We start from the raw sequence: 72,089 nt of genomic DNA, 5'->3' as shown, positions 1-72,089 counted from the left end.
GGGAGTTCCTTCCCAAGCTAAAGATCTGCCGCGGTGGCTTCTGGTGGAGCAAGTCCTTGTGGTCGTGACATAAGCTGGTTTCACGAACAAAGTTGTCCAGAAAGGAGCTTCTGTGTAGAGAAATAGGATTGGTGCTAAAGCCAGGCCAACATTGGGGTAGGTGGTGTGAGGTGTTCATTTCTAGCATGCCTACAGTGTTGTGGAACACGTGCCTGCATGGCCGTAGCCAGGATTTTTGTTAAGGGGGGAAAGCTTATTTTTTTGGAGCAGAGAACTTCAGTTAAGCATTTTTATGGATTTAGGGGGCCGCTGCCCTCCCTTGGCTATGTCCAGGTGTGGGACATATATATGTACCCCTGAGATAAGTCATCAACATGACCAGATGAGGGTGCAAGAGAATGATTTGCCCAAAGACAGTAGTCATAGCTTTCTAAACCTAGATGTAGTGTGACTCAAGTATGTCCGGAAGAAAAACCCCTCCCCCCCTTAGTTCTTAACACTACAGTAATTCCAGATATTGGCTTGGGAAGAAAATGTACTGGTTACTTTGCAGGCTGTGCAATAGAGCCCCCTGCCCTTGAAAATAGGTTGTAAGATGTAGCCATTATGAGCCCAGTTAAAATTAGAGTTCATGGCTGAATCAGGATTTGAACCCAGGTTTTCCTACACCATGCATTTAATGGGCATTTAAAATACATGACTGCCCCCAAAGAATTATGAGTTTACCCCCTCACAGAGCTGCAGTTCCCAGCACCCTTAACAAACTAAAGTTCTCAGGATTAACAGGTGGAAGCTGTGTGCTTTAAATGTGGACATGCACATGGGCCTGTGTGCTGAGTCTTTCAGGGATCTAGCAATGGGCCCGAAGCTAAATCTCACTGTTGCCTTAGGTTCTATGACTAAGAGTCCACCATAGAACCTGTCCAGTGTTCCCCTATGGCTGCACAATGCAAGGAAAGATTGGTAATCTAGGGATGCTTGCCCACCATTTCTGACTTCTCTGAGGCACCTCTAATGAGCTTTCACACAATCCCAGGGTTCCCTGGAAGACTGTTTTAAAGCCACTGCTCTAGACAATAGTCTGAGGACAGTAAGTGGATTTTCACCCATGCACATGCAATGCCCAGCAGGCTTCTCCAACCTGGTACCCTCCAGATGTTTTGAACTCACATGAGCCACATCATACAGCTGGGACGGATGGAAGTTGCAGCCCAAAATATATGGGATGCAGCTGGTTGACAAAGCATGATCTGCAATATCTACTTATCAACAATAAGTAGAACCAAGCATAGCAATGGAATGGTGGGTCCTGCCAACTTTTTCGTATTCTGTGAGGAAAGTAAGCTGTTATCCTTTACTGTGTTTAACGCTTTGCTTTCTATGAAACTTATTTGGGAGTGAGAGCGATTAGGGCTATGGCCAGAAACAAGTTATACTCAACTCATCCTACTGACTCCAGTACTGTACTTCTGAAGAAATTGACTGTAGTTTTAGAAATCAATTCCTAAGCAGAGTAACTTGAGAACACAACTTGTTGATTATCAATATGCAAGTATTCCTTACAGCTAACTCCTTTACAATTAACCCATGCAATCTAAAGTCAATATGTTTCAATCGCATTGCCAGTGCAATGTCACAAACCATAATGAGGAGGAAGTATTTGCTGTTTCAATGCTTTAGATTTGCCTCTTAGGAGAAATATAGAGGCCATGTACCAAGGGGTATCTTATCACACTCTGCACATAGCACAGCAGTGCACCACATGGGAAGAGAATCATTTATAACGTCCTGCTAGGCAGGAAGGACAGCTGGATCACCAAGTTGGTACATGGACACTGTCATACATTTTACCTGTATTTTATCAGTATGGGAATCCTAGTTCCGAAATGGGTCTCAAAGCTCCCCCGCTGTAGTTGGTTTTCCTCCTACATACACCACTGATTTATTCTTAAGGGCCAAACAATCAGCAACATGGTACTGCTCCTAGTTTGAAAGTAGGAAGAATGGGTTTCCCCTCTTCTCAATCGGGGAAGATTGTACATCTGCCAGAAAACGGGGCGAGCTATGCACTTCCATAGCAGCCTCCTCCCACAAATAATGTTTCCCGCAGTTCACATATGCTTTAGTCATCTGAAGCCCTTTCAGACCATCTGTTCATGTGTAGACGGAACAGGTGGATTGGCCCCATCTTCGCAACTTCTGTGAGGTTGGTTGACGGTCTGAGGGAAGCTTCTGCAGCGTATTCCCACACCTGCATAGGCTTTTCATCTGAATGTGGGAACTGAGCACATTCAGATTCAAGGCAAATAGAGCTGCGTGCATGTAAAGAAGGCCCCTTTCACCCATTGCTCAGAGGGTACGGTCATTATGTGCAATCTCGCATCAGCCTCAGGTTATGCATGAGGAGAAACACTGAAAAAGAGTGCAAGTACAGCTCAGCGATCAAGTGATGGATGTGGACATGAAAACTAGCCCTTTGTGAATTGCTAGCAGTAGCCTGGTGTATATTCTTCTCTTTTTTAACTCTTTCTTCTATCCTATATTACAGGCTTCTTCTAAAAACTTGCCTCTGTTTAAAACTCCCATCTGTTCCTCAGTGGGATATGGATATACTGATGCTTAAGGAAAGAAGGCTAAGAAGCCCTCTTGTGGTCACTATATTTGCTTTCACAGGTGCTCTGGATCTTGGCCATTGCATTCCTGATACAATGGCCAAAAAGGGCTGCAGCTTAGTAGCAGAGCATCTGCTTTCCATGCAAAAGACCCCTGGCTCAATCTCCAAGTAGGGATGGAAATGTGCCCTGCCTGAAACCCTGGAGAGCTGCTGCCAGTCAATGCAAACCATACTGAGCTGGAGGGACCCATGATCTTCCAGATCCCTTTTGCCAGTGGAGTTATTTGTGGCCAGTTGCCACTTCATGCTGCACCTGCCACACGACAAAAATGACATGTGCTGCTCAACCCTATGATAAACAAAATGAGTGTGTGTGTGTCGAGGAGCCTGTTCCACGAGCCCTGTTAAGATTAAATACATAGGTTGGCTAAGATTTATTTCCCACTGGAGGTTGTAGCTTTGATTGATTGTGATTTATTTCCCACTGGAGGGCGTAGCATTGACATATAAAGGGAGCTTCGTATTACTCTCACAGCTAAAGTCCAAGGGGACTTGGACTGTTTCACCCACAAGGGTGACTCTTTTTTTGTCCTTTGCCACTGACAGCATCCCAAATTTTGAGCGCTTTTCATTGGATCTGCCACATTCCCTTAAGACAGGCTCTGATGAGTGAGTGAGTGAGTGAGTGTGTGTGTGTGAGAGAGAGAGTATATATATATATATATATATATATATATATATATATATATATATCTGTATGTATGTATGTATGTATATAAGCGTCTGTCCTCCACCCACAAGCCAGAAAGAATCCTTACTCTGGCTGCTCTGCTTAGCTGAAAATATCTCTTGAGAAGCAACAAGCATGTTCCCCCTCAGTTCTCTAGCAGATTTTGGAGTCAGAAAAACATAACGGGCAGCATGAAGATAGCATAACAACTGCCCACCCATTTTTCATTATTTCACCAATGTGTGATGCATGCTCGTGAGCTGTCATCCCTGGCAGTGCTAACATTTCCATCTGCTTACATATTGTTTCTATTCTTGTGCTGCAATCCTCGAGCCGCTTGCTCTGGAGTAGTCCCGTTGACGTCATGTGGGGGCATTCCAGAGCCTGTTTATTCCAGGGCAGCCTGTCAATGGGATGGCTTTGAAGCAGATGCCATATGGATAGCTGGCACCTCTTGGGAGGAAAAGGAAGGGGGGGCTAATCACTGGGCTCATGTGATGCTGTTAAAGCGAGTCAGAACTGAGCTTGGTCAGCGCTGGGATGAGACTCTGAGCTTTCTGATGCAAGAACATCCATATCTAGGCCATTTTAGCTATTAGATGGCAACAAACTTGGTATTGTCACTGGTCACAAACCCAGCAAGAAGCTGGATGCAATCTCAGCTCTTTTATGCATCCCTGTTTTCAAATACTTGTTTCTCTGCATGGATACTTTACTTTTTCAGGTGTATACTTAAAAATCTTAAGTATTCCCTAGAGGAATGGAACATGCAAACAGACTCTTTGTTTAGAAAGCAAATACATGCAGGACCACCTCTACCATTAGGCAGAGTGTGACAGTTCCCTCAGGCCACAAATGTTGCAGGGGGTGGCATGGAGATGCTGGAGGATTCAGGCTGTGAGTGTCATGTGACCTGGCCTGGTGGCTACAGATGCCATCACCAGAGTCCAAGTTCACCATCTTCAGAAAAGAGCAACTAGAATGTTCAAGGGGATGGCGAAACTCTAGAAGAAAGCGTTAAAACTTTGGGGCCTTAAAGTAAGAGGCAACATGACGGTCATGTATAAAATGAGCCAGTGTGGCATAATGGTTAGAATGTTGGACTATGACCCGGGAGAGCAGGGTTTGAATCCCCACTCAGTCATGAAGCTCACTGGGTGACCTTGAGCCAGTCACCATCTCTTAGCCTAACCTATCTCATGGGATTGTTGAGGGGATGAAATGGAGAGGACAAGAACTATCTACACCACCTTGAGCTCATTGGAAGAAATAGGTGGCTAATAAATAAATAAATTAATTAATTAATAAATCATGCACAGTATGGAGAAAGTGGTTAGAGAACAGCCTTTTCTCCCTCTCTCATAACACTAGAACTTGTGGCTATGAAGCTGAGTGTTGGAAATACAGCAGCACACAGGAGGTCAAAGATCATAGAATTCTAGAGTTGGAACGGTCCATAAGGGCCATCTAGTCCAATCCCCTACAATGTAGGGATGTATTTTGCCCAACATGGGGCTCGAACTCATGACTGTGAGATTAAGAGTTTCATGCTGAACTATCTGATCTATCCCAGATAAGTCCTTCCCATGATAGGCAGCGATGGCCATTAACTGGGTTGGCTTTAAAAGGGCGTTAGGCAATTTAAGGGTCCTGGTGGCCATGTTCTACCTCCACAGTTGGGGAGCATTATGCTTCTGAGGGATGATCCTGCCTGTGGCCTTCTTATAGGCGTCTGACTGACTGCTGTTAGAACAGGATGCTGGACTAGATTGGATGCTTTGGCCTGATTCAGCAGGTCTGTCTTATGTTCTTATGCTCTCAAAGGAAAATTCAACTCCCAGTTGGGTTAGCTTCTGCAGATGAAGTGTGATGGGACGCCATCTTGCCTTCCGCCTCAGGCAGCAAAATGACTTAGGGCAGCCTTGAATCACATATACAGTACGTGCAGGTGATGGAGGTTTTCCACACCTCACAAACACACAGAGTTGGCAACCATGAGGCCCACTTCCATTCTGTGCAGCAGGGACCATTTAAGCCTAGTTACATCCCTGTGAAGAAGCAAAGGATAGTGAAGTGCCAAAAGAAATTCTTTACAGGATTTTGGCAGAGCGATATGACATGTGAAAGAAGCTGTGCCAAATCTTTGAAATAAATTGAGGGTTTGCCAACGATAGGGCTGAGTAAAGATCTCAACGTTTGGGCCTTCAGACGCTGCCGGAAAACGTGCCAGTTGTAGTAATTTCATAGGATTCAGAAGAGTACACAGATTAAAAATACCGTTTCTGTTCCTCTCACAGTGGTGCAATATTGTGCCAGTAGCCTCTTGGCTCTCCCCCTAATATACTCTTCAGATGGCCAGGGGGAGTGTAACTGTTTTACACAGTACGTTTGAACACCCTCATGTTGATTTCCCACTTTGCAGCCCCTTATATAGGGGCAATAGTTCCAAGAAGGATGCAGTCAGAGGTAGTTCAATGCAGAGCATAACTTGAATGTGCTGGCATGTTAAGATGGGCTCATGCTGAACTCATCCTTGTTCTTCTTCCAAGCCACCTAGTCCTCCTGCTGTAGAATCTTGGAGGTCAATAAACCTCACACCTCCTTGTTTTAAGTGACCGTTCTGGATTCTTCCTGCTTCTCTTCTTTATTTAATAAATAAATGCCTTTTAGAACTTGTCTTATAAGGTGGCCACCCCGGGAACTAGTCTGTATACCATCTTACAGACTATCAGCCTATCTAGCCTTTAATTTCTGATCAGGAGGACGGGACATATTGATCCTGCCACACAGGATGTTTTATGCTGACCCCCTTTTGAAGAAATGCTTGTCCTCCCAACATTAGTTTTTGGGCCAATTTTGCATGACCATTGTTTAGGTGGCAAGATGCAAGTTGCATTGATGTGGCTTGGTCATGTGATCACTTCACCATCCATTCCCTGTGTGGTCCACTGCAAAGTTTTGAAGTATGTCATAGGCAGCTGCAGTAGCACATGCGCTGGTGACATGAAATATTGGAATCAGGAATACCAGGGGAAATGATATATGGATTATTAATCCCTGGGATGCATTTATCCTGCATTTTTGTTTATGTATTCTTAACATGGCATGCCCTGTTTTCATTTTTAACAACTTTGGCAGCTTGGTGGGTTTTTGGTTTGTTTGTTTTTTAAAGAAAAAAGTGTATCCAAGTAAAGTTAGGACAACTTTGTTTCAATGCAAAATAAAAAAAAAATTCCTTTCAGCAGCACCTTAGAGACCAACTAAGTTTGTCATAGGTGTGAGCTTTCGTGTGCATGCACACTTCTTCAGATACATTGAAGCAGAAGTCCCTAGACGCTTGTATATAGTCAGGTGGGGGGGGGAGGTATTACTCAGAAGGGTGGAGGGAGTGGGTGATTGACAGACTGATGGCTGTTGATGACCAACTGCAAATGGTCTACAGGAAAAAGCAAGGTTTCAATTTGAAAACTAAGCATTTGTTTAAATTACTGAAATCAGTGGGGCTTAAAAGTGCTAAACTTTGTCTGGGTCATGCCCTATGAAAATGAAAGCAGGGAGAGATACATCTCCAAATTATCACAAAACTGCATAAAAGATACAAATAAGGAAGTTTCTAAAAGAAAAGGCAGCATCCCATTTAATACAGAGCATGTGTAAACTTTCCAGCACTGGAAGCATGTCTTATTCAATGTCCCAAAGCAAACATGCTTCCTTTTCTTTCCTTCTGAAGCAGGCAGAATCAGTTAGAAAGTTGATTCTCTTTCTGCAGTACATCGAGGGCACCATTTCTCCAGCTGGGTACTTAACCTATATCCTATGTGGCATCCAATTTACTCTGACATTCAGGCAGAATGATTAGGTAACCTAATCATTAAGCCTCAACTTTTTCACTAGCTTGCCATCTTAAATGTTTCTCTGACCATATCACATGTGGGGGGGATTAATGTCCTCCATCCCCCCCCCCCCCCCCCCGTGGCTCAGAACAGGACAAGACAATAATAAACCACCAGTATGTGTGTCAACTGGTCTAGAATTCATGGGAGACTTTTAAAGACGTAAACATCATTATAAACAGTATTTGTTCATTTCTCAATCATAAATGCCAAAGTTGATCATATTCTCATACAAATACTGGGAAGGGGAGAAATGCATGCAATGGTAATTAGAAGTATTCTGGCTTTTTAAATCAGAAGCTATTTACACCTTGAACTTCATGAATAATACATGATATACAGGCATGATAAGAGATAATTAGATGGACCAGCTAAGAAGAATGCGAAAGGGGGCCGGGAACCCAAGGATTGCATAAGGTGTGTGGGCATTTTGACATCTAAGAAGCGCTATAGATCTGGCGTTAACTACCTCAGCCTCATGAAGATAATTAAGGAGAAATGTGGGTGTCAAAGCACACACACACAAACCTAGCAAACTTCCCATAGATTGGCTAGCTTATTGCAGCAGTTCAAAACACAATTGGCAGACGCCCACATTGGTCATGAATGCCCTTTGATGGCGGCTGTTATTGACTTTATAAAGATGCCAGAGTTAAAATGCTGTCTTAAGCTCATTGTTTGACAAGTTCCTGTCTAGGATTCTGTCATGGCAATAAATGTCAGCCTATCTACTGAAGTTCTTATATTTTGTTGTGTCCGCGAAGAGTCAAATAGCAAATTACTCATATATTCAGTTCAATCCAAAGATGTTCTGTCTTGTAAGAAGCCTCTCAGCTGCCTTAAGAAATGTTCTATGACAACACGTTCTCCATCTTCTTTTCATTCTATTTCTCATTCCCCCTCCCCCTTCTATTTGTATATACTGTTCTGGAATTCAGCGTTGGTTTGACCCTTAGGTTTTCAAGTCTTTTTTAGAATTGGATTTCTAGTCCACATTGCCACTAAGGCCGAGGATGAATAATAATCCTTGTCTTGTACATGGCTATAGCATCAATGAGCTACTACAGCTCAAATGAGCTACTGCAGCCAAATCATTGCACATAAATAATGGCCATATCACACAGTGTCAATTCAAGTGCAATTCTTCTCACACATTCACCAGTCAGTTGTTAAGGCTTGGCTCGCACATGCATTTGCACCACTTGGCATCTCTGCACTTGATCACTGTTCATTTGGTGACTGGCAGATGAAGGTGTAAATTGCCTTCACTGAAAAGCATGGCATTTGAGATGACATGAAAGAGATTAAAGTTCCATCTGTGGCGTTTTATACTATGATGGTCCACTGACCCATGCAGGTCATTATTTGATATTATTATAACAAGTGGCAAACATGCAATATGTACCTACCTAAACACATAGAAATCAGGTGATGTACAAGCATGTGTGAACTTACCCCTAGCCCATAGATGTGGCTGGAGATCAGTGCTAGACTATCAATGCATACATTTTTGCTTCCACTGCTGAGCCACCAAGATACAACCCTTGTCATGTATACTCCTCTCTCTTCGGCCTTTGTTCACAAAACATCTATTGATTTCAAAGTTCTCAGCTTGCATAATTGTTTTCTTCAATTTTCTGATGCACCTGAAGTTCCTGTGCTATCCACCCCCCACCCCCCACAACAAGCCTTGCAGCTCATCAGCTGCTTTGATTTAATTCCTTGATCTGTTTGTTTCCCTAATCTCCTGCCCTGGATATTTTCCAGGATCCTCATTGCTCCTCATTGCTTTTCCTGGCTTATAGAGTGTATCCCTCACAGAAGATTCGTTTCGCATCTTACTGTAGTCTCTGCTCCCAGCCTACTTGTGCTTGATACCAAACAAAGCACTGTGTGTGTTGAATTTTGCTACCGTCTTCACCACTGGGAGGTTTCTAGGAACTTTCTCAGCCTATTGTAATTAAAGATGGTGGTCAGATTTGAGGTGAAAGGTTATACTCTGCTAAGCAGACTAAGAGACCTCACAGCTACTGAATAAGACAAGTACTTTGGGTCTTGTTTGGGGACAAAATCAGCCTCGGTCACCCTGATGGAGAGACAGAGGAAGTGCAACCCTACTGAGTCTGCTCTGTGGCATTTGATACCATTGATCACAGTGTCTTCCTCATGAGTTGGAAGTTTGTGTCACTGTTCAGTTGTGGTGTCACTCCTACTTCCAGGGATGGTTCCAGATGGCAGTATTAGATGACAGTGCCTCCACACCTGGCAAGCGATCTTCAGGGTGCCACAGGGCACGGTTTTGTCCCCAGTGCTACTTAGCATTTATGCAAATCCTCTGAAGGTGGGTGATATGGGGCAAGGTGACATCCATATGTGGATGACACCCAGTTCTATCTCTCTGTAACATAAGAATCGGCAGAGGACATGCACATCTTAAACTGATGCCTGGATGCAGTTAGATGAGGACTAATAAACCAAATAATGGGTGGGGCGCAGAAACCCTATAGATGGATAGTCCCTAGGTTTAGGAAATGGTCTATACCAGCTTTGGGGGGGGGGGTTCCACTCTCTCTGATGAAGAAGTTTGAGGGTGCTCCTAGAGCCATCACTGTCACTATGGGCCTTGATGAGGCCCATAGTGCCCATGTAGCATGGTGCACATGTTACCAAATTTGGTTGTTTTGCCATCTACAACAGTTCCTGGACATAGTGGTCCATGCAGTAGATCTAGATTACGGTAATGTGCCACAAGTGAGACTATCCTTGTGCCCAATTCAGAAACTGCAGCTAGCTGAAAATACAGCTTCTAGGATTCTCAGTAGTGTATACAGCTTTGCATGTTACACCAGTGTTGAAATATCTGCACTGGCTTCTTATTAGCTTTCAAGCCAAGTTCAAGGGGGTTTGGGTTGACATTTAAAGCCTTAAACAACTTAGGTACCTAGCAGACTGCCTCACCCAGTACAGACCAAGCTGTTTCTTTATGTATTTATTTATTTGTTGCATCTCTATTCTACCTTCTAATCAACACATGGTAGCATATCTGGTTCTCTTCCTCCCCATTCTTTCCTCAAAACAACCCTGTGAGGTAGCTTAAGCTGAGAAACTGTCACTGGCCTAGTTAGTTTCAGCCAGTGAGTTTCATGGCTAAACAGGGATTTGAACTCTAGTCTCCCAAGTCCTAGCCCAATGCTCTAACTACTAAACCATGCTTAAGATCTTCTGAGGAAACTCTGTAGATTGTATTTTGGTGACAAGCTTTCTTGGTGGTGGCAGCCACTCTCTGGAATGCCCTCGCATGGGTGGTTCAAGAGGTGTCCACATGAGAGACATATGTTTACCCATATCCATCCTGGACTCTGATTCCTAAATCTTATAACTTTATTGCCTTTTACACACCACTTGGCTTTATCAGTGATATACAGTTTTATTCAACTTTTTATTTTAACATCTTAAAAAAATAATTGATGGTTGTATTTTTAAATGAATTTAAGCAAGGCAGTAAATATCACCCTATCAAATACAGTAGCAATAGAAGCAAAACTGAGGTGTAGCTACATAGAAGAACCACCAGCAGTGATCATATACGGAATTCATACAAGCGTTAGCTACTTGTGAATTTTCTCATGAGCCATAAAACAGCTTATCAATTAATGATCCTTACCACTTGAGTGGTACCCAGGTGGCGCTGTGGGTTAAACGACTGAGCCTAGGGCTTGCTGATCAGAAGGTCAGAGGTTCGAATCCCTGTGACGGGGTGAGCTCCCGTTGCTCGGTTCCAGCTCCTGCCAACCTAGCAGTTCGAAAGCACGTCAAAATGCAAGTAGATAAATAGGAACCGCTACAGCGGGAAGGTAAACGGCGTTTCCATGTGCTGCTCTGGTTCGCCAGAAGTGGCTTTGTCATGCTGGCCACATGACCTGGAAGCTATACGCCGGCTCCCTCGGCCAATAATGCGAGATGAGTGCGCAACCCCAGAGTTGGTCACGACTGGACCTAATGGTCAGGGGTCCCTTTACCTTTACCTTTACCACTTGAGTACAGGATCCTACCAACTGGTAGGATGCTATCCCTTGCTGAAATACACAGGAGGTTCACAACACCTAGTAGCAGCTACTATTCATTTTGGTGGATTCCTTATTGCAAGAAAGACTTGTGGGGGGGACTGAGGGGTAATGCTGCTTATCAAAAATAAAGTATGGAACTCTGACAGGGAAGCTAAGGGAGAAACAACTAATACATCATAGTTCTTTTCCTTTGAGCTGGTGTCTGAATTAGGGCAACTGCTGACAAAGAGAAATAAAAGAGTCCAGTGTGAGTGACAATGAGCACGGTAGGGTCACAGCTTCAAGCTGACACGGTGGCCCACAAGAAAGTCTCTGCAAGCGTCCATTTCCCTGGACACTGCTGCTGTGCGGCCCTTAACAATCACTTCTTGGGCCTTTGTCTTCCTCTGTAAGCAGCACCCTCAGAAAATGGCAGGGAATGCCACAGTCATTCTCAATGTCATTCTGCCTCAGCCTACATCACTCTTAAGGCCTCATCTGCACTATACATTTAAAGCAGTAACATACCATGTTAAAAGAATCATCGCTTCCCCCAAAGAACCCTGGGAAGTTTAGTTTGTTAAGGATACTGAGAATCGTTATGAGACCCCTATTCCCCTCACAGAGTTACAATTCCCAGAGTGGTTTAACAACCAATCCTTTCTCCCAGGGAACTGTGGGAATTGTAGCTTATTGATTTCCACTAACTAAGTGCATCAAAGCAACTAGAGTAACTATAGGTCATATTAATTCAAGTCACCTTCCCCTGGCAATAAAGGATCCTGAAATCTATTAGTGAATCCTGTTACAGGATACAACAAACATGGATCTTTATGGGAATGAATCTAAAAGAAATTAATTTTTGAAACCAGTTTTCCATTATTTCCCCAAAGCAGAACTCCATAAACTTGCAAACTGCCTGGCAAAGTTCTTTGTTCCTCAAACATTAAAATCTCAAATGAAGAATTGAAACAAGCTGAAAGAGGTCAGCTTTCTTAATGCTGGCCTGTATTCCAAACACATTTACAAGATGTTTTATGTGAGCAGCCTATATCCCAGAGTACGTCATCAGAAAGAGCTTCAGTATTTCAAAAATAAGATCTTTAATTGAATACACCTGGTTCTTTTCCTCACCTATATAAAGCAAACTCCTTTCAGGTTAAAGCCATTCACTTTAAACTAATTACAAGAGCACACATCCCATTTAAATAACAGCAGTCATGCAATATGTGTGATATTCCTCACCATTCAAGAAAATGTAAGACTCATGCATGGTCATCGCAGCATAGTTTAGTTCTGCAGAAGAACTTTTACCATATCAGTTATCATTGCAATGGACTATTTATCACAATAGACACAATCTGGAACTCCATGGGGCCATCAACAGTTGGAAGTAGCCCCACTTAAGAACATAGGTAGAGCCCTGTACAATCTAAGGCCTTTCTAGTCCATTATCCTGTTCTTACAGTGGCCAGCCAGACACCTGTGAAAAGTCCACAAGCAGGACCTGAGTGCAAGCTACCTCTGATTCTGAAGTAAACAGAAAAGTCAGTTTGTGCAACAGAAGCCTTGCACACCTTTCAGATGCAGCGGAGTGGAAAGATTATCCAAGATATAAACAAACTAGAAAGTGCCAACTCACCATTTTGGGTAGTTCATGACAGGGGTGCCAACTTAAATAAAATATTAGGTGGGGGCAAGTAAGCCATGCCCTGCATAACTGATCACATGATGCAGTGCACGGACACAATTTGAATGGCAATGCCCATTAACTTGGGGGGTGGCCCCCTCAAATATTTTATGGGGGGGCTCCTATGAGCAAGATGGCCTCATTCAGTTAGAGCGTCCCTCACCATCACCATTGCCCATTTTCAACCACCCAGAGGGAGAGTGGGAGAGCAAGGGGAAGGTGCCGCTTTGTTCCGTCACTCTTGGGAGCACTTGCATGGTCAAAAAGCAAGAGATGTGCAGGCTCCAAGGCAGAGCAATAGGAGTCAGAGGTTCCAGGGATCAACAGTGAAGCTCCTGCTAAGGAGACAGGCCTCATCAGGTGCCCAGTGATGCTGGCCTTTTGCAGGAGCCCTGAATTTCAGAGAACTGCATGCATGAAATCCTACCAACCCAAGCAAAGGTGGCATAAAAGAGTTTTGGCTTGAGTGAGGCAGGAAATCTGAACTGCACTTGCCTCCTGCACCATGAATATACAACAATACACTCATTAATCAACACTATGTTGACTTTTAATGGTTCTTCATAATAAGACATGTGAAGTGAGCCCTGCTCTGCTCTCAAGTGGATCTGGTAAGAGATGGGGATATGGTTGATAGCAGCATGATAATGACTCAGGCGATCCCATTTTACCAACAAGTTATGACCTTTAGAATGTAATAAGTCTTGCCAAAGGGTTGCCTGGTGGAGAGGGGAAAGGAGCTACTAATTCAGGAACAGCGGGGGGTGGGGGTGGGGGAACAGAAACTCCACAAATTAAAGAAGACAGTATTTTTAGCAATCTAATCTCTGGTGATTTATGAGCCTTCAAGGCTTTTAAATATCAAATCGCCTGCATTTTCATGAGTCAGTGCTTTATGGTGCTTTTCAATAAAGACCAGCAGCTCTCCAGCAACCCATTGGCCGAGTTCAAGCAATGATGCAGCTAACTGGAGGCCGGTCCATTGAAGCAAATGGGGCTCTGCTCTGCTAACCTCAGTCTGTTCTCAGCCAACTCCCATTTGCCTACTTTCTAAACGGACAACCAGTCCAGGGGTGGTACTGCCTGCAGTTTTCCTCCTTCATGGCAGTGTTGCCTCTGCAGGGAGGAGTTGTGGAGAAACGTAGAATTAGTTGGCTGCAGCTGCCTTTGGCTCTGGGTGCACTGACCATTGGGCTCCCTGCCTTAATGCCCCACCAGTCTCAATGGGCACCAGACACCACTAATGGAGTGTGTGGTGTTTACCTGCACCATTCAAGCAGCTGCAGGGATGCTTGAATGCCAGTAAAAGTTGCATCTGTTGCCATTTTTGCTTAGCTTGCTATTTAACGTCAACCCTCAGCAACAGCAACGCTAAACACCACCCTAAACACCACCGAAGCAAGCGCTTCTACAATGCAAATTAGGCACTCCTATAAAAAGAAAAGCTTTGGCTCCAGCTCTCGAGGGCAAACAGAGGCTGTGCAAACAAAGCTGGAAAATAATGCAAAACCCGTGGGTTCTCAATTTGAATTGACATATGCAAAACAATGGAAACATTTGCCAAATTTAACTCAATTAGCAGATTTTTGCTGTTGCTAAACAAGGGTGTGAGTCTGAAGATGGGGTTTCCGTAAATAATAGCATCTTCATAATGCCAAACTTGAGTCTGTGCCTGAAAAGGGAACACCAGTTTTGATTCTGATAGTCAGATTTCACAGAATATTGGATATACATTTAACTCTTTCACACTCATACTAGGATTACATCACTAGTTGCATAGGGCAAATGCCACACTGTACTGTACTACTGTCGTACTTAATTGGCTGGAGGAAGCCAGCCTTCATTAACTATTTCAGTTATTTTCCTTAATGAAAACACACTTGGCAAGTCAATTTTTAACAGAGTAAGCATCAGCAATGTCAGAGCAGAATAAAAACATGTTTTATTGCACAGCAAAGTAATGCATGTTGCATATATGGGTTGGATAAGTTATCACTACTGAATAGGACCGCAAGGAGCGGGGGCGGGGGTGGGAGCTTGGAGAATGCTTCCACCTTAAGTAGCAATTCTTCCAAAGATTAGATTTCTGAAAATCTTTGGAAAAGAATAATGAAAATGAAACAGCTTCTGTCTAGCGATTAGACTGTTCTGTGGGTGACAGAGCGGGGCGCGGGTGGCGCTGTGGTCTAAACCACAGAGCCTAGGGCTTGCCAATCAGAAGGTCGGCAGTTCGAATCCCCGCGATGGGGTGAGCTCCTGTTGCTCAGTCCCTGCTTCTGCTAACCTAGCAGTTCGAAAGCACATCAAAGTGCAAGTAGATAAATAGGTACCGCTCCTGCGGGAAGGTAAACAGCGTTTCCGTGTGCTGCTTCACCAGAAGCAGCTTAGTCATGCTGGCCACATGACCCGGAAGCTGTACGCCGGCTCCCTTGGCCAATAAAGTGAGATGAGTGCTGCAACCCCAGAGTTGTTCGCAACTGGACGTACCGGTCAGGGGTCCCTTTACCTTTTCTTTTATGGGTGTCAGATGCCCTCAATGGAAATGATAGGTTAGATAGATAGATCTGTTACTCACTCACTCACACTGGAAAGATGACATACCATCTCCTATGCTACAAGCCCAGCTTGAGGGTACCATACTACAAGGGTTCTGAATCTGCTTGTATCACCTATTCTAGAATGTGATGCTAAAGAATTATTGCTCAGCTCTGTGGCATTGATACTATGTGATCCCTCAGGGTTCTATCTTGCTTCCCATGCTGGAAAAACACCTCTGTGAAATCACTAGATGAGGATGTCCAGAAATTCGATGTGAGGTATTAACTCAGTGATTGATTGCTCAGGCTGAAAGTACGCAGCAGACCATGGAGCTATATAGGGGACAATGGAATAAAACTGACTTTCTAGGTGTACCTGATTTCCTGAACTAAGAGGATCCCAGGTTTTCTTGTGGCAATGTCTACAGCACATCTGACATTTCAAATTAAATCATAGTTGACTTCAAAATTAATGGTTGCTCCTGTTGAGAAAAGCTAGAGAACATTTGACTGGCCATTTTCTGCTTCCTTTAATTGGAATTGAGTCCATCTGGGCCTGCCGTGTTTTGGAATGTTCATAATCTTCTAGACTGATATAAAGCATTCAGATTCTTTCCATATAAGAATATCAAAGATAAATTTGTTTTTAACCACACTCTTTCATGCATTCATTTGGTTTTACTACCCACCAGTTGTATAGCTAAGAGATTGTAGGTCATGGAAACAAGAAAAAATTAAAGAAAAAATATAGTAATAATTTTGTTTTATTATACCTCTGAGGGGTTCTACTGTTGTTATGGTCCACTATCAACGTATGAATGAGAAATATGTGTTTGTCTTGCTTTACAAACCAGAACAAAAACCATTGTGGGGAACTCTTAAAGAGTCCTGGGACTTTATAATTTACCCATTACTAGATACCAGTATTAAATGGTCAAAGAAGATGACTGGCCACAATGATGGAAAGAGACAATAGATTTGGCCACAGGGGTCAAATGCATCTGCCAGTTTACAGATCAATGGACCACACAGGAATTCTCACCTTTAGTATGGATTCAAGGGGGCAGGGACCAATGGAGCTGGCATTTGGCCATCTTCTAATGGGTATCAGCAGGCTCTGGGTTTTCAGTTAATGGTAGATTCAACATCACACATATTCAATGAAATGAATGACAGCACACAAATGAGTCATTTTAATAAGGAACCCCTTAGACCTTATGCATATGTAATTCAATATAAGTTTTGTCTCTGACCACAAGCCATACACAGTGGCTGAAGAGAACCCTGTGGTTTGGACTGCTACCCAGTAGGGTATTTAATTTTTAGCATTGTGCTGACAATTATACTCTGAAAGGCAAAATAGTTCCATAATTCTCCCGGGCTTCCTCAAGAGTCTCTTATTCATACAACCTACTTTCAGATTTTACCAGTCCTCAGCAGGGGGGAACCACTGAGTCCTGAGACAGGACCTGACAGAAATCCATCTCTCTACCCATCTCTCCTTCAGCTGCAGACTTTACAATCCAAAACTGAATGAGGATGAGAAGGAAGAGAGCAGAGGGAAGAAGAGATCCCTGTGTTATATACTTAATGTTTTGTTCTTTATGTGGAATGAGGTTCTGGACTACAATTCCCATCATCCCTGACTATGGGCCATGCTGGCTTGTGCTAATGGGAGCTGGAGTCCAACAACACTGGGAGGGTCACAGGTTCCCCACCAATAGTTACAAGTCTCAGGTCAAAAGCATCATGGGGAAAAAATGAGTTATTGAGGAATTTGAAGGAAGATGAAGATGTGGCACAGTTCTGGGAAGGAGTTCCGGGCCTAATGGGTAACAAGGGAGAAATATCATGAATAATTCATCAATAAACTCAATAAATTCTTGGAAGGAAAGGAGAAGTCATTTCCAGCATGTTTCGACCCACAGTGCAAGGAAGAGTTTCTTGATTCCCCACATTTAGTCAGTACTGAATCTATGAACCGCTTCTTATGAAACATCCTGAAGCAATTTAGCAATAAACCACATATTTTAAATATGTCTAGTCCAATGCAGATAAACTGGGTTGGAAATCACTTGAAAGGCTCATTGGAAATGGAATAATAGAGATCCGATGGCAGGATTCACCATATCTCTCTGCGCCTAAGCCTATCTTGTTGGGGCTCTCGTTAACAAAGGGGATTTTTTTTGCTGCACTTTCTCTCTGTCTGCATGTTGATGTCCCCTCCTGTTATTTCCTCTCATTTTCAGCTATCACCAAGACATGTGGTCAAGATCTCTGGTATTGTTAGCCTAGAGAATCATGAAGTGAGAGGCAGAAATGCACTCAGGTTCTGGACACCAGATACCCAGATACTTTGCTCTCTGCTCAGACACTAACTTTTTAATGCCTACCAGAGCACATGAGAGTAATCCAGTAACACCAGTGAAATTAATTCCCAGTTCTTATGAGTTGTGAGTGTATAGGCACAAGGTGTAACTCTGTCACTGCTGAAGGATCTCGAACATCAGGAAAGATGACATTTGACCCAACAAACTAAACCTTGCATCCATCTTATTCTCAGTGCTTTCCGGGTTTGACCGTGTTTATGCATTGCTGCTATATTTAATGATAGGCCTTTGTCTCTGTATTATCCATTTCTCCTATGTGGTTCAAGGCATCATTACCCCACATTTTTGCTCTGCTGGAACCTTTGGAAGTTTTCCCTCCTTGATAGCCAGAACTGAATGTATGCTGTGATTCTGCAGGAACACAGGGAAAATGCAAATCTGGTATTTGAGGGGCAAACTTCAGCTTCCTAATAATCCCAGCTTTCATTTCAGAAAAGCAAGTCTATAGCCCTGTGTGTGCAAAGATATTCTTGAAAGAATGTGGGCAATGCCAGCAAAAATCTCAGAAGCCTGAGGGGAGGCTGAATAAGGTTTCTAGTTGTTGGGGCAAGGCTCCAATGCTATAGATGGCTTTATTTCCCTCCCCAATACGAGTGGAGTCCCAACACAATCCATATGCATGTCTACTTACAAGTCCATCCCACTGAATTCACTTACAGTCATATCTCGGTTTAAGTACGCCTCGGTTTGAGTATTTTCAGTTTAAGTACTCCGCGGACCTGTCTGGAACGGATTAATCCACTTTCCATTACTTTCAATGGGAAAGTTCACTTCAGGTTAAGTATGGACTTCCAGAACCAATTACACTCATACCTCGGGTTAAGTACGCTTCAGGTTGAGTACTCCACGGACCCATCTGGAACAGATTAATCCACTTTCCATTACTTTCAATGGGAAAGTTCACTTCAGGTTATGTACGCTTCAGTTTAAGTACTCTGTGGACCGTCTGGAACTGATTAATCCACTTTCCATTACTGGGAAAGTTTGCTTCAGGTTAACATAGCTGCCAAGTTATCCCTTTTTTAAAGGGATTTTCCCTTATGCTGAATAGGCTTCCTCGCGAGAAAAGGGAAAACTTGGAAGCTATGGGTTAAGTACACTTCAGGTTAAGTACAGACTTCCGGAACCAATTGTGTTTGTAAACCAAGGTATCACTGTATTCCCATGTAGGATTACAGCATCAGCATGCCAAAATAAACAACAGAAACTGTGATAAACTATATAGGTCTGATAAACATGCAAAATTATACGGGAATGTAGCTTTTGTTGATGCAGAATCTGGATTGCCTGAGGCAATCGGGGTTTGGGCATGGCATAAAGACTGGCTGCCTATAAGGGAGATAGACAAGTGCACTTCTGACCACAAATAAAGCACTACAGGCAGCGACAATTTTGCATGGGGGGGGCGGTTCTGCTCCCAGCCCACCCGTGCTCTGGCAAAGCACATATAAGCATGTTCTATTACGCCCTGCCACCGTTCTGCCTTCTTCCAGGTCCAAAAGGACCCACACATTAGCGATCGCATGCCAGTTGCACATGCCTAAAATGTCCTCCGTCTGTACTGTGAAATCCAGTGTAAAGATACTGCTGTTGGGTTCTTGGATAGCTTGCAAAAATAACATGAGGCACCCCCTCCCCCATTTTAAGCGGTGGGAATACCTATTATACTATATTCCATGCATTACTTAAGAAGTAACCTCAGGCTTCACCAAATTACTCTTATCTTTGGAGGAGCCAAGATGCCAAAGGGCACAGTTAAGCTGTGAAATTCTCTCACACAAGAAGTAGAGATGGCCACCAAGCAGAATAACTTTAGAAGAGGGTTATATAAATTTATGGAGAATAAGGGCTACTGTATGAGCAACAATTACTTGGTTCAGCCTCCACTGCTGGGGACAGTATGTCTGTAAATACCAGTTGCTATGAACAAGAAGTGGGGAGAGAGTTGCTGTGTTCAGGGCCTGCTTGTGGGCTCCCCAATGGCATCTGGTTGGTCTCTGTGAGAACAGGATGATGGACTAGACAGGACTTCAGTCTGATCCAGCAGGGCTCTTCTTAAGCTCTTCTGTTGTCAATGATGGCGCCACTTATAAAACGTTTGGCTTTATTTGATGGATACACACTTTTGGAGGTGAACTTTTAGGATTGGATTTGCGCAGAAATTGGAATAGAGCATTGATAACATTAACTTCTTGGAAATAAGAATGATGTGCATGGTTACTGAAATCCAGGAGAAAAGGGGTTTCAGAGGAGCCGCTGAAGAAGAGACAGTTTATTTGCAAAATAAAAAAATAAAAATGTATATTTCCTACTTTCTTCTTCTTCTTCTTCTTCTTCTTCTTCTTCTTCTTCTTCTTCTTCTTCTTCTTCTTCTTCTTCTTCTTCAGAAATAATGGCCCTGTTAACACTTTTATTGCATGAGCTGGATACTAGGAACAGTGTTGTGTGTCTGTAAGGCATGCAGATATTGCAATAGGAGTGGCTGTAGAAATATAACTTACTTCATATTAAATGGGGAAAGATTGAAAGGAAGTGGAATGTGTTCATTTGGATCAGTGGAAATCATTGTTTTCATGAAAGACCACTATTTCTGCTTCTCCCTCCCCCTTTGTGATGGTTGGGATTTTGTAGTGGATGCCAACACTTTTATAACATAACTAGCTGGCCCGGCCACTTGTTGCTGTGGTTCTTTCCTGTGATTCCCCCCACTCTGTCCGGACACATGACTTATCCTGCTCCCTCCTCCCTCCACCCCCTGGTTCATTCCTGTGACTGCCCCCACCCTGTCCCGACCCATGAGCTATCGAGTCCCCTTTCCCCCGCACCCCCACAAAGGTGTGGTTTTTTGATAATTTTTTTATGCCCAGATCCCTCCCTGATGGGCAAGGTACGTTCTGCCCAAATTTGTTTCAATTCAGTTCAGCGGTTATGGAGAAAGGCTGTCGTGTGCGTGCTCAATGCCTACATTTTTTTTATATACAGATAATTTGCTGGGCAATGTAGGCCAATGAGTGCAGCAGCAAATGATGGATTTCATAGAATCATAGAATTGTAGAGTTGGAAGGGACCCAGAGGGCCATCTAGTGTGTTCTGCTGAGATTTCTATATTGGCTAAAAAGTACAGTTTGCATTATGGGAAACCCTACAGCTATTACCACTTCATTCTCATCATGAACAAGCTCAGTTACTCAAGCCACTGGCAGTTTTTGCCACCCTGGACCTAGTAAATAAGGCTGTCTAACAGGTAGCTTGCTTTCTCCCACAGGACAAATAGCACCATTGCCCAAGTCTCCCCTTCAGAAGGTTGCTCTTAATACTGTATTTGGGCTGGAGATCATGTCCACAGATGTGCAAAACATCTGGAGGGCACCAGGCTGGTGAAGGCTCTTTTAATACAACAATATTTGCACCAACAGGGCCATGAAAGACAAAATAGATGAATATGCTTTACTGAACAAACTGGAGGACAACTTTTCAGTTCCTAAGTCTCTGAGGCATAGGCTCTGCATCATAAATACAATCTATTTGGTGCCCTCCCATAGCTAGCATGTTGTCATACGAGTTAAACTAAATTGTGTGCCACGTCTACAAGCTCCATTTTGTGTTGAATAGCTCCATTTCTGATTATTGCTGCTATTATATTTAAATTGTAGCATGAGCTAGCTGATTTCAAGCAACTTCCTATTGCTTGTATTTGGGAGTACGGGAGGAGGACAGGAATAGTTGGACATACGTAACTAGGAAACACGCATAAACACAATTAAATATAAAATGCTGCTAGTAGTATTAGAAGTGACCTCAGCCAATTAAAAAGTATTAATAGAAAAAAAATACTCTGGTGTCAAAACTCTGAGTTCATTGACATCACTCTCATTTGTATAATCAGGATTAATTTAGATTTCCTGACAAGGAGAAACAAGAATCCAGGACATTTTCTTGACCTTTTCTTCTCAGAAAATTGGTTTGGGATGAAATCACATTAACCAAACAGATGGTTAAATAGATAGCAAGGAGAAGTTTGTTTATGTTTTTTAAAAAGAGAGAGAGAATCCCTAGGAACCTGTTATATGCAGATTGAAATGTGACTCTTTTGAAGGGTGGGGGGAGTGTTTAATTTTAGCTAATGAAGTTTTGCCTTTCTCTTAAAATGTTAGAAATTGGTCACCTATTGGTACTGTATTGATTGTGTGATATAAGAAAGAGGCCACTTCCCAGTGGAAGAGAACCTGCCCTGCATGCAGATTGCCCCACAATGATTGCTCCTCTAGCCCCACTTTCCCCCTCAGCGGAATAGCTTAAAGTGGCTTACAAACATAAAATCTAACATTAAAAAACAAAAACACAGTGATCCAACCAGTGAAATGCAGCTGGTCACACTAAAACCACCAGCAGCAAAATCACCATCACAAGAACACACAGAGCAGTGTTCCAAATGGAATGCTTCCAATTGCTAGTAGAAAAATGGATGGGGGGAAGTGGGAAGGGATGACCTAAATTCTTAGGGCAAGAAGTTGACGTTTAAGGTGTCACCACCAAGGATGATCTCTTGCTCATAGTCACTAATCTTGCCTCAGGTATGTGCAACAGGGATGCAACAACTGATCTTAAAGGCTGGGCAGATTCGCATTAGAGGAGACGGTCATTCAGGTATCTAAGGCTTCATAGGTAATAGCCAGCACTTTGATTTGCACTCAACAGCAGCTCCACTTAGTACAGGTTATAGAGTTTGTAGGAAATGTAGGCTAGACCCATACAAGGGGGAAAGGTGAGGGGCGGGGGAGATAATAATGTTTCGAGAGGGGTGTGGAGGAAAGCTTTAGAATGTATGAAAAGGAGGAGAGGGCTTGGGGAAGAATGTCCTCCTTCAGCACCTGTGGTTACACTTCAAATTTCCAGTCCAGTACACTGCATGCAAGGGAGATACTGTAAAGCTCTTTCCAGGCTCGTTTCTAACTCAGTGGGGAAAGAGAGGGGGCAGCTACGGCAGTTGCCAAGTCTGGCTGAGGAATTTTCCATACCCCATACATTCATCCATCCAGCTAATAGCAAGCAGGTTGCCGACACTGATAACATGGTGAGGCACAGTCAGTAGAAGGATGCTGGAAAGGCCATTAGGGTTGCAAGCTGGAGCTGTGGAGAGGTGGAGGGGGTGGAAGTGAGAGACACTATGCTGTGACATAAGAAGCCATGGCTGTCTGCGAGATTCCTCAGCTTTAACCATGATTTATAACCATGTTAACCAGGGTTAGTGTTATGTACCACTGAGGTCAGTGTGCATTACCATAGTTCATTCAGTTCCCTGCATCTCATTTTAAACAGTAAAAGAAACAACTCCCAAAAGTTGCAGTTGGATATTTTTTAGGACACTCCAACATGTCACAAAATAGTTATATGTTTTGGAGTTCTCCCCAAAATCAGGGAAGATGTTAGATATGGTGGGGAAGGAGTTTAAACATTAGGCAATTTTAGACTTATTTCCAAGGTGTTGGGATTCCGGCCTGCACAAGTCTCTGCTAGGTGCTGCAGATATCAGCTTACACCCCCAAAGTTCTAGGAAAATTAAGCTATTTATTTATTTATTTATTTATTTATTTATTTATTTATTTATACCCCACCCATCTGGCCGGGTTCCCCCAGCCACTCTGGGCGGCTTCCAACAAAACATTAAAATACAGAAATCCATCAAACATTAAAAGCTTCCCTAAACAGGGCTGCCTTGAGATGCCTTCTAAAGGTCTGGTAATTGTTGTTCTCTTTGACCTCTGGTGGGAGGGCATTCCACAGGGTGGGTGCCACTACCGAGAAGGCCCTCTGCCTGGTTCCCTGTAACTTGGCTTCTCGTAGTGAGGGAACCACCAGAAGACCCTCGGCGCTGGACCTCAGTGTCCGGGCAGAATGATGGGGGTGGAGACGCTCCTTCAGGTATGCTATGGCTTCTCCCCATTTTGGGGGAACATCAAGCCCAGATCTGCCTCTTATACACAGTTTCCTAGTTCAGCAGAGAGAGAGAGAAAAGTTCAGGTAACAGAGTTGGGTTAGAATCTTGTCTAAGACCTTGGACAGCTGCATCCAGTCAGACTAGACCTCTGGTCTTCAACTACGACCATGCAAAATACATGGTAAAAAATTAAGAAATGGGTCCCCAAATGCATGTTTGGGTTGAAAGTCTGGCCCGGGCCTGAGAAGTTTGACTTGGTCTTACTTGGCCATTAAGCCCCTCCAGACATCCTTCTCATTGTGCTTTCATGCAGATTTGTGCTCATAATCGTATTGGGGCAGTTATATCTGATCTTCTTTCAGTGTTGTTTGTGCCTGCAAAAGTTTGGGGATAGACATTCTGCTTCATATGCAACTGGAGCATGCACACACATGCATAGTGGGCAACTGTGAGCCTGTGTGGTCCTGGAGACCTCACATTTTAGTTAGTGATGACTGCATACCTCCATTGGCACTGTTGGCGAATGACTGGGGAGGGATGGGGAGTAGTGCAAAACAAGGAAGTTTGATTTGAGCCAGGCTCTAGCCCTGCACCGCATAAACTTATAAAATATAAACAATAGCACTCTGCACATGCTTGAAGGTACCATTTTCTCACTGATGTGTGTGCACTACAAACCTGCACACAGGTGGAGTCTACCATGCACACTTCAACAGCCTAGGACTTTCATGTTCTTCAACACTAGATACCACAGAGAGTTTCAAGAGGTGAAGCATTTCTACCTGTCACATACCTGCTTAAAGGCAAATGAAGCCCTGCTTCTTTAAAACAGCAAGCTTACATGACCTGTGGCACCTGATCTTTCTCGAAATCAAACACTTCCCTGGTGCAATTACGGTAGAGGCAGGATATTCAGGAGATGTATTCTTGATCACACTGTAAGTGTGATCCCTCTAAAAAGAGCCGGCTTGTAGAATTACCTCTTTTGTTCTTATTAAATCGAAGTTATATTGGCCATTTCCTTCCTCCATATTTCATTCATTCATTATCACCATATTGATGAATTTTTGCTCACTGGAAGGGGGAGAGGTGCTCATGGGATTGTCTGCCTCGTGTACCAAAATAATTTAAGAAGAGCCTTGCTGGATCAGACCAAGGGCACAGCTAGACTAAAACCCTGCTCTCAAGCAGATGCCTATGGGAAGCCAGTAAGGATCTGCTTGTGATTCTCAGCTGCTGGTATTCAGAAGTATGTTGCCTCCAGTAACAGAGACAGAACATGGCCATTATGGCTAGTGGACATTGGTAGCTTTATCCTCCATGAATTTGTCCAATTGCCTTTCAAAGCCACCAAAATTAGTAACTATCACTACATCATGTGGGAGCAAATTTACTATGTGGCTGTGTGAAGAAGCACTTTATTTTGTAATATGTCCTGAATCTTCTAACACTCAGCTTTGTTGGCTGGTCCAAAGCTCTAGTATTATGAGAGAGGGTTCATCTCTACCATGCCCCCACCACCTTGCTTGTCCTCCCCCCTAAATTAAGATACCCCAAAGGTTACCCCCAACCATTTTGGCTGCTCTTTTCTGAAATGTTCCCAATATCCTGTGTCTCCTCCCTCCTCTTGAAGCTCTGCAATATCCTTGGCTGGCCTACGCAACTTGACTTGAAGGCAGCTTGGCACCATTTGACGTTGTACAAAATACCGTGAGCCACCCTTGCACTGTTGACTTTGCTTGGCCTATCTGCTAGTTTACTAGTCCCAGCTGAGGCTGCATACTGGGTGCTGTAGTTAACCCTTTCACAGTACAGTGGTACTTCGGTTTTTGAACGTCTCAGATGTCAAATGTTTCGGTTTACGAACACCTCAAAAGTCAAACAGCTTCCGCTGATGTGTTTTTTCCCCAATTTTCTCTACTGAATTTGCAGACTACCCTTTGCACCTCGGTTTTCAAACATTTAAGAAGTCGAACAGTCTTCCGGAACAAATTATGTTTGAAAACTGAGGTACCACTGTACTACAATTCCCAACACACCTTAACAAACTACAGTACCCAGAATTCTTTGAGGAGGAATAGAAATTGCACCTTAAAGGTATAGTGTGTAGATAGCCTAAGACAGACATTTGCGTCACTGTCTGTGTGATGGGCCTGGGTTATACCCTGCCCATCTGGCTGGGATTCCGCATTGTAGAGGACTGCAATGAGGACCACATTTCAAGATCGTTATGAAACCAAAATCTTTGGCAGCAAAAGCTAAAGGCACAACTGCAGCACCTTTTTAGGAAAGGAAGAAAAAGCATAAATATTTTACAAAAAACTAAGTGTTTCAACTTAATGATGATTATATATATATTTTTAAAAAAATCCCCCCCCATCTGCCACTCTGGGTGGCTTCAGCGCTTCCAAATAAATGTCTCCTTTTCGCAAGGTAGGGAAAACCCTCTTCCAGAGTTTTAAGGAGAAACCGAAACAAGTGAAGAGGGAGCATCATCGAACACGTGCCAGGGGCGGCAACCGGAGGCTGGCAGCGACCCCCCCCCCCGCCTTCTAATGGGCGGCATCCTTCGCATGCGTCGGGATTGCGGTTCCTCGTTAGTGCTGCCAGCGGCGTCTCCCTCCGAGAGGCGGGCGGGGCGTCACGTGACCTCCACGCATGGCGCGCGTGGCTTCCCGTCCGTACATCACACCCTAGCGGCGCTCGAGAGGTTTCGATCCGGCGCTAGGCTGACCCGAGGCGAGCCGCTGCTAAACAATGCAATCTCTCCGTCCGGGCCAAGATCAAAGGAAGCTGCTCAGTCGTGTGTGAAGGGGCGGGTCGTGTGTTGCAATTATTAACCTCCGCCACGCAATTTCCACTAGCAATCATTTAATCTGTGTCGGCGGCATGAACGGGAAAGAGTTGCGCGCGCGGGAGGGGACGAGTTACAAAATTGGGGCAAGTAGTGTGTGTGGCGGGGAGATCTCTTTTCTCCCTCTCGCTTCCCAAAGCAGCCTCGCAGGAGCCAATTTCGGGTGGCTGGCTTTCGCAAGGAGGCGCGCTTTTGTAACAAAACAATAAATTAAGTTTTGCGGGACTTTGTTTGGTTTTTTAAAAAACGAAAGGTGAGCTTGGGGTTGCGTTGCTTCTGCCTGTCTGGTTCTGTCTGCGAGAGAATCCGCCGGCTGGCTGGATCGAGCACGTTTGCCCGCTGCGTGTTCTCTTCGAAAGTGACTAGTTGTAACAGTACCCGAAGCCTTCATTAATAAAGAATGTTTGTTATTATCTTGATTGCATTCTTAATAGGCAGACTATGGAGAGGTCAGTGAGGGAGCTATATTTAAATGGATCTGGTTTGTTTAATGCACGAACAAGTAAGCCAATCTTTTCCAGCTTTTTAAGGGATTTCGTAACATTTCGAGAGGAAGCCCCAGTTCCCTGGATTTTAAAATTACTATTAAAAGCCAGGCACTGGAAGGGGGAATAAACTTTTATTGGTATTCTACCCATCTTCTCACGCACCGCCTTTCTGTCCAATCCGCTTACTCCGGAGTAGTCCTATTGCATTGTGATTGGTGGGGAGTGGGGCTTGAGCACGACCAGCCTAAAACTAACCTGGGAAAGGCATAAGTGTCTGTAATATGCGTGGCTGTTACGGGCTTTCAGATGTTATTTGCAACTATGCTTCGCGATAAGGAGTTGTGGGGGGGGGAGCGATCTGGGTGCCTATTCCAACCCGATCCTCTCCCTTCCCTAGAGAGAGCTGGTCGACCAACCCTACCCTGGTAGGGACTAAAAAGTTTGTAGCAGGCGGAGGTGAGCCCTCCCCTTCTAGGGAGCAAACAGCGTTTGCCGTCCGGCATTGGGATGGGGTGGGAGAGGCAGTGCGGTTCCTTTAAAGCGGGCACCCCAGTCCTCGGCGTTCCTGCTTGGACCAATCGAAACCCAAACGGAGATCTAAATAATTCCTGAGTGAGCAGAAGCCAGCCACGGGCGGGGGGGGGGGGGTCGGCGGGCTCGTGTGAGAGAGGCTCCTACGCCAGCCCCCCGCCCCGCTGGGGGGGAGAGGAAGGGAGAGAACGAGATCAGAGGCTCCCCACCACGCCGCTGCCCTCCCACCCTTCATAAAGCTTTGATGAGACATTCGAGCTGCTCGCCTCCTCCTGTGTTTCTGGAGCTGCAGGAGGCGGCTGCAGGGACTGGACGGCTGGGAGACGATGTGACTCTCCGGAGGAGACCCCAGCAGGCTTTGTGTGGACGGCAAGGTAGGGACGGGGGGAAAAGAAAAGTTGACTCGAGCCGAGCTGGGTGGAGAGAGAGGCGCCCGGGCAGCGCACGCCCTGGAAAGGGGCAGCAGGGGCGCCAAGCAAAATGGGAGACGCGAGAGGGCGTCGGAAGGTAGGGGAGGGCTAGGGAGCTGAGGACCCGGGGCTCCGGCAGGACCCGGCCGGGGGGGTGTGTGATTCCCTTCAAGAAGCTGATGGAGCGCGGGGTGGGCGGGAGGATTGGGAGCGAGGGGATCGCGGCGCCATCCGCCCGTCGGGCCTGTCCGCTTCCTCGGAAGTAAAGCCCGAGAGCGAGCGCAGCCCAAGGTAAGCGTGGAGGGGGGGAAGGCAAACGAGCGAGGTTTGTTGTCCGATCTGCCCCTCTCGGCTGGTGTGCCTAGAGCACCAGACACCTGCTCGCTTCGCGGCTGGCAGGGACTTGGCGCCCTCGCTGCCTCCAGTTGCGGCCACCTCTGGCCAGGCTATGGCACGACCTCGCTCACCAACGCGCGCACTTAGTTCTAGCTCGCTTGCTGCCTGCAACTTGTCGCGCACTTTCCTCTGCGGAAAGCCCACCCGACGGAGGTGGTGGGTGTCCGAGGGCGGCAGGAGAGAGCGAGCGAGGCGCGCCGCTGGAGCCCACTCGCTGGAGCCCAGGCAAACAAGCAGGGCATCCCCCGGCTGGTCCCATCCGACGGTACGTGGAGAGGCGGGGAGCCCCTCGAGGCTGCAGCGGAGCGGAGGAAGCGGGTTTGTGGGCGGCTGGCTGGCTGCCGCTCGATTACTGGTGGGCGAGGAAGGGGTTCCCCTTCTTTTAGGGGAGGCTTCTTAAGACTGCAGCTGCGGGTTTAAGGAAGGTGAGGACGGAGGAAGGAACTGGAAGGAAGGGTTTTTGTGGCTGGGGGAGGCGTGCCCCCCCCCAAACCAGCACAACAACCCAAGCAGCGCTGCAATTGAGATACTCGGCGGATTTTTGTGGTGGTATAGTTATGTGGAGCGAGTTTGTTCGGGTGGTGGTTTTGTGTGGTTTTTAATGGGACAGGGGGCCCTCTGCTGGTCAGAGAGAGAGGCACAGCGGCTCAAGGCCCAGAGGAGAGGGCGGGATTCCAGAGCAAAGCGCCGCCGCCGCCGCCAACCTCTGAATGGGAGTGGGAGGTCTTCTGCTCCACGCAGCTGGGCGAGGTGGGATCATCCGCGTCAGGCTCGATGCGTCTTACATCGCTGGTTCGGAGGGGCCTCGCATGCAGAGGGGGATTTCCTTGTGTAACATGATGTGTCAGAGGACCTTTTTTCCACGAGCACCCCTGCCCAGATGAGAGCAGCCAGGACGCGGGGAACGCTTTCTGATGACAGCAAAGGCATGCAACTGGGCAAGGAGGCAGAGAAACGGTCTAAGCGACGGAGACCAATCTTGTATGTGTGAGAGATGTAGGAAAGCCAGAGAAATGGGTTCCTGCTGGGAACACACACACTCACTCTCCCTGAAAATTACTGGAGATCAATCTCTTTTTAATACAATGCCCACCCACCAATGTTTATCTTAATGATTAATGGGAGGAAGCTGCCAAAATATTTGGGTACAGAAATGAGCTTGCAAGCAAAGAATGCAGCTCCTAATGGATTAAACGGAGGGGCGGGGGAACATGGGAACAAAAGTGAATTTGGGGGACCTGTTTTTCACACAGGTTTGAGAATGACATCTAGGCTGCAGTCTTTATGCATTTACATAGACTTGTGTGTTAAGTCTCAATGGACTTAACTTTTGAATAAGCATATACATGGGGATGCACCTTTAAATGGGGAACTGTGGATTTCTAGATTTGGACTGCTGCACTGACCATGCTACCTGGGACAGGCAGTTCCTTAGGGCAAATATGGTGCTGCCCCACCATCCTCAGTCCGCCTTCAGGGGTTGCACTGCCTGTCACCTTCCTCCACCTTGGTCTCAGCATTGCCCCATGTAATGCAGGAAGGAGGATGGGGACAAAACAAGTATCAGTTGGCTCTGGCTCCATCAGCCAATGGTGGTACAACCCTGCTAGTCTCAATGGGCACCAGCCAACACTGGAGTCTGACAGGCTGCTGGAGCCTCACCAGAGACTTTGAGTCCAACAAGGGTAGATAAATTTATGGATGAGACATCTGTTTACACACATTAGCTATGATAGCTAAGTGGAACTTCCATGTTTCAAGGATCAGGATGTTTTGATCAGGATGCTGGGGTGCATAGATTTTAACCTGCTCCAACAAGATCATTCTTCTAATTGAAAGTCAGACAGGGAGTGCAAGTCTGTTGCAGCTAGTTGCTTGGGGAAATGAGTGACATAGGTTTGCCTGTGTGCAGTGGTGGCGGCATGGTCCATCTCCCCACCAGCCCAAGGAACTGGTAATTCCCTCTAGCATTGCCTCCAGTTCCTTCCATCACTGTGATTCAAAATCAAACTTGAGTGTCATCTCCTGGAAACAAAAAGTTTCACTCATTCTTCAGTGTATGTAGAGATATATTTATGACTTGGGCAACTTGACGTTGTTGGTGCTGTAGAGAGAATTAGGATGTGTGGCAGCAGCAGTGGGGATGCATAACCGCCTAGGTATGACACACTGCCAGAGGTTATAAATGGAATGTAACGGGAAGTAACTCTGTTGGCCGCAGCTCAGAATTATGCATCTACACAAGCCAGCAAGGCTCAGTAAGTGAACGGAAAGAGACACTTGTTGAAATGTAACCTTTACTGGAATTTAAAACACGCCGGTTACCATAACTGGAATTCCAGGGCTATAAAGTTATTTGTCCTTTTTGTCTACTTTGCTAGACGGAAGTCTCTCTCTCCCTGTGTGTGTGTGTGTGTGTGAACACTTCCCATAAATTATTAAATTCCTTTTATATTGTGCGTTCAGTTGGTGGATGGGGGAAGACAACTTAATAAAAGCAAGCAATCTCTATATATTTTGGCAATACTTGCCTGTGCATTTCATCCACTCATTGCAAGAACAGGGAATATTCATTTCCCATTCATTGCTTTATCAAATCTGCCATAATTTGTGATCCCAATCTGATCACAGTGACCAGGATTTAAAGAGACCCACATGGCTGTCTAAAGTGGTCTTGTGTGCACATAGTGATTTCCCCATCCCCACCCCATGGTCCCTTGACCTTCTGCAGCATCTTATAGTGTGTGCACATCCACACCAGGGCTTGCTGTAGGAAGGGAGAGACTGGGAATGCTCAGTGTACAGATGGCAGTTCGAATCCTATCCATTAATTGAAAATGTGCATCCCATTAATTTCCATGGACCTTATCTACATGAAAGTTTAGTTAGTAACAGAACTTGGGTCTGCCATTCTCTTTCCCACAAAATAAGCACTTTCCATTTCAACAGGGATTGTGTTGCTTTGGCCATTTGAGAATATGGTTGTTCAAGATCTAGACTATTTTTAAAATTCAACTTGCAGCCTGGGGATTCATAGCTTAGTTAGGCATTACATGCATGACAAAGCATAACTGAGGACCACAAATTAAGCTCCTGCCACCCCAGTCCTGAATGTGGAATGAAATCCTGTTATTTTAAATGCATCTCGGATCCAAGTAAGTTTCATTAGGATCTTGCTGACATACACATGAAACTGTTTGATAGCACTGAGTAACATAGAGGATTAGCATTCTCTCTTAGCATTCGTATTTGGATCTCAAACAGGTGCAGCAGCAGAATTAGGCTGCTGTGTCAACAAGACTTCATAATGCATTAGAGTGGTATCAGCATGGATTGGGTGGAAAGGATGAGGCACTATCAACAATGCCACCACCAACGTTGAATCATAGGATTGTAGAGTTGGAAGGGATCCCGGGTCATCTAGTCCAACCCCCTGCAATGCAGGAATCTCAACTAAAGCATCCATGACAGATGACCACCCAAACTCTGCTTTTAAACCTCCAAGGAAGGAGAGTCCACCACCTCTCATGGAAGTGCATTCCACTGCCAAACAGCTCTTACTATCAGAAAGCTCTTCTTTTTTGTAACGTGAAGCCATTGGTTCAAGTCCTACCCTCTGGAGTAGGAGGGGGGGAACAAGCTTGCTCCATCTTCCTTGAGATATTAGAAGATGGTTATCATACCTCCTCCAGTCCCCTCTTTTCTAAAGGAACTGTGGTACACCTTTGTGCCTGGAATCAATGGGGAATGAGGTTGCACTGGCATTTTAGACCTAGAGAGTGAATGTTGTTGTGACGGCATAAGCCACATATCTCAGTCTAGGACTAAGTTGTGAACTGAATTTTTCAGCCCACTTTCTTGGAAGTGAATACTTAGGAAGGTGCCTTATGCTGAACCCCCATACCATTGGGGCATTGGGTTCAGTGTCTCCTACATCCGGGGATAGCCACTGTGGTACCCCCCAGCTGTTGATGCTGCTGCTGCTGGATACAACTCTCACCAGCCCCTGCCACCCAGGCCAGGGAGTTGCCATTGGACATATCTGGAGGACACCATGTTGGCCACACTAAATTGACTAGCAGCAAGCTCTCCAGGGTTTCAGAGAGGACTATTTACCAACCTGAACAGAAGGTACATGGGGCATTCTGTGTGTGCTCTGCTCCTCAGCCACAGACCTTTCTCTTAATATATAGCACTTCACTGTGCTTGAAACACTTCATATGCATTGCCTTGGGAATCCTTACGACAGCCCTGCCCAGCAGATCATTATTATCCCCTTACTTCTGGGTAAACGTGCACTGAATTGGTGCCCCCCCTGTCATTCAATCTCACCTTAGCCGCATATTTGTTTAATGGTCTTAGGCAGCCTTCCCCCACCAGGTGCTTTCCAGATGTTTGGGGTGACTGTGCTGCCCTGCCTGGAGTCTGATGGGAGTCATCGTCCAAAACATCTGGAGGGGACCAGGTTTAAGAAAGCTGCCTAAGACCATTAAACAAATATGTGGCTAAGGTGAGATTTGAATGACGGGGGGCGGGGCACCAATTCAGTGCACGTTTACCCAGAAGTAAGCCTCACAATGCTTAAAGGGGTTTATTTCTCTCTTCCCACCAACCATCACTGCTGCGTATCGCAGCTGCAGTAATTGTCCTCATCAACTTTCTTTAATTTATGTTAAAGTCAGTGCATCTTACTTCCAGGTAAATACAATTCTGCTTATGCTACAAGTCACCTAAATGAGGTGCTTTTGAAAACGCTACCTAGTAATTATTTTCAGATGTCCAAACAATGAATGAACTATTTGGCAGCCTTGTTGTGTGCTATTGATTGCTCTAATTCTTCAATTTTTTATAAGATTAAAAGAGCAATGTGTTACAACCACATGCATTCTTTTTTCCCAGAATTGCCATTAGCCTCTTGCCTTGAACGTTAAGGGTTTTTCTTTTTTCCAAAAGTACTTTTTTTAATTACTTTGTTTGCTATACATTTTTTTTGAGGTTATTACCGTTTTGAGATCAATAACCATTACTTATTTATGCTTCTAGTAACTGAGTTTTAATGTATGCAGAGAATCTATCCTGGTAGTATACAGCAAGTACCTGTGTTATCTTTAATTCATGGATTGATAAAAATACTCAGAATTGAAACCATTGTGATATTTATAAATGCACGTACACACAGAGGCAATGGTCCAGGCGGTGTGGCAAGAGTAAAATAAAAAGATAATGATGATTACTTGTTTATACTGCCCCATTGAGTGAATTTCATTGAGCCACTGACTGGCAGCATGAATGACAAGGCTTACTATTTCACCCTCAGTAGGCATGCGCCATCTATCCATGTAACTTCAAAGCAGTAATACTTTTAACTTAAGTCTATTACTATGATTGAATCTCACATACTGGTTTTCCTGAGTGCTGAAAAATTGTGGATAGCTCCTATTAATTTGAAATTATATATACATAAATCCTTTATATGTCCTGAATAACTGAGGTTGGCTCCTAAAAATCTGAAATATCTTTCTGACTCTTAACTTCGGCCTCTTTTTATGTGCTTAGGATGACACCGTATTGGCCTGAATATAAACCTCACTTTCCCCCCAAATTCCGACCGTGAAAAGTTAAAGTGGGGCTTATATTCGTGCAGCCAGGAGTGCATTTTAAAACTTCTTTTAAAAGCTAACACATGTTCCTAAAGCAGAAATGTTTTCAGCAGGCATCTAAAGGAATACAATTATGGCACCTGCCTCATGATTAGAGTCAGGAAATTCTGAAATACAGATGTTGCCAGACGGCAATCCCTTAAGTAAACTGTTCCCAAGCATGTAAGGGCTTTATATACCAGTAGTAGCAACTTGAACTCGGCCCGATGGCAAACTGGCAGCAAGTGCAGATCTTTGAGCACAAGTGTAATATGACGATGGACGTGGGTGGCGCTGGGGTCTAAACAACTGAGCTTCTTGGGCTTGCTGATCAGAAGGTAGGCGGTTCAAATCCCTGCAACGGAGTGAGCTCCCATTGCTCTGTCCCAGCTCCTGCCAACCTAGCAGTTTGAAAGCACGCCAGTGCAAGTAGATAAATAGGTACCACTGTGGCGGGAAGGTAAGCAGTGTTTCTGTGCACTCTGGCTTCTGTCATGGTGTCCCATTGTGCTAGAAGCGGTTTAGTCATGCTGGCCACATGACTCGGAAAGCTGTCTGTGGACAAACGCCCGGCACCCTTGACCTGAAGTGAGATGAGCGCCATAAGCCCATAGTTGCCTTTGACTGGACTTAAACATCCAGGGGTCTTTCACCTTTATGCTGATGGACTCTACCTGACAAACTGTCAGCAGTCGTTCTGGAGCATTCTGCACTAACTGCAGCTTCTGGACCAGACAAAAGGGAAGCCCCATATAGAATGCATTGCAGTAGCACAGTCTTGAGGTTTCCAGTTCCTGAACCACTGAGGTCAAGCTGGCCTAGTCCAGGAACGATTGCAGTTGCCTAACCAGCTGCAGCCTGTGAAAAGCTCTCTTACCCAACAAGGTCACTTGGGTCACTCTACTGACAATGCTGGATCCAGCAGCACCTTTTAGGCTGCCTTCTGGAGGCACCACAACCACACCCACAGCAGGCAGCCAACCACTTTCTTGGACAGGAGAACCATTCACTAGTTATCAGCATTTCTGGCAGATGCCCATAGAATCCCTGCTGAATGATTCTGTGCAGTCTTGGCACGATCACCATCACCTCGTACATTGATATGGGTTGGTTCTATTCTTCATCTTACCTAGTAGTTTCCCAGTGCGCCTGTCCAGGATTGGCATCTGGTTCTGAGTAAGTCAACTGAAAACTAATCCAGGCAAGGCTGCATAACATCTGATAATTTGCAAATGCTATAGCTTGAGAGACAGCGAGAAAGAGAGAGCAGCAGCCACCATGGGCCATCATCCCTTGGAGGAGACACACAGCGAAGGGTCTCATACATTGATTTCAGATGTAGATGTCTGCAAAGAGTGCAACATGCATGCACACTGGATTGAAACTGTTTCACAGTAATTTCATCTGGATCATCCGCAATAAATGAGTAATGAAATGGTATTAATTCTGGAGTACATTGCAGAATTGCTCACTCATGTTTCCGTCTTTGTGAACTCTTATATGCTGTCCAGAGAAAGTTTCCTAATAAAGGCAGGCCTAGCCATATCTGGAATCGGGCATGGAAACTGGTGTCAGCAAGTAGGGAAGAAACCCTGGAAACTGCCTTATGCTGAATCAGGCCATTTGGCCATCCAGTGCAGCGCTGTCTACACTGGCAGGCAGCAGCAGCTCTCCAGGATTTCAGACAGGGGTTATCTACCAGCCCTGCTTAGAGATCTTTGGTACTGAACCTGGAACCATCTCCAGGCAAAGCAGAAGCCCTACACTGAGCTATGGCCCTTCCTCATTCATCTTCAGGGAATTACCTGAAGGCTACCTAGCAGCACAGTTTGAATTCCCTCAGTAATGGCTGCCTTCTACTCCTGTGAGCTTCTCAAGCTACAGTTCACAGGGTGGTTCTTTTCTGAGGGGGGTGATGCTGCGTTTTGGATGCATGGTGTTTATGTAGCCCTTGAGAACTAAGAGAGGATTTGAACCTTTGGCCCTTGTCTGACCCTCAAGCCAATACACATGCTCATAGGAGATGCACCATTGTGTGTGTGTGTGTGTGTGTGTGTGTGTGTGTGTGTGTGTGGCAAAAGCTGTTCCTGCTTGAATTCCCTCCTCTGTGCAGATGTCCACCATGTCTGCCCTAGGCCTTGTTGCCTATAGTGTTAGGCTTTCTCTGGTAAAAAAGGATTGGGGCCTGCTCTGAAAGAACCGAGGAAATACAACTCTTTGGGTTCAGGCCAGTATATCTCACTCAGGGCTGAAGATAAAATCGCTACTTAACTCTCAATATGAGGCAATTGAAAAAGAGCTGTTCACTATTGTTTATTTAATGAAAAGAGATAAAAAGAAAGGCCTTTTCTTTGAGATTCAACAACATGGAACAATTTTCCCTCTGTAGTACTGCCACTTAGTGTTCAACTTCACTGAATCACAGCTGGAAAACCCATTTTAAAAAATTGCACTCTCTGTTAGAGTCCTATTTTTCTTGCTACAGGGAGGATGTCATCATTCGAAGACTGTAAATTGTGGTTGGCATAACAAGCCAAAAGTCTCGAGCATTTTATTTTTTTACAAATCACTTGACGGAAGGCATAAGGTTGTGTGCATGGCGCGAGATGAGAAAAGACCCTCCTGCTTATCTAAATGTGTGTTTGGTAATAACTTTGTGGTGGTACTACTTTTAAAAAGTCATGGGAAATAAGGGCACTGGCTGCATTTGTGGTCCAAGACTAAATACAATTTGGCTCCCCAAAGTTTGAAATTGAAATAAATGTGCTGCTTTCCCTGTTCTGCTTATTTGTCCAGCTTCAACCAGGCTTTTGCACAGTATGCACTTGCTTGTCACTCCTAAGAGAGGTAGGCGTAGAAAAAGACAACTTTCAGTAAAGATTTTTTTTTTTAAAGGACTCATGTTCTGCGTTTGTTTCCCTTAACTGCTCATTGATTGAACCCAGAGTCCAAAAAACTGGTTTTCTTGTTTCAGTCTCAGTAAACTCAAAAGGTACAGCACGGAAGAAAACTGAACTTCACAAGAGTTGTAGCTATCTAGAATAAGGTCAAGCTATTTTCTTTGGGAAAAGAGGTCAACAGGATGCTACGAGAGCACTGAGCAGAGGATATCTTTAGCCCGAGCTGTAATGCTTACTCTTGTTTTAAGTGGCTGCTTCTTTAATATCTACAGATGTTGCTTCCAGCCTTTGATTTATGGCCGCATTGGAAATTTTGCTCAGTATGCTGAGCATCGTGACAGAGGCTCCTGTGTGAGCGGATATATCCCTTTTAATAGGTTAATTACTAACCTGCATTGACTTGTTTTCACATAATTGTTATGAGCACTCAGCCCCCTCCCCTGCAAAATTGCAGCTTAATGGAACACCTCTTAATCATCTCTAAGAGAAGTTTACATACTGGCACGCTCCATCTTACCAAAAACTGAACTGTTTTCTCCTGAGTGTTTTGTTCTGAATATGAACTTAAAAAACAGAGCTCTGGCTTAGGAAAAAAAGAACAAACTCTCTTTGTATGTCACTAGCACAAGGGGTACCAAAATAACATGCCCTTTACTTTTCACCCTTGGGGCCAAGCTACACATTACTTGGGTATAATATAGTTCTGTCATATTTTTTTATTAAAAAATGTAAACAAAGAATAGCTTTGACAGGCTGCAATTTTGCAGGGAAAAACAGCATGCAATATATGGATTGTCCCTTATTTAATAAGCAGCAGATCAACACTAAACCAAAGTCCACTGAACGTGTTTACAGTCCATACGCTGTAAACTAGTTAAATTTAAGTATTTGTATTACAGTTAGTTCAGACCAGCTGAAGGTCATGGGTCTTTTATAAACTCAGCTCTTGTGCTGTGCTGTAGTTGAGGCAGTGACATCCCTTTGAGGAACATAGGATAAGACTGTGAAGATATGCCCCATCTTCTACAAAAAAACCCCTTAGTTTTGTTCTGGGCCTATGACAGAGAAGATCATGTAGAGGCTGAGGTCACTTCCTTGGTCTTTGTCTTTGGGATAACATGCCCTTCCAAATCCCCTTTGCACAGTGGTGTGGAACAACATGACATCTCTTTACCCAGACCTGTGAAGCACAGTCAATATCTATTGTTGCTCTACTGCTTGGTGTGGGACAGAAATAAATGAGGACAGCATCAATCTCCATGTACACACAGAGGGGGGGAGGGGGAGAGAGGGGGGAAAATAGTATCATTTTCTATATCCACTTTCCCAATTCTGTGCATAATTTTATACACTGTAAGTTGTATCCAGCTAACATTTACTCAGAGCAGAACTAATTGGATACAACCCGTCTGTTATGGAAATTTCTCTTTTCTACACTTGCACTCCAGAGCATTATGCCCAACAAAGGGATTAAGTCTCCCCTTGCATCAATGCTGGCTGCTTAGCACATGATCCCATGTCCTGCTGTCATACCATGGCAGAACAGCTGGTGCAGAGAAATAACAACTTGTCCAAGGCTGGGCAACCACTTGCCCACTGAGTTCTTCAAAACCAGAAGCTTCAGAGAATGCAACCAATCTGGGACAACGTCCGCAGCTCTTCCCACTGAAGAATGTCTGGTCTCTCTCTGGCCATATCTGTGATATTAGTTATAACAACAACTTTTTAAGATACACAGTATTGACTTTCGTCAGGCTTGTTTCTCATTGCTATAAGGCTGATCAGTTCCTCTAGTCCAACATGTTGCACTAAGGCAGAAGAGTCCATAGCTAAACATCCTGGACAGGGCAGTTTGTGATCTTGATCTCTCTATCTCTCTGTGTTGTCAGATGAAACCCAAACAAAGCTGTCTGTCTTTGGAAAAATATAAACAGTGAGCCACAACCTGTTAAAGTGGCTGAAGTGCAGATACTATAGTAGCTTGTAGATCACTATAATTAAGGTTGCTATCCTCTCTATATACTTGGGAGTGAGTCCCCCTTAATGGGCCTTTCTTCTGAGTAGAATCTACATAGTGTTGTTCTGTGTCTCTCCTAAATTGGCTAGAGCTAAGCTACAGATTACTGATGGATACATGATTTAGAATTGCTAGGTTCTCTTTTCCTGCTTGTGGGCTTCCCACAAGCCTCTGGTTGGTCATTGTAAGAAGAAGATGCTGGACTAGATGGGTCACAGGTTTGGCTCAGCAGGATCTTCTTATGTTCTAAAGAAGCTTTCAGAAACCTCGAGGAGCTAAGAATCTTCCATTCCTGGAGAATTACAGGGTTGAATCCAGAGGTAGCTTGCCATGCTTTGGTCTCGCAGAAATGGGATTCTGCTTATTAATTACGTGGACTTCTAGCTTTCATTGTGTAGCCCTCGCAAGGCAGCGCACAAATAAAACCAAAACATAGCATGGGGCTAACTTGTCTCATTGGTTTTAGGGGGGTGGGCAGGGCAGTCTGAACCCCCTGATTCACTCTGCTAGAGGGGTTCAGGATGTGGCAAAGGTGTCCCTCCAACAAACCTGGATTCAGAGGAAGTTGAGGAGCAATCATGGCAGATCCACTGCTGCATTTGGAGGAATGCCTCAGCAGATGATCTTTCTATGCAGGCAAGAAGGAGGACCTTCAGATATCCTTGTCCCAGATTGTTTAAAAGTAAAAAGAAACCAGCACTTTTAGTTACATTGGAATTGGGGACCCAGTTAATAACTGGGCAGCTACATTCAGAAGTTTCCAAACATAGGCAAAGCCATGTATCAACTATTAGACACTATGTAATTTTAGCAGAATGTCAAGAGCACAGGTAACTATTACAAGATCCTTTTTATTCAAGAACGGTAATAGCTGAAACACCAACAGATGTTTAGTGAAAGGTGCTTTGTGCAATGGACACTTGAAAAATCAGATCCAGTAGCAACCCCAAGCTGTCAACCTGATCCTTTAGGATTAGTGTAGCTCCATCCCAAAGAGTTTGAATGCCAGCTTCCCAAAATGTATTTATTTATGTACCGTAGATCATTTGTATTTCACGCTTTGTCTCAAAGAGACACTCAGGGCAGCTGTAAATGTAACCATCTAAAACTTTGTTGGCTGGATTGAGCCCCAGTTTATCGGCACTCATCTAGCTCGCTACAAGTTCTGGCACTTGCTGAGAGTGTCCATTGCCTCACCTGGACTAAATGAAAAGGATAATCTAGGTGCAGATCTCCACATGAGTACCAGCAGCAGTTTTGTGAAGATGTTTAATAGCACTGGAGGCAAGAGGCAACAAAAAAGCTGGATCATCCCAGATGGGTGATCTGGAAGGATACTATGTCAATAGTACTCTTAAGCCATGGAGAGGTCCAGGAGAATCAACTGTGTTGAATTTCCCCCTGATTATCTCCCAGTGCAACTGTTCTAAAGCAACCAAAGCAGTTTCAGTCCCCAAACCAGAATGAAAGCCAGACTAAAATGGGTCAAGTTAACCTGTTTCACCCATGGGTGCCTAAAGTTAGGCAGTCACTTCCCACTCATCCAGCTATATTCAAGATGACAAGTGAATGAGCTATGTTCAAGGAGAATGAATTATCCTAATGTCTGGAGGAAAAGGTAGGGAAAGTGGAATGGTATGGAAAGCAATTGACTGATTCCACAAGCAGCACACAATACAACAGCATATCTGTGTCTTTCTCATGAATAGATACATTTGAATCCATTCCATCTAACTATTTCAGATGTGAGAGCTACGTCCAGGATCATACTGATGACTTACATTTCTAATATGGAAAGTAGGTTCAAGACATGGGCATGACCCCAAAGGAGTTCTTGCATCTGGAATTGGTAGCTGGAAAGGTTTCATAAATAGGCCTACAGTCATAAGAAAGACAGGGATATGCTGGTCTGCTTCCAGACTGCACATCTATCTAACAGCAGATAGCACTGGCTCCCTTATTTTGTCTATTACCCTTTTCCATGACCAGAAAACTTTTTAAAGTACATTCGTACCATTGAACCTATACATCCATCCATTTGTCATAATGACCATTTCAATTTCTTACCATTTCTTTTTATATTTATTTATTTATATCCCACCCTTCTTCCCAAAGGAGCCTGTAGTGGCAAACAAGAGATAAAATAAAAACATGCTAAAAACAATTCCAAGACAGATGCAGACTGTGAAAAATCTCCAGTTAAAAGAGTTGTTGGAAGAGGAAGATCTTCAGTAAATGCTGAAACGGCAACAGGGGTGGTTCCAAAGGGTATATAAAGTGTCACAATCTTTCAGGTAACCAGGTCCCAAGTGCAGTAGGGCTTAATACCCCCCAAACCAGCACCTTGAACATAACCCAGTAGCTAACTGGCAGCCAGTGCAGTCCTTTAAACAGCCGGGCTAATGTGTTGGTGATATCCTGTCCCAGTCAAGCCACTGCATTTTGTACCAGCTGTAGCTTCTGGACCAGCCTCAAGGGCAGCCCCCCACACAGCATATTGCAGTAATCCAGCCTAGAGGTTACCAGCATATGGACAACAGTGGTCAGGCTTTCCCAGTCCATCAACAACTCTAAATGTCTTTTCAGCTGAAGGTGATAGAAGGCATTCTGGCCACTGAGGCCACCTGAATCTCTAGTGACAAACAGGGCAGCAAACAAAATACAGTGGTACCTCGGTTTAAGTTCACAATTGGGTCCGGAAGTCTGTACTTAACCTGAAGCGTACTTCACCTGAAGTGAACTTTCCCATTGAAAGTAATGGAAAGTGGATTAATCCGTTCCAGACGGGTCCGCGGAGTACTTAAACTGAAAGTACTCAAACTGAAGCATACTTAAACCGAGGTATGACTGTATATTCATGAATTTCACTTCAAAGTTTTGTTTGTTTCTTGGACTTTATTTTTTAGCCACCCTACAATTATCTTATTTTATTTTAAAATTTTGGATCCTAAAGCTGGGAACCAAAGAAGGGACATGCAGGTATGAAATACACACTTGTTGTTTTATACTGCAGTTGTTCTCAGATTGTGTCTTCAGCAGGAAGCACAGCTACCTCACAGATCAACTTATTCTCCCCAGCTAATATTAACAGTTCATTTCCCTCCAGTTCTAACTTCCTTGTTTGCAGCCAGTAATTTAGAGCCAACACCTGTTCACATCTTTAGACCTGTGTCATAAAGAAACAAGTGCTTAAGATAAGAGCATATTGAACAATGCGTCAATGCAATATCACAAACCATTACAAGACTATCTCCAACCCCAACCCCCCATCCAAACAACCCATTAAAACAAGTTTCTGTTCCTTCCCACCTTTTTCAGTGGGAAAAAATAGTCAAATGTCAAGGATTAGCATCAATAACTACGTGCATGTTTACCTTTCTGCTTTTGCCAGCAGGGTACTATTTGCAAATTAAATTTCCTGGGTCTCGGTACAGGTAGCCACCAAGGATTGGTTCCATGCTGAATATGTGCATCAGATGCTGAAGATGCAAAACCTCATAAAGGATTTGTTTTCAGTTTAAATAAAAAATCCATTTGGAAGGAAACAATTTAGCAGGAAGGCATGTGAGGATGTGAAAGAATGGCTGCTCCCACTGTGTTTATGGTTGGTTGGTTCATACATGCCTCACTTCTAGGCACCACACCTTATTCTCAGTAATATTTTGCATTCCCTGGAGCTTCTGCCCAGTGGAAAGTTCAGTTTGCATTCTAATTTGGCCCAAATGTTACTAATGAATTGCCTTGTCATCCTGACTTTTGTTCTGTACTCTACATCCAGATTTCTTGTTTGTCTGGTCCTTGTGATTGCAACTTAGTGTATAATTGTGCACAACATTTTGCAAACCAACAGCTCCCTGGGGAGGAAGACGTAGTGGCCGCAAGAGGGATGGGTATAAAGTGAGAGGATTGCCCTCACAGAAATAAATTCTTTCAGGTTTCACTGTCAGAGAGTAATCCTTTACTTTCATTATTCTGGACCAGAATTATGGTGCCACTATGTTGGCAGAAAGGCCAGCCAATCCAATGCTTAACCCTGGAAGGGAAATTCTCACAAGTAAGAAATTAAAAGGGGGGGAGGAGATGGCAAACACATCCCCAACAAAATAAGAAAAATCCTTCAGTAGCACCTTAAAGACCAACTAAGTTTATATTTTGGTATGAGCTTTCGTGTGCATGCACACTTCTTCAGATACACTAGAAACAGAAGTGTCAGACCCTATATATATACAGAGGGTGGTGGGGGTGGGTGGGAATGGGAGATGGGCTGATGGGAGTGGTAAACCTGTAGATGGGTGTTAATGGCTGCTGATGGCTGCAATTAGTCCTGGGCTGAGGTGCTAAAGAAAGCTTGATCATGCATAATGAGATAAGAATCCGATATCTCTATTCATCCCAGGTGCTTCCATGGTTTTAAGCTTGGTAATGATTTCCAATTCAGCAACTTCCCTTTCCAGTCTGTTCCTGAAATTTCTCTGTAATAAAACAGCTGCTTTGAGATCTTGTATAGAATGTCCTGGGAGATTGAAGTGTTCTCCTACTGGTTTTTCAGTCTTATGGTTCCTGATGTCAGATTTATGTCCATTTATCCTTTGGTGTAGGGTTTGGCCTGTTTGTCCAATATAGAGAGCTGAAGGGCACCGTTGGCATTTGATGGCATCCCCAACAGCATCCCTGGGAATGCCACCACAGCCCACCAATCACGGCCAGTGCTAGTAAAGACATCAACACAGGGAAGGAGCCAATGAACTAACAACAGGAATATGCTCAAGGCATATGTCTCACTACACAAGGCAACGCCACTCATATCAACCCCAAGGACACAGCCAGCAATGACCGGTCCAGATTTTTAATCCCTTTGTGCTTTATGACAACCACTGTTTGTGCTTTGTGCTCCAAAACAGAAGGAGGGAGAGGTCATACAACGTGACACCTGCACAACTACCTGCCTGCACAGAGCATACACAGCTTCCCCCCCCCCCTTGGAAAAGGGCTCAAAACCCACCTAAGGAAGGGAAAGATTCATTTTTTTGCCAAGCAGCCAAGGGAATGGGGCACACACACAAGGCAGCCACAAACACACACTGACAGCCACTGCCATTAATGAATCACTGAGCAGGGCCTAGGACTAGCAGAAGCAGGAGACAAGAGTTTGAGCCCTACCAGGGGGAAGCAACCCCACACACCGTTAGCATGCCTGGCAGGGAGGAATGTCATATCAGGGTTAATGAAAGGAAGAGAGAGCACCCTGGACTCAAACCCACAGCACAAACGTCACACAGCAGTTCCCTAGCCACTCAGCCATAGTAGCAGGTTGTAGTCTTTACCTGCCCCACTCCTGACAGATAAGATGTCAGGTATAGGACAGGTGGTATGGCTTGGGGAAACGGCTTTACAGGCCAAATTAGGCCCACAGATCAGAGGTTTTCTCATTGCTGCTGTAACTTGGCCAGTAATGACAGTGCTTAGAGAAAAGTGTCTGACCTTTGCCAGCAGAGTTTGCCTGCACGTGGGGATGAGTGCCTTATCTGCATTTCCCTGTATTTTGGGGGAGGAGGATGTGACAGAATTGCGGCTCAAAGAAGACAAGGTCTTCACATTTGGGAAAGTGACAGTGGGAGAGTTGCAGCAGTACCTGCATTTTGCTACAGCATGTGTTTCCCCGCAGCCCGTGATTACATGCGTCCCTGCCTCCACGTTTTTCCCTGTTCTCTCATGTTCGCACTGTCAGTTCCTTTGGGGCAGAGACGTGCCCCCTTGTACTTTGCAAAGTGGCACGACCCCCAAGGGACATAGCAGTTGTAAGAAAAAGATACTGCACTTTTGCTCCGTAAGGTTTTGCATCACGATGTGACATCACCGACATCAGCGCATCATGACCCTAGTGTTTTGCCAGTGCAATTAATAGAAGCAACATCCCTCGTTTTGGTCACAGAGTCACACTTTGGTGTCTTTCTTCCTACATTTTCTTCCAAATATGAAGTAGTATAAATCCATATACTGTACTGTCTTACAGAATACGCCTAACTAATCTGTACGGCTAAACACACATAACAAACGTGTGATGTCTTAAAGAGCAATACTACTAGCTAAAACTAAACATCCTAAATACACGGGTTTCTCTAAAGTGTAACGGGACAGTATCACGATTTGAAAAATTGTGAAGCTTGCTCTGGGTCGCTGAGAGCATTGTGTGAGTTCTCTAATTGTTCTGAGGTAAAATAGAAGACAGAAAAAGATAGGCGCTCTATGTGAAGCCACAAGTGTTTCTCCACTGTCAGCTGTCTTACCTATTGGACTGCATTGGGATTCTGAAGGATAATGCACTTCACCCATAGGAAGGATGAATGGTAGTTGTGAGAACAGATACTTTTAAACACATACAAAATCAGCAATGCTTGCAATCTAAATATGTGCTCTGAATGGCTTTTCTGGAATTCTCTTTCCCAACCTCACCTCCTCCTCCCTGCCTATGTCAAGCTCTTCACATATTTAGGGCTCTGAGAAAAACTGAGTGGGAACATCACTACTTGCACACATGTAATCCCATGAGCAGAACCAATAGGATAAATGGCCACACCCCCTGGATTGACATAATTATTATCAGCATGGGAAACAGGACCACACGAAGAGATGGAGCTCACTGCCAAATCCAAGCTGCGTCTTGGACTCTTGCCACTGATGTATATAACTCTCTGTGACACGGCAGCAGCATCCAATAATCTGCACATAGTTTTATGTTTGTTTAGGGCTATGTGCCTATCCATATATTAATATACAGTGACTGCTAAACTGCCCCACTGGCCATGCTCACTCCAGCTGGGCCTGCCTCACCACTTTTGATGTTATGATCAAGAGCTGGGAAAGAGTACAGTGATACCTTGGTTTTCTAACAGAATGCATTCCAGGAGTCCGTTCGATTCCCGGAACCATTCAAAAACCAAAGTGCGGCTTCTGATTGGCTGCAGGAGTGTCCATGCTGGATGTTCGGCTTCTGAAAATCATTCGAAAACCGGAACACTCACTTCTGGGTTTCGATCATTCAGGAGCCGATTTGTTCGGAAGCCAAGGCGTTCCGCTTCCAAGGTAGGAGTGTATAGGCAAAAGTAGTTCAAGGAAGGAGTGGGTTGTTGGAAGTGCAAATGTGGATTCTGGGGAACTTCAGATATTGAACCCGTGGTTTTCTGGAGCATGGAAGAAGTCTGTCTCCCCATATGCCTTCTTTGTTTATCAGAGTCAAAAGTATGAGAAGGTGATAACAGACTTCCTGTAAGATTTCAACACAGACCTCTAGCAAAGTAGAAGTTCAAAACAGAGGCACAAACAACAGTAGGCAAGTGACCCAAAATGGAGTCCTTTTGTATCAAGAGGAGACAAAGTGTTTAGAACTTTCTAAACCAGGACGACCAGTGCCTTTTTGGTGTCTATTCCATTCTGATGCATCCTGGGACTCTCCATTTCCCCTCATTTTCCATTTTCACACTGCTTTCCCCCTCCTCTTTTGGTGCCTGCCTCCTTCCTTTCCTGGAGCTATCCATGCTCTTCTGATCCTTCTCGAGGTGCCTACATACACCCCAAGTAGCATTACATGCGCGCGCACACACACACACACCTCTCTTCCATCACCCAGCTGACCAGAAGCTAAAGATTGTAAAAATGGTCCTGCAAAGAAGCATTTAAAAGAATGGGAACAGGAGAGATATTTACTAAGAAATGTCATGCTTACAAAATTTCTGAAGGATATTGAAACAATTGAAAGATTAGGCTAAAATAAGTTTACAATCAGGCAGATAAAAACATTAAACCATATAGAAAGTTTGCAAGAATAAAAAGGGTGGGTGGAAGCATGTCTGAAGCTTTAAAGAAAAGGCGCCAAATACACCTCTCTAGTGAGAGAGCTCTGTATTCTGGGTGGCAATATGAAAAAAGGTCCCGTCTTGCATCTTAGAGTCAATCAACCATGTTTCTGAAAGCGGCGGGAAGCATAGCAGAGCCTCTAATGTTGAATATGGGGGGGGGGGTAATCATAGAATGATGGCGTTGGAAAGGGTCTGGGAGGTCCTGTAGATCAACTTCCTGTCCAATGCAGGAAATCCACCACTACAGCATCCTTGATAGGTGCTCAGCCTGCCTCTGTTTAGCAACCTCTAATGAAGAACAGCCCACCAATTTCTCTCTGTGCCACAAATGACTTGTACTGTGAGGAAGTTATTTGGTTGTAATTTGAACCCTTTGGTTCAGGTCCTGTCCATTGGAGCAACAGAAAACAAATTTGCTCCAACAGCAGTGGAATAGCACTTCAAAAATTTGGAGATGGCTACCATATTGTCTCTCTCGTCATTCAGATAGCCTGCTCCCAAACAGCTTGGGGCTTTGAAGTTAACTCCAAGGATTGAGCCTTGACACGACCTGAGAGCCAGTGCAGGTGGAACGAAATGAGTAATAGTATCAGTAAAGTGAGTGTCAGAGACCAGACAGGCCACTTCATTTTGCACGCACATGACCTCCCTTCCGTCAGAGTAGTCGCCCTCTCAACGTTCTGATGGCTAATGTGACAGATCTCCAGAGATCTCCCAAGCGTTTGCTCCCAGGGAAGGTTGTCCCATCACAATATTAAACTTTCACTGAAGAAGATAAAGACCTGTTGACTGTTTTCATGAAATATTATTTGCAAGCAACCAGGCTTTGAGCCAAATTCTGAGAGGAGCCAAGCCCTGAACAGCTGTTTTCACCAAACAGTCTCGACTTTTCGGAGAGTTGCAGGTACCTGGCAAAATCCCTTGGAATTTCGCAGGGAATGTGACCTGTGCATTGTTCTTAACTTCATACACACAGGCTTGAGGACTTACAAGGTGACCAAAACCAAAATACTAGGTGGATTTCCTCAAATCAGCCCGATTTGCTTCTCTCACTCGTGTTTGCTTCACCGATGAGAAGAGTTTGGTTCTCTGTTTTAAGCTAATTGAGGGTGACCCTCACGTTCTTGTCATGCTGCCAGTGCAGCTGTCATAAAGCATGTTTCAGGACCCCTGGAAACACCCTATTTGTGCAGTAGTTTCTCCCTGTGCAGAGAGTTATTTCCTGCTTTTAATAATGATTTTGCTCTGCGGTGGAAGTGGGCGAAAGGCAAGGGAGGGAAGCTGGGTCTTAAATCAATACGGCTGGAGAAATCTGCTTCCACAAAGAGCACGTTTCCTCTTAGAATTGCAAATGAACATGAACAAACATCCCCTCCTCACACTCAATTCTTTAGTTTGTTATTTTGTTTGCGTGCCTATAAACCCGGAAGCTTGGATGGGGAGAGAAGAGTTAAAAAAGAAAAAGCCATATGGCAGTAGCAGGAGGTCTGGCCACCCCACCTTAGGCTCGTGACAACATGCCCTACATTTAACCTACAGTCAGGAACTAATTAACAACACAGATGGGAGTAAGCTAGCATATGTATTAAGAGGGGGAAAAATTAATACCCCAAAGGTTTTAATCAGCAGCCTTGCCTCTTTCTGGGTTAGAAGCCTAAGCATTGCCATAGGAAACTGCAAACATATATAGATGGGAAGGCAGTGCCTGGTAGTGGTTAGAGAGTGGGGCCCTCTTCCGGCAGCAGCACTGGGGTATTGCATGACTATAGGTAAGTCACAAAAAGCTGCCTACCTGTTTCAGTCTGATCAACGGGGAACGGAGATCAGCACTCTGGGTTTTGTAGTCTGAGTATTGGAGCAATGGGAATGTTTTTTGTAAAAGCAAAGGTAGTTTTAAAAGATGTCCCTGCTGTATGAACGCAGGGACACAGAGAAATAGAAGCTTAATTAACTTCTTATTTTGTACTACACAAGTGACGCGCCTTAATTTATAGATTGGTAGATGGAGCTCCATACCTCCCCACCTTGTTTCTGAGAGGTGGTTGCTCCAGTTTTAAAATCAGGGATTCCTTTCCCCTGAGGTGGGGAGAGGGCTCAGGCTCTGCTTGTGGTCCTTTCAGATCCCATCAGCCTGAGCAGGGGTGCCAACTCCTGGGAGCTGAGACCTTTCCCCCATTTTGGGGGGGCAGGCCCCCCAATGTCCCCCAACAATTGGGGTGGAGGAGGCCAAACTTGAGCTGAGCGCAGTGCCACTTCAATGGCCAGCTCCTGTTGCTGCTGCGGAGGGGAAAGAGGGTTGAAGCAGCTCTCCCCACATCTTCCCAGAGGAGGAGACACTGGCCACTGAAGCCACGCTCTGCCCACCCTCCTCCTGTTTGCATGGACAGAAAGAATGACCATAATAGTGCAATGTTGGATTCCTCCCTTTGTGTGGCTTGCAGGAAGTAGATAAACCCAAGCAACATTCTGTCCCCTTAAATCAGTGATGGCCAAACCTGGCCCTCCAGCTGTTTTGGGACTACAACTCCCATCATCCCTAGCTAACAGGACCAGGGGTCAGGGATGATGGGAACTGAGGTCCCAAAACAGCTGGAGGGCCAAGTTTGGTCATCACTGCATACACACTGTGAGGCTATTAGTTTTGTGTGTTTTGACTTTGGTTGTTACGTACATCCCTTATGCTGAACAAAATGATATCATAACAGTAAATTCCATGAACAAAGACATAATTTCACATACACGTGGAACCTTTGTCCAAACTGGACAATTAAAAAAACTTTTTAATATTTTTTTTCCTATAGGTGTATTCAAGATACAATGAGTTTTATGTATTTTCTTCTTAATGTTGGCAAGTTACATGCCTGCCATTGGCTGTGAGTTCTGTCACAAAGCTCAGGTTTTCCCAACTTATATCAGACAAGTTTCTGCCACGTGCCGTCTTTCTGGGATTTCCAGAAAGGCATTACTTTTGATGGAAAGAATGTCAGAAGACACCAAAACCAGGTCCTAAATCTCAAGACAAGCCTGAAACAAACCAGGTTTTTCCTTTTGCCAAATGGTTTAGAATGGAAAGTTGGAAATACATAAATTAGGAGTGAAAGGTTCAAACAATTTCTCCGGCGGGGGGCAGCGGGCTGAGTCCTTTCCTATCTGTGGAGAGAGAGAAACTCTTGCCTAAAGCCCCATTTAGCTTTGTATAAATAATTTATATAAATGCATATGTATGTATACACTTATATATCTGATAAACGTATAAATCACTTAATATTATTTTTTGGTAGTGGTGTATTTATATACATTTGGGGGGCATGAATTCCTTAGCAGGGCTCATTATATACGACTGGTGCATGATGTTCTTTTTATTAACCACAGCGTTTTGATCACAGGCTACTATTTGTTACTAAAATAAGAGTGGTGCTGCATGTGTGCGCACACACACATAAATATTCATAATTGTGGAATAAATCTCTTCATTTCAAGGATGTTCCTGGGCCGGAGGTTTCTAGTGCTGATCTGTCAGAGAAGCACGTGATTTGACTGTAATGGTAACGAATGATCAAAAAGTACTAGTTGGGGCAGGAAACCACCAGGGTCTGCCTGCCCAGCGTTTGTGTAACACAGATCCATTAGCGCTGCAAGCAGCCCTCGCTGCAAACATCTCCCTGCTGCCAGGGGCTCCAGCGTAAATGGCTGTGGTGAGGCTTTTCCTTGAACTCGGCTGTTGGCTAACTGGATCAGCATGGCAAGTCAATACACATTGTCCTTTTGGGTTGTGGTGGAATGTCCGGCTCTTCCTTCTGACTTTCTTCCAGAGGCCACCCACTATGGAACCAGAATGCAAGCTTGATCCCTTGCCCAAATAAGGAGAGCATCCTTTAATGGCTATGCTGAGCAAGGGACTGGACTGGGCATGTGCCAAGAGGGATCTTGGCATAGATCAGGGATAGCCAGGAAATGATTGGCAGCACGACTGACAAATAGAAGCCTTCAAACATGGAGAGAGAGAAAGAAAAAAGAACCTGTTGTTGAAGCGCTGTTAACTGGCATTTCCAGTTCTGCATGGCCTGCTGCAATCTTTTCCATTCCGAGGCCAGCTATGGCTAATAGCAAGGTGTTTGTTCCAACTCTTTGTCACCTTCACCAATGCCACCCACTGTCAGAATACCAGCAGAGGTAAGTATAGGGACATACATAGGAAGCTGCCTTATCAGACCATTGGTCCATCTAGCTCAATATTGTCTACACTGGCAGGCAGGTGCTCTCCAGGGTTTCAGGCAGGGTTCTCTCCAAGCCCACTGGGGTGCATTTTCTAGTAGTGCCCTGCAGATATGCTGTTTGGGTTGGCAAGAAAGGAATTGCCTTGGGCTGCAAATCTGGTGTATACAGAGATGTCTCGACTCTGGTTTGCGCATCAGGCAGAACTCCCTGTTAATATGAAAGAGCTTGAAAACGAGTTGAATGTGCTCTAGCGGATAGGTGAGGCACCTGTGGCCTCCAAGGTCTATGGCCTTCTGAACTCCAAACTCCAATCAGTCCTGGCCCGGAACGGTCCAGGATATTGGGAGCAGCAGCCTTGATTGGCACAGCTTTTCCATCCCTATTCTAGTGGTGTAATAGACTGGACTCTTCTCCTTTCTGCAGCCAAGCTCAGCAACATACTGCTACTATGGGAGGTGGAGATGACAAGGATGTGGCAGTAGCAATACAGTCTGTGAGCCTTGAGGTAAGGAGTTACTGGAGATTTCTGGGTTTGGTCTAGCATTGCGTGAGAACAAGGCCATGGTCTTTCTCTGTGACTGGAGGAGTTTGTGGCGGGATTTAATCCTCTGATCCAGCAAGCCTAGTTCTGCTAGAGCATCACTTTGGGTAAATGGGTGTAGAAAGGTGGGGCAGGGGGCTTCTTTTTATTTCCCCTCCAGCTGTACACTGCAAGCAAAGCCCAAAATCCCTGTACTATGTGCTTTCCACATACACCCTCTAGAGTCTGACTTGGCAACTGGATAGCAGATGTTCCACCCTAGAGGCTCAGATTTAGCTCAGAGGTTTTCAGTTGGTATTTCCTACTATCAATACTTGAATTAAGTGAAGAATCCTAGAGTCATCTAGTCCAGCCCCTTGCAATGCAGGAATCCTGCCTGCAGCCATCCCTGGGTGGACTTGAACCACCAACCTTCTGGTTAATAGCCAGAGTTCCAGTTAGGAGGACCACAATGGGCCCTTGAGCAGTAGTTTGGGGGCAGGGCACAACATGCTCCCAAACGTAAGAGCCAACTCCAGGGGGCCGTGGGTGCATGGGCACCCACAATAATATAATGATGGGTGCCAGGTACCCACAAAGTCGATGAAAAATACCGGCAGGCAGCAGCGGCGCTGTCTCCGAGAGAGAAGCAGTTCAGCTCCGCCCTCCTGGGATGTGGAGGCAAAGTCTTTTTGCCTCCGCATCCAAGCCCCTCCCATGGAAAAGGGGGCCTTGCTGGATGCGGATAGCAGGAGGGAAAAGAGTCGCCGACACCACCAGCTGCTGCAACGTGGACATGCGATGTCACACACACACATGCCTGCACATAGTGCATGTGGCGTCACACGTACTATGTGCAGGTATGTGCATGTGACGTTGCATGTTCGTGTTGCAGCAGCGGGCACCCACAATCTTGAGGGTGAGATGGCGCCCCTGCTCCCATATCCTAAGTTAGGGCTATCATGAGAAGTAGCGGTTCCAGAAGCCCCCAGCTCCTGTCCTGCCATTTGTACTTTGTTTTTTCTTAGGTTTCATCTGTCACAGTACAATGCTTCATGTGTGTTACTGGCTTCTGCCAATACTTTTGTCTGTACATTGTGCTCCTGTTTGTGGTAGGCATGTTATTAATCTCCAAACAAAACCATAATGCAAAACTGGCACCAATCATAAATCATGGCTGCTGTCCAGTTGGGTAACAAGTGTTACAATCTACTCAAACAAAATTCAGAGGATGTGGCTTGTGATTTGCATTTTGTTCCTTAATATGCATATAAACTTGGTCTGCTTCAGTATGCTGGTCTAGTAGCTTGCTCTAGAATGGGCTATCAAAAAGAGGTAGCTAGTAAAATTACTAGATGTAGGCTTTTCAAACAGCGCTGAGATTAGGGTACCTGCTCAAAACTGGACATTATTCCCAAATATAATGCCTTCTACATAAAATGTTCCATTGATGCTGGAATATTCCCACTACACAACTATGATTTACAATTTGTTGACATCTTTATTGTTTAGTAAGGCTTTTCCTATAATTATTGCAACATAATTATCACTGGATAACATTGGATTGAAAATACTCAGAAGCAGCTTTGACAGCAAACCCATATGAATTACAATTCCATTTTTATGTGTCTAAAGGTAAAGGTAAAGGGGGCCCTGACCATCAGGTCCAGTCGTGTCCGACTCTGGGGTTGCGGTGCTCATCTCGCTCTATAGGCCGAGGGAGCCAGCGTTTGTCCACAGACAGCTTCCGGGTTATGTGGCCAGCATGACAAAGCCGCTTCTGGCGAACCAGAGCAGCGCACGGAAACACTGTTTACCTTCCCGCTGTAGCGGTACCTATTTATCTACTTGCACTTTGATGTGCTTTCGAACTGCTAGGTGGGCAGGAGCTGGGACTGAGCAACGGGAGCTCACCCCATTGCAGGGATTCGAACCACCGACCTTCTGATCAGCAAGCCCTAGGCTCTGTGGTTTAACCCACAGCGCCACCTGGGTCCCTTTTATGTGTCTAGCTTTCCCCAAATGATTTCTCTTGGGATCAGCTGCAAAGGAAACTTTTCTGTAGAATTAAAAGGCCTCATTTGCATCAAATGTATGAATTACAATACGATTATGATAAAGTGAGTGATACATGCATTTTTTTAAATGCACAATAATTTCCATTGTTAAGATTTACTAATTAGTGTTTCCATCACCCTGAAGATATAAAACCCTTCAAGGTCTGCCAGGACTCTGTTAAGCTTTCAAACAAGATGAGTTAATCCATATATATTTTTAACTAACAACAATATACCAAGCTGGGATGTGCACAGAGGTCTCCCATCATCATTTAAGGTAAGGAGGTAAAATCTGTGGCTATGATTCCCATCATCCCTGACCATAGGCCATGCTAGGTGGGTCTAATGGAAGTTGGCCAACAATATCTGGAATGTTTGCACAGGTTTCCCATCCCTGATTAAGATACCTCAACCGACACATCAGATGTGTTCCCCATATTGGAATGGGGAAAATCCATCACAGTAATGAACTGTACCTTTCTCGGAGCTATTGCTTGAAGTGTCCCAAATAGCAATGGTTGGAGGAACCATGTCTCTGAGAACATCTGCCACGGTGTGTTTTGAATCGGGTTGCAATGTGGGTCACCCCAGACATATCTACACACAGAGAGATCAAGGACATTTTGGTCAAGTGCAGTTAGCAAAAAGCCGAAGAAGGCCATGGCCCAAGACACATAATTGTCAAAAAGCAGCACTGGCATGGTCTAATTTTCCCTTGTACTTTACTGGTTAAAGAGGCTTTTCTGTGCCAGCTAGCCTAGGGTTCATGATTTTCATAATTGGGCGTTGTTTTTGATGATGATGCCAGTGCTGAAGTGGGGGTAAATGAAGTTTATTAAGTCCCTGAGATTCCTCACTCCCAGCCAGCCAGTTATTTTTAGTGTTCGGCCAAGTTTGAGAGCAACAGATCTAAAAACTGGCCATTGTGGTCTCTAGAGCAAATGTGTGAGTGTCTTCCATAACCTGTATTTTGGAAAGAAGAATGTGAGTCCATAAATTATAGGGATTGGGATGAGGGAAGGCAGGGGTGGGTGGGTAATAGAATAAAAAAATGGTAGAAAACATTTTACTTTCTGGCAGATGGCCAAAGGGTGAACATCCCATGGATGGCCAGTCAGCAAAATATTTTGTAAGTACTTGCAGAGTAGTGGTTTAGCCTACCTTTCTATGTTTCTATTATTCTCTATATTCCAAGAACATGGAAGTAGAGGGTGGGAATCTTCTGGGGATTTGGGAGGATGCTTGGAGGTGATGGGATGGATTGTCTTTCTATCCCATGCATCAGAAAGCTGGAATGAAAGGCATGTTCTATCCTGTGAACTCTATTGACAAGCACACTCATGGTCAAATAGTTTGATGTTTCTTATTTGATGGTTTCTTATCTGAGCAAAACTGTAAACCGCCAAGTGGGCAACCTAGACCATTGCTTCTTCCACTAGCAGTTTAGGAGCGCTCAGTTGATTAGCATGTGTTTTTGTGTGTGGTTCTTTGTTTTCTTGTTTTCATTAATTAAAAAAATAATTATATAGCTGGATGAATAAATATCCCGAAGGATAACGTGTGTGCTGAACTGCCAGCGGCCTTTGCATTTGACTGCTAACTCTGCTTGCTCTCAGTACGTTTAGTCTTCGCAAATCATGTCCTGACATGCAACGCATTTTGGTATCTGTTCCCACACCTATAAAAAGATACATAAAGCAGGAATCTTTTGTAGGTGCCTTTAAATAACACCGAGCACACTGAAGTACTGCATGCATGATATCAGTAATTCCCTGGTTTTATGGAATCCTGTACGCATTTACTTGGGAAGTTGAGCGTCCCACTGAATTCAGTGGTGTTTACTTATGATTAACCTGCCAGTTTTCCAACCTGATTCAGTGCATTTTTATTCAGAAATAATCATAGCTGCCAAGTTATCCCTTTTTTAAAGGGATTTTCCCTTATGCTGAATAGGCTTCCTCGCGAGAAAAGGGAAAACTTGGCAGCTATGGAAATAATCCATACTGAGTTGAATGGGACTTACTCACCCAGGAAGGGGTTCGTAGTATTGCCACCTTCCTGTGATCTTTTTCTATGTTATAAATTGTAGAATTGTCATGTGCGGTCCTAGAGATGCCTTCTCAAAAGTAAGTTGTATTGAGTCCAATGAGTTTTACTCAGTATCTGATGTTGTGGTGGGACACCCATGCTCACCTGAACTTTGGTCAATCACATCACTGTTGCTTACCAGGAGGGGAGGGGAGAGGGCTGGGGAGGTTGTCGTGGTGCAAATGCACCAGCAGGAGAACCTGATTTACACCATGCCAGCTTCATTGCCACCTTGCTCCTCCCCCTCTATCTCCCAGTAAGCAATGTGACCAACAGGAGGTCAGGTGAGTGGTGCTGCCTCCTCGCCCCATCCACTATACGCCCAGGAAAGTGAGTATACACACTTTCTTGGGGATAAACCATATTGAATCCAATGGGGATTAGTTCTGAGAAGACATGCATAGGATTTCACTGTAAATGTCACCGTTTATTGATTTGTAAGCAAGTTTCAGTGCCAGACTTCTCCTGAAAGATGCAATCCTTTGCTACTAACTTCAGTGTAATTCAGATGTAAAGGTAATTCAGATGTGGAAAGGTTAACTTTGGATGGTATTTTTCTTGTTTCCTCAAACATACATCATAGCAACTCAGTTTTTAGTACAATTGCAAAGTGATCTCAATCTGTCCAATTCAGAGTGTAGGCGTTTGGTATATATCCTCTATTGTTTCAGTTGTTACCGTGTTATGTGCATGTGGTGTGCATGGATTTGCATCCCACCTTGATGCATTTGCTAGAGAATGATGGGTAAGAAATAAAATGAACTGTGTATGCGCATATATTTTAATGTGTATAATATACAGTGGATACTTGTCCAAGAGAGCTGGGTATGTCAAGGCTGTATTGGAGGCCACAATTTCTGATGTGAAAGGCCTACCTACCTAAGCCCCTGGCTTGTGGGCTTTGTTGAGTAGTTATTGATAGGGCAGAGGCACTCTGGCCATGCTCAGAGGCATTCTTATTAGCACTGTATGTTTCAGGGTGAATAGTCAGTAGAATCTGTGGCCAAGCTCTGTCTCAAATGTTGCAATTTTACTGTATCTGAAAATGCTGACTGGGCAGCAAAAGGTCTTGATGAGTTCTTGGGAAGTGCTGCTTTTGCAAGTAGCAACTACATGTCAAGGCAAGGGGAGTGATGGGCTTTTGCAAGCCTGCATCAGGCCAATTCATGGCTTCTGACCATATTTTGTAGCCTTGAAGGTTCCTTTCCAACCCCTTCCATCCAGGTCTTCTTACATTGCTACAGCAGGGCCAGACCAATACATTTTGGCACCTGAGGTAAACCACAAAATTGTGCCTCTGGGGAAGAAAGATTGAGTGAACAAGGAACAAGGGGGCAATGAACATTAGGATCTGCTGCCCCTGTGGATCCTGCCGTCTGAGGCAGTGACCACACCTTGGCTCATGGGTGAGCTGGTCTTGCAAGGCAGAAACTGGCTTATTTCCACACATACACCCCAAGCAGGCTGCCACAAATTACTGTGTTTGACTGTGTCAGGAACTATGTAGGTTGAAACTGAATGTTATGGGTGGGTGTGGGGGACTCCCTGGTTCTGAATGGGGTAACTGTGCCCCTGAAGGACCAGGTGCGCAGCCTGGGAGTCATTTTGGACTCACAGCTGTCCATAGAGGTGCAGGTCAATTCTGTGTCCAAAGCAGCTGTCTTATCAGCTCCATCTGGTATGCAGGCTGAGACCCTACCTGCCTGCGGACTGTCTTGCCAGAGTGGTGCATGTTCTGGTTATCTCCCGCTTGGACTACTGCAATGTGCTCTATGTGGAGCTACCTTTGAAGGTGACTAGCCTGGTGACTGGGAGTGGCCGCCAAGACCATATAACACCGGTCCTGAAATATCTTCATTGGCTCCCAGTACGTTTCCAAGCACAATTCAAAGTGTTGGTGCTGACCTTTAAAGCCCTAAACGGCCTCGGTGCAGTATACCTGAAGGAGCGTCTCCACCCCCATCATTCTGCCCAGACACTGAGGTCCAGTACCGAGGGCCTTCTGGCAGTTCTCTCGTTGCAAGAAGCCAAGTTGCAGGGAACCAGGTAGAGGGCCTTCTTGGTAGTGGCACCCGCCCTGTGGAACGCCCTCCCATCAGATGTCAAAGAGAACAACAACTACCAGGCTTTTAGAAGACATCTGAAGGCAGCCCTGTTTAGGGAAGCTTTTAATATTTAATAGATTATTTTAATATTCTGTTGGAAGCCGCCCAGAGTGGCTGGGGAAACCCAGCCAGATGGGCGGGATATAAATAAATTATGATGATGATGATGATGTTTGACAACCTCTGCTTCTTGTGGGAAAGAGGAGGAGCTTTTCATTTGCTTGCTTTCTAGGTCAGGGGTAAAGGGTATTTATGTGGCTCCACACGTCTAGATAAAAGGCTACCTCCCAATTCTGTAGCTGTATATCCATCAGAGGGTGTACTTGGACTTGTAAGCTCTGGGGAGGGTCCCCTAACAGATCTCAACACCCTTAACAAATGTGAAAAAAGGTTCTTAAAGAGTAGATTATTGTGGTCATCTGTAAACAGATAATTGTATAGGTTTGCATTCCCACCTCATGTGAAAATATGCTCACAGATCCAACTTAAGAAGCAATGAATATACTTTCTGGAAGGAGAGTAATGTTTTCCCAGGAAGAAAATTGTCCAGTTTTGCGAGGCGGGAGGGGGATATTTGCAACAGGAGCACATCCTTAAAGAAAGATGTGAATTGTGCACAGCAAGAAAGAAACAAAAGCTCATTTACTGAGCAAAGAAAGTTTGTGACTCAAAATGTGACCCTGCTCTCTAAGCAGCCTAAGAGATGTCTCTTTATACATGAGCTGATTTTTCAGAACCCCTTTTCCTATTATGACCTCACACCACAAGACTGGCTCACTTGATGTGATTTGCTTCTGAGTTTCCACAATGAGCTCACTGCTGAGTCTTGCGTGTAGAAAAAGATTTGCTCTCTGTGCGTTCTTTCTCACAAAAAACATCTAGAGAAGAACATCTATGAGTAGCTATGGTGTGGGTGACGTGTGGCATAAACTTTCGTAGGCAATAGACTGATCTACTGCATTCAATGCCCAATGTAAACTCATACACATGGAGGGATGTTGAAGTTGACGGTAAAATGTATCTGAAGTGTTTTAGGCAAGGTGTGGACTGATACAATGGAAGACAAACTGTAGGCAAGATGAGAGCAAGAAACATCATGTCTGCATGGTCTTAAATGCAGCAGTGTCCACTTCTGAGGGAAAAGAACCATCCCATGCGTGAGAGTGTTGAACTGACCCCTTCTGCCCCATAGCTGTGGAGCTCCTTTCTCCAGATGCCTCCCAAAAGCCATGCATGAAGCAATTCAGAAATGCTTCAAAACAACTTTTTCTTTGGGTTAGCTAGCTGTGCCCAGGGCTTATCAGGGAGGTAGACTTTTTTTAAAAGAGAGAGAGAGAAGATTTCATGTATTATAAGTTACCCAAATAGGAACGTCAAATAGGAGCACCAAGGTAACTTAGAATTGAGTATGATAATAAAAGGTAAAGGTACCCCTAACCGTTAGTTCCAGTCTTGGACGACTCTGGGGTTGTGCACTCATCTTGCTCTATAGGCCAAGGGAGCCAGCGTTTGTCGGCAGGCAGCTTCTGAGTCATATGGCCAGCATAACTAAGCCGCTTCTGGCGAACCAGAGCAGCACACGGAAACGCTGTTTACCTTCCTGCCAGAGCGATACTTATTTATCTACTTGTACTTTGATGTGCTTTCAAGCTGCTAGGTGGGCAGGAGCAGGGACTGAGCAACGGGAGTTCACCCCGTCGTGGGGATTTGAACCGCCGACCTTCTGATCGGCAAGCCCTAGGCTCTGTGATTTAGACCACAGCGCCACCCACGTCCCTGGTGAGTATGATAATACTCAAGGCTAATAATTGAAATAAAGGTAAAGGTAAAGGTAAAGGGACCCCTGACCATTAGGTCCAGTCATGACCGAGTGTGGGGTTGCGGCGCTCATCTCGCATTATTGGCTGAGGGAGCCGACGTACAGCTTCCAGGTCATGTGGCCAGCTTCTGGCGAACTAGAATGTCGTTTATCTTCCCGCTTGGAGCGGTACCTATTTATCTACTTGCACTTTGATGTGCTTTCGAACTGCTAGGTTGGCAGGAGCTGGGACTGAGCAACGGGAGCTCACCCCATCACAGGGATTCGAACCGCCGACCTTCTGATCGGCAAGCCTAGGCTCTGTGGTTTAACCCACAGCACCACCTGCGTCCCAATAATTGAAATAAATCAATCAAAATTATTATGAGAGACACTCAGATCTTTTAATCCCTGCTCTGTATCATTGCCTCTGAACTGCCCTTTGAAGTTACCTTTTGCTATAAATGTTTGCCTGCTGTCATTATTTAGAAGTGTATGGCATCAGGCCACACCATGAACCTGGCTCCAGAACCAGTTCAGCAGTCTCCCAATGTGAATTCCCTGGTATGTGCATTCAGTCAACAAAGGGCAAAATGGAAACCCAGGTGGTAGGTGGGTGGCGAAGATAGCTCTGAGAGAAAATGAACTTTTAGCACCCTACTTTTGCTCGGTTGCCACCTTGCCACATGTTTTTTGAATTTACATGCCAAAAGCTGGCTTTGGTCGCCTCCATAACCAGATCAATTTGTACAAATCTAAAAAGGCCTTTTTGAAGTCAGATGGCAGATATATAGGATTTTTCGGAATAAATGCAGCAAACAATTCAGTGAGGGATGACCTGCTGAGTAAACTATTAATATTTATACATACACGCCACAATGATATATATGAATAGGAAGAATGACTAGTATCCAAAGGATGTGTTGAGCTTAGATTATTGTCAACAGAATTCCTAACAGCATAACATTTCCTCATACGAACATCGGGGCCTAAAAGTTGGGCAATTCCTGTCTTAGTGCGTAAAGTGTCTTTGTTGTGCTTTTCCTCTGACAAGTGTTAGGATTCCTTGTTTCCCACAGAATAAGGATGTGAAGTAAGTCTTTATACATAGCCCTGTGTTGGCAAACAAAAAGAGTGTTTACTCCAGTCCTTACTGCCAAGTATGAGGTACTTCAGTGTGAACTTCAAAAGCACTGAAATGAGTATTAACTGATTCTTAAGAAATGTGAATAATGCTATTGCTTGCTAGAAAGAAGCAATCGGTCAGCCACAAAGTTGTGAAAGGAGGCAGAAGAGTGGAACAAGTTAAGAAAGGAAGGTAACCCATTAGGCTCCTCCACATGGTTTGGGTGTTGATCATTCATCCTGAAGTTAGAGTAGGTCTGGAGCTTTATTGAGCATTCACTCTGATTTGTTTATACAGCAATGAGCATCCAATCGGATGTGTGCAGTGCTTATGCACTTTGCGTTTCATTACATTTTGCCCATTGCTTTCCCAACTGCAAAGCGTCTGTGTTGTTGTTTTAAGTGGATTTGTTGTGCTAGCTAGGCGGACATTTAATTGTGTAAACCTAATTTTCCAGTATGTGCTTGAAACCCTCCCTCAAAATCCTGATCCTAACTTTGGTAAAATCAGAAAACTGGGATGTTGTGTCTTTTCGTAGGGAGACTTGCAAAGTTCGTCAACCTGTCACAAAAGTAAAGATTATCCAGGAAAAGATATTTCCTACTCTAGGCTGGGATAAAAGTCTTCTAAGACCAAAGCAAAGGCAGATTGTTCGAAGCTGTATAAGGGAACCAGCTGTAATTCCATTGTGGTGGGTTTCTCCTCGATAAGTTTCTTTATTCCTTTGTGACTTAGGCTCATGTTAACAACACAGCTACAGCATTGTGGGAACTACCGTACTTCTCTGTGGGATGATCAGGGTAAATAAAAAAACCCACTTATTTTTATTTACCCTGATCATCCCACAGAGAAGTAAATAATTGGGACACAGGTGGCGCTGTGGGTTAAACCACAGAGCCTAGGGCTTCCTGATCAGAATGTCAGTGGTTCGAATCCCCGCAATGGGGTGAGCTCTCATTGCTCGGTCCCAGCTCCTGCCAACCTAGCAGTTCGAAAGCACCTCAAAGTGCAAGTAGATAAATAGGTACCACTACAGCAGGAAGATAAACAGCGTTTCCATGCGCTGCTCTGGTTCGCCAGAAGCGGCATTGTCATGCTGGCCACATGACCTGGAAGCTGACATCAGCTCCCTCGGCCAATAATGCGAGATGAGCGCCGCAACCCCAGAGTCGGTCACAACTGGACCTAATGGTCAGGGGTCCCTTTACCTTTATTTAAAAAATAATTAGACTGTAACTTTTGTTCACATTTCAGCTATAAGTTTTTTTCTTTTTAAAAATAACCTGGTTTAAAATGAAAGCAAAAATAGAACTTCTTAAAACTAAATTTATGACCTTACAAATTCATGAAAGACTGCTTTAAAAAAGGAAAGAAATAAAGAAAGAAAAGTGAGGATAACATTTTCATCCTTCATTAATAAGTACAGTAGTTCATACATTTATATTCTGGGTTGATAGTGGGGTTCAGGAACTTGAAAGACAACACGTGTCCTCCAGTAATCCATCTGAGTGCCTGTGATGGGGGCCCATTTTTAAATTAAAACCATATCTACTATATCCATCTCATATCATAGATGCAATTAGCTGAGGGAATCAGCAGAACTGGACAGGGTTTATGCCTCATTCTGCCCTCAGGCTTCCTTGATCTAGAATGGCTCTTGCAATCCCCACATACCACAATCCTCATAATTCAGTGCATTAACTTGTTTAGGAGTTTTACCCAATGAAGGAAACTTTTTCCCCGTAGTGACATGGCATTTACTCATAAAGTGATGATGTCACTCTATGAATTCTTTTGCCTATTGCATCTAGCATTCAAATATGTTTCCTCAAGAGTGGGGAAACGTCAGGCTTGTAGGATCTTTTCATTTCGTTTTGGTTTTTTTGTGTGCTAAGGTCCCACAGCACCTGCCGCCCCAATCCACACAATAGACATGACACAGTGTATTGGGATCAAATAAGGCCACAATTTTATTCCTTACAAATGTCAGAAGTCTGACCTAATCATTGGGTTCTGCCAAGAATTTCCAGGTCCACCTGCTGGAACTAAAACCTGGGTCAACCCAACAGCGGATGGAGGAGAGGGGGACCTATGACTTACATCAAACAGGTGGGCCACCTCTGTCCTGAGGAGTGCTGTGCCCCCCCTGAGCATTTGGACAGACAAAACTCCTCCTGGATCCCTTTAATGGGGTACCCATTACTCAGAGGGGCAGGCAGAGGCTACTGCTTCCCTTCCAGCCCAAGACTAAGGCTTACTGAATGCCTAAACTGCCAAAGTTGTGATGATTGCTATGAGGTAGGCAAACACCATGAGTCGTGGGGCAATTTGCCTGGTGGAAAAATTCCTGTCCAGCCTCGAATACAGCAGCCAACAGCATCCATAGCAAGGTCCAGCATGAAAATAAAGCAAAATATACAAAGAGAGAGGGAGGGAGATCTGTTTTCCCCAACAGTATTACAAGGCATAATTTAGAAAAGGGCCCCTGTGAGGATCAATTTTGCTTTCCTTGTCCCCCCACCCTATGAAAAGAAACATGAAGGGCACATTTAAATTCATTGATCCCTCCCCCTTTAAAAAAAATCAATAATTGAACTCTTTGGTTTACGATGAGATTTGACCGTTTCTGCTAAAATGGTAATTAAAGACACACTCCTAAACTTGCACACTACCGGTATGTAAGCAGCAAAGCTTTGTACATGATTGTTTCTTTTGCTTGTTTGCAAGCTAGGCACCATGTACTTACACTTTTCCTTGGTTTTTTACCCTTCAAAACTGGTCTGGTGAGGAGATGTGTCCAGTCAGGAATTATAGGAGTGCATCTTTCCCAGACACTCGCTCCAGATAAACTTCCCCACAGCACAGTGTTTTACCTAAAATGCCATATACTAAAGAGAATGTCCAGGCATAAATTGATCAAGCGCCTTCTAAAAATTACCATAGTATATTCTGCAAGGGAGCACTTGCTCGAAAACAAGAGCAGACTGGGAAAGTGATGAAGAGGGACAGCTTGACAGAGAGTACCAGCCTTGTTGCCTTGGTAATGGGCTGTCACATTCCCTTTCCTTCTCCCCCAAGTTATACAGACCAAGGGCAGTGCAGGGGCTTCACTGGCCCTCAGTTAGAGCACGAAGGAGGGGTCTTGACCTCTGCTTCACTGGATTTCATTGCCTGCTAGTTTAGTACAGAGAGATGAGCAGCATCTCCTTGCAAGCAAGCACCTCCATGTGCCACAAAATAGCGAACGGCAAGGATGTAATTGGGCTGGATTTAAAAAATGTCCCTGAACACCCTCCCCCCATTTTGGCTTAACTTTGATTGGGATAGCTGAAGACTTCCCTTGTTAGTATTCCCTTAATACACCTTTACCTTCACTTAGGAATGCCACTTCAGCTGCTTGAAAATATGTGTTGCCTGGCATCTGTGAGTTCCACAGATCAATTTTTTTGAAAACAAGCAAACAAAAACAAGCAAGCCATAGCTCATTGCAGGAAAGTCTAGTGTGTGTTGGGGCTTGTGTGCATGCTCTCCATGCCGACAGGTGGTTATTTGCTCCCCAATTTCTGAAATGTAGTTTTGGGGGCCTTAGATCCAGCGAGACAATCCTTCCTCCCCCCCTTTTTTTCTTTTTAAAGGTAATTACTGTTCACATAGTTCCAACCTCCGTGCTGAGATCTTCTTGCAAAAGACAATAACTTTCTGAAATCTTTCCCGTTACTACTGCATGCATACCGCAGATGCTTAGTAACCTTTCCAAGCATGCTGTTACACTTGTCATGCAAATAGAGGATAATTAATTATCATGCCTGGAGTGTGACATTTACTGTGCAAGGGTTCTTGAGACTTCAGGCCAACATCTTTAACTAGTTCCAAGCAGGGTAGTCCAATCATTGGCTTCTGCCATAGTGAGCGCTCTCAATGAATGCCTTTGTGACATGAAAGATAAATGTGGGAAACCTTTTTCCAGGTGTGATTTCTGTCGCTTGACTGGGATGACGGAATATAAACGCATGCCAATTGTCTGTGTGCGAGGTTAAAAAGTTATATTGGGTTAACACATAACTCTTTCCAACTTGGCAGAGGAGGGGGGTGTATGCTTGTTTTGCACCTCAAACGGTTGTGTGGGTGTGTGTTTTTTTTAAATCTATTTGTTCTGAATGCCTTCTTTTCTATCTTTCTTCCCCCTCTTCTTGTCTCCCACAGTTCCACCAAGTGAAAAGAGTGATGACCATCCTTTTCCTTACTATGGTTATTTCATACTTCAGTTGCATGAAAGCTGCCCCAATGAAAGAAGTGAGCATCAGAGGACCAGGCAGCTTGGCTTATCCCGGTCTCCGGACACAGGGAAATCTGGAGAACCTCGGCGGGCCCAATGACGCCTCCAGAGGATTGACGTCCTTGGCGGACACATTTGAACATGTCATAGAGGAGCTCCTGGATGAGCAGCAGGTCATCCAGCCCAGCAAGGAAAACAAGGATGCTGACTTGTACTCATCTCGGGTGATGCTAAGCAGTCAAGTGCCTTTGGAGCCCCCACTGCTCTTTCTGCTTGAGGAGTATAAAAACTACTTGGATGCTGCAAACATGTCCATGAGGGTCCGGCGTCACTCCGACCCGGCTCGCCGCGGGGAGCTGAGTGTGTGTGACAGTACGAGCGAGTGGGTGACGGCGGCTGAGAAAAAAACTGCGGTGGACATGTCAGGGGCAACCGTTACAGTCCTGGAAAAAGTCCCGGTACCCAAAGGCCAACTGAAGCAATATTTTTATGAGACCAAATGCAACTCCAAGGGTTATACGAAAGAGGGCTGCCGGGGCATAGACAAGAGGTACTGGAATTCCCAGTGCCGAACTACCCAGTCTTATGTGCGAGCTCTCACTATGGATAACAAGAAGAGAGTTGGATGGCGGTTTATAAGAATAGACACTTCCTGTGTTTGTACACTGACCATAAAAAGGGGAAGATAGTGGATTTGTGTTGTATAGATTATATTGAGACAAAAATTTATCTATTTGTATATATACATAACAGGGTAAATTATTCAGTAAGAAAGAAAAAAAATAATTTTATGGACTGCATGTATAAATGAAGTTTATACAGTACAGTGGTTCCACAATCTATTTATTGAACATATCCATGAGCTAAAGAGGAACAAGACAGAGAGAGAAAGAGAGAGAGAGAGAGATAAATTCATTTGCGCACAACTTTGAGAAAAAAAATGCATTACATTCCTCTAACATTGTGGTTTGTTGCTGTTGCCAAGAATTGAAAACTTTGAAAAAAATTTAAAAAAATAAAATTGCATGCTGCTTCAATTGTGAATTGATGATAAACTGTCCTTTCAAAAAAAGAAAATGAACCAAAACATTCCGTTTACATTTTAGACAGTAAGTATCTTGATTCCTGTTAGTATTATATCTGTTTACTGCTTTTAAATTCTTCTGGTAGCGTTGGAATTAAAACAATGTCAAGGTGCTGTTGTCATAGTTTTACTGTTGATTTTTTTTTTAATTCCCACATGGTTTTAAAAGAGGAGATTACTCCCTGTCATCACCGTATATGTTCTGGATAAAACAAATTTGGGGTTTTTTTGTATGTTGTGAAGGTGTTTGCAATATCAAATCAGACTACTGAAAAAAATAATAAAAAAAGGCAACTGAAAAAGACAATGTTGATGTTCCTCCCAGTGCTCTTTTCTAGTCTACAGGCAGCACTTTTATGTTTGTCTAGGTGTGGTTTCTATTCTATGATTGTTCTTTAAAGACCTGCCTTTTGCTTATTTTGTATTTTGGTTGTTCTGGGGTGTCCCCCCCCCCCAACACCTTTCCTCTCTTAGGAAGAAAACAAATTGCATTCTCTTTCAAATATATTCCCCCCACTTTCCTTGGGTGTTGAGAACAAAGGTGATTGCCCCAACCTAGGAAGGGAGATTTGCATACACAGCTGGCGTGGATTCCTCAGGATCCTTCGCAAGGCTGCACTGAGCTTGGTGAGGATGGAGAATCTCATCACCATCCTCTCGTTGTATGAGCAGAGTCTGTTCAGGGAGAAGTAGTATTTGTGCCTGGATTAAGTATCCCGTTGAAGTACAGTTGCCAAATCTTGGCAAGAAAAAAAGGGGAAAGAATCACATGAATATCAGATGGTACTTTAGCAAATATATTTGGAATGCCACAATGCTGTAACTTATGGATCCAGACGGTCTACAGTTGTGTTGGCAACGGAAGGAGTAGCAATCGCTACTGAAAAGAACTGCACAGAGAGACAGTGAAGCAGTAAAGGCTTCCCTGTGCGAGTAAATATATGCAGGGCAGCCAGATGCTCTTATTGTAAAAAGGAATGTCTAGTATGCCCCGGTTCTCAAATACCTGCCACTTTTTCTACTTGAGATAATATGACAGAATCCAGGCCTGAAGGAGTGGCTCTGGAATCAGGTAGGCAGAGCCTTCTACCTCAAAACCCAACTACCTGTTTCGTCTAAATATGTCTGCAACGGTCTATGGCTTTTTGAGAGGTAGCACACAATAGCCTTATCTTCTACAGGCAAGAGAATCCTGTAGAACCATAGCTCTTGGTTTAAAAGGAAATCCTAGGATGCAATCCTAGCATCAGTTGCATGCACTTTAATTAAAGGTAACTCCAGGGGTACTCTTAAGTAAGTAACTGAGCACAGGACTGATGCCTCTGGCCTTGGATAATTATCAGCAAACCCAGCACAACCTGCAACACAAATAGACAATGACCACATTAGAAATGCCACAGCAAGTGCGTGAACTCTCACTAAATATATTCGGTTTTTGTTTTGGCATGCATCATATAACCCACACGTTGCAATGCAGACAGTGTCATTTATCAAGGGATAGTTGCATGTATATTTCATAGCGATGATGCCTACTTCCCTGGGTGGGGTCCGACGTTTTGCTAAACGGAGGTCTTTGCTTTGATGTGGGCCTAGTTTTTCAAAAGTGTTAGATAAGGTCAATCTGTTTCTGGACTGAACCATTTCAAACTGAAAATGAAATACCCCCCCCTCGTGTCAGGGAGAAGGCTAAGCTACAGCCCTTCTCCTTTGACATCTAGTTTTCTATGTGAAGAGGGAAAGGGGGCATTCAATTATATGAATCTCCACCTGCAGTCTAAAGTAGTACAGTCCAGACACTGGTTTACTATTTCATGTGCTATTTGTTTGAACTAGGCTATAAATAAAAACCCAACCTTTCTTGGGTGACATTTCAACTAGCAAAATCAGACCTTAAGGTAATGTGTCTTAAAACACCACAATCCAGAAATAAGCTCATTTCAGATGCTGGGATTATTCGTTTAGCAGTGGAAATCAGTCCCTCATTGTCATTAATAGCCAGTTATCAGAAGTAAAAATTGGATGCAAACAAACTTAGCATATTTATTTATTTTATTTATAGAAAATATAAAAGCTTTTCACCAACTTCTAATATGGGAAGAAGGAGGTTGGTTCTGGGTTATTACAAATCTCTTCACTCTCCTTGGACATGTGTTCACTGTTGAAAAACAAAACACTAACCCAGTTGATTAACGACAGTATGCAGGTAGATGCCTTGCCATTAATCAACTCTTGACTGCCCAAGGTTGGGCAAATAAATGGTTGTTATCTTAAAGGAAAGCAGATGCTGTCATTGTCCATTTTTAATAGGCAATCCAACTGAGGCTAAATCAGCCTTTCGGCCCAATGGCAATCCCTTTATTTAGCTTTAACCTGCATCTCAGGCTATCTTCACCACAAAATCCTAGTAGACATTTAAAATAAGACATATAACTTAAAGGCAGGGAAAATATCTGGGTTACATTAATCCATGCATTTGGAATGGAAAGTCTTTGTAAGATTGTGTTATAAGCAAGTAGCTGCTTTTGTTCACACTTTTGAAAGTGGCAATGGAGGGGAATCATTGTCATCCCTCGGTGATGTTTTCTTATGTGATGAGAAAATATCACAATCCTGATTTCCTTCAAATCCATTAGGCTAGTTTCCTGCTTTATGGCTGTTCCTAACTTTATGTAGCGAAACAGTGTGCAGAATTGTTCTCAAACCATTTCCGCTGATATAAATGGATTCGCTTCCAGCCCTACTGTGTATATAACTAGGTCAACATCCTCACTCAGTCCTAACTAAAGCCTGTCACCTAAATTCCCACTAAAAATTGCAGTGGGTCATTATTTAGAGTCATGCGGTTCACAGTCTAAACAAAGGGGAAATCTGAAAGTAAGGTAACTATTGCATATCAAATATACTATACTAATTTAGCCTATATAAAAGATTCTTGGAATAGGTGTGATCTTATATCAGGATGCATAATATTGGTCTTTGGCTATTTTTTGACTCACAAGGAAAGAAAATGATTTTTGCTGTAATATAATCCACCAGCAGAACAGAACATAGAAATGTTTTTGTACATATCCAGAGTGAATCAGCTTTAGAATAACTTTATCCCTGTTGGGCATCATATATCATAGGATTAAAAATTAAATAAAATCAGATTTAGCTAGTCCTATTACTAATAAATTGGAGAATTCTATTCCGTTAGTGGACAATGACTGATGCAAACCCAAAATATTTCAGCCTTCACACAGGACAATTTAAGGCTCACCGTCTCTAACCACTATAGCAGATCTAGTCAATTCCATGGGCTTACTGTGGAATCGCAAGTTTGAGTATCACAGACTGAAAGCTACATATGAGAATGTAATTCGTATATCTAGGAATACTAAATTTTTATTAACAGTTGTACACTGTAAACACACAAACAATTACAAATCATTATTTGGGTGCAGAATCTGCTATGCAACAAATCAATATATTCCTAGCTTTTGTAAACTGAAACAAGCACTATTTTTAACACCCATTCTATGCCAGACCTACTACTACAAAATAAATCACAGGCTTGGCAGTTTTAGTTGAACTGAGGTTTGAAAAATGTCACTCAATTGATTTTTATTTTATTTTTTGCTGTGATCTGTTTGTGGCAAAAGTATTTCATGCATGTCTTTGGCCCTATTGTTTTGTTCAAAAAAAAAAAAACCTCTTGCAAATGTAAGTTAATGTCTGTGGCCTTGTTTTCTCTTATTCACCATGTGTAACAAATATTTATTGTATATTTATATAATTTTATGGGATTTTTGGAAAAAAATGAATCTGGCATTAAATCTTACAAGCATCTGCGTCACATTGTAAATAAAATTAAGCTATATTTAAGTGTACTGATTAACATATAATATATGTTTAAATATAGATTTTTATGTTTTTTAAATATATTTTCAATATATATATATATATACAGTATATATAAACTCGGGGTTTTTGGGACCATGTGACTTTTCTCTAATTGTAAACCAAACATGAGTTTTACAATGAAGATGTGTGTTCTTTTTTCCCCCAAAAGCAAAATCTACTTTTATTTTAACAATAAAATCTTCTTGGTAAGGCAGCTAGGCAGCTGTTTCATATTTGGACAGTTGGCAGGGGAGGGGGAGTTTCAAGAAGTCCTTTTCCACACACACACACAAAGAAAAGATTCCCCCACCCCTCCCAGAATAATGCCTAGCAAAACAAGCATCCATGGATCAGGCATCATGATTTTCATTCAGCTATAAAATAATGCACAAGTCTAACTTTGTATACTGGTATATCCATATTTAAAAAAAATGAATCATGTATGTGAATACATGATGCCTGGATCTGATAGCTCCAGAACATATTTAAAGGTTCCAATGTACCGATTCTGCTCTGTGCAGTTCTGAGCTGCTTTATTTGGTTCAGCAATAAAGACCAATCTACTCACATAAAAGAGTTCTTCCTTGCACTGCATCAGCACTCCCTAGAACAGTGTTTCTCAACCTTTTTTGGGCCACGGCACACTTGTTCCGTGAAAAAAACCACGAGGCACACCACCATTAAAAAAGTTAAAAAATTTAACTCTGTGCCGCCCTATATTATAATTATGACTGTAAGAAACACTTGCCAAATATTGCTTTCCGGCGGGTCGTTTGCACTGAGCTTTGGGAAAGAGGAGGGGAAATATTGCTTTCCGGCGGGTCAGTGTTGACTACGTGACAATGCAAATTGCCCTTCTCGTCGCCGCGGAACAGCGGTTGAGAAACGCTGCCCTAGAACACAGGTGGGGAATCTTTGCCCCTCCAGACTCCCATCAGCCTGACCAGCGACAGGGATATAGGCTTCCCAACCCTGCTCTAGAACTTTGGCAAAATGGGCCATCATTGTTAAAAAAAATCATGCACTGAATTTTTTAATTTTTTGAAAACTGGGACACTGATCAGCTTTTATATCCTTTTCTGCATTTTTAAGGTAATTGTACTTACAGAAAACCTACCATTTAAGAATGCAGGGTGGAGATCACATGGCTAAATGTGGTACCCCATCAAAAAGTCCCTGCTTGTGGAAAGTTAGAATTTCAGAACCATTGTTTCCAACCTGCGCTTTTTCAATATATATGACTTACTCTGTGCAGAGAGGTTGTTGCTGTTGTTTTTTGTTCTTTTATACCTAGCAGTGCAACCTCCCCACAAGCAATCTGAAGTAGTACAGTCCTATTAAGCAATCAATTATGTGTGGTTTGGCCTTACATACTTTTTCTGTGGAGGATGGGAGGGATGCAGGTGATGCAAGGATCATCTGCCAATCACACCCGTCACGAAGAAATCTAGAATAGCAGGAATTTATGACGAGGTTACAAGTCATTACGGCTGTCCTGTGAAAATGATGGTTATGAAAATACACCCCCAGCTTGGATTGTACATTATTGAACATACCCACAGCATCGCTAAAAAGTTATGTTTCTGCTATAACTGCCAAGCCTTTGTACACTTAATGACAGTCCTATAATAAATAAATCTTAATGATAAAAAACATATTGAAGCTCAGTTTTGAAAATCCAAACCACACACACACACACACACACACACACACACACAATGCCAATAATTTATTCAGGAGTATCCAGAAATCAGTACCCATCCTTTTTACATTTCCTGGTTTAAAAAGAGGGTAACAATAATGGCACATGAAATTGTTCCAGTGTGAATAACTGGAATAATGTAATATCTAACTTTTAAAGATATACTTCTGGAGCAGGTTTAAGGGTATGGGGTTGCAAGGGGGAAGTGGGCTCCGTTTACTCTACGTGCAGGCTCTGTGCCTCTTGTTTGCGCCCCCATACCAACTGCCCAGTCCACCAGGGAAGGGTAACATTTGGCCTGCCC

The 72,089-nt window shown here is 44.0% G+C and overlaps 1 protein-coding gene across 1 annotated transcript; it reads left to right on the top strand.

The window, feature by feature from the left end:
* Window positions 1–27,846: 27,846 nt before the first annotated feature.
* On the top strand, window positions 27,847–70,158 carry BDNF (brain derived neurotrophic factor). The gene is made up of 2 exons (XM_035117808.2): window positions 27,847–28,085; window positions 65,045–70,158. The coding sequence occupies exon 2, from the start codon at window positions 65,066–65,068 to the stop codon at window positions 65,804–65,806; it is 741 nt and encodes a 246-aa protein (XP_034973699.1). The 5' UTR covers window positions 27,847–28,085; window positions 65,045–65,065; the 3' UTR covers window positions 65,807–70,158.
* The last annotated feature ends 1,931 nt before the right edge of the window (window positions 70,159–72,089 follow it).

Source organism: Zootoca vivipara, chromosome 1, assembly GCF_963506605.1.
Source record: "Zootoca vivipara chromosome 1, rZooViv1.1, whole genome shotgun sequence".
Taxonomy (NCBI): Eukaryota; Metazoa; Chordata; class Lepidosauria; order Squamata; family Lacertidae; genus Zootoca; species Zootoca vivipara.
Note: the sequence above shows the minus strand (reverse complement) of the source record. Positions and strands in the feature narration are given on the sequence as shown.

Bases quoted from the DNA above. Each gene is read 5' to 3' on its own strand.
- BDNF (XM_035117808.2), top strand. From the start codon at position 65,066: ATGACCATCCTTTTCCTTACTATGGTTATTTCATACTTCAGTTGCATG.